Genomic DNA, 71730 nt, shown 5'->3' with positions numbered 1-71730 from the left:
GTAGATTGCTAGCCGTAAGAAGCCCCAAGACACACACACACACACACACACACACACGCACGCACGCACGCACACGGGCACACACACACATATACACACACACACACACACCAGATAATGAGTCACACATGGTTGTGGGCTCTGGTTTGTCAACCCTGGCACCAGACTATTACAGTAATATCTCAGCTAACTAGCCTTTCTGCCTCTGTTCTCTCTCAGCTTTACCATCTAACAAATTTCTTTTCTAATAGATTTAATCTTCCTTCAAAGGTTGTTTAGATTTACATTGATATCTTATTAAATCCCTAAATCATTAGCATTTGGCAATTCATGACTTTTTTTATAAGTTGTTCCCACATACATTAATAGGCAATTAATGACTTTTATGTTGTTCTCTCATACATTAATTGGCAATTAATGTCTTTTATAAAAGTTGTTCCCACGTACCTTTCCAACTTGCCATATTACCATTATCTAGTACACAGCCAACTATTCTGCATGATCTCAATTTCGAGTCACTGTCACAGTGAATTTGACTCAATCTTAGTTCTGAAGAAAGATTGGACTGTCAAATCTTATGACATTCCAAAATGTGACTGTGCTTCTTGTAATTTAGTCTATCAAAGAAGATAGAGTTAACCCTTCTTGCGGTGGACCCATGGGCTATATTAACTGTAGTAATATGGCTCTTACTACATGCTGTCAGGTATGTTAGCTATTTTGGGTTTCAAGAAGAAGGATCCATATTAGTCAATGTCTGCTTTGGTTTTGAATGATAAAAACAAACAGCTTATCTCAGTAAAAAAGAGAGACATAAATTAATTGGTACATGGTAAGACAAAGACTCTGCAGGAGAACAGGGACATGGCCATCATTATGGATGTATATGTGTGTATCTCATTCTCTCTCCTCATTTTTCTCTCTCTGTCTCTCTCTGTTCTTTTTTTCCTTCCCCTCCATTTCTTCATCTAGTTTTTTATGTGTTCTGCTTCTTTTATGGGGCTATTTTTTTCTTGACGCCAGAACCATGTCTGCTGAAAAGTTTAGAGTTACATTTTCCCAAGTTTATGACAATGCCATTTGAAAAGGTCTTAGAGAAAAGGGGATTAACTTAACTTGAAATACAGATGCACTGGTTGGACCTGTTGCTGTGTTAGCTTAAGAATTACCATGACTGCTCTGCTTTGGGGACAGTACTACCTTTGTAGCTAGGTAGGCTGGATTTTGTCTACAAATCCAGAGGTGGGAAATTAAAAAACCCAGAGAACAGGCTTCAGAGATGGATTCTACAACTGAAAACTGGGACAGACCTGTTGATTGAACCCTCTCTTCATCTGACTTTCCAATTCTGCCTCCAAAAGGAATAATTTGATGGATATGGGTACTCATCAAAATGATAGAATGGCCAATTATACTGTTAGTGCCTTAAAATATAGTACTTTGAAGCTTGGTCTGTACCATATGTATAGGAAGTTAGAACTTGTTTTCCTTATAAGATCCTGAGCTTCTTGAAGCAGGAAATCATCATCTTTGTACCTCCAGAGTTTAACAAAGACAATCTGATATGTAGTAGGTACTCATCAAATCTTTTTGTATTTGGGACTGGAATTGAATCCAAGACTTCACAGATGCTAAACACACCACCATAGAACTATAACTCTAACTTAAATATTCATTTGAAATAGATATGGAATATTATATGAAAACTCGAGACTGTCTTTTTATTCCCACACCATATAAACTACTTAATTTGAGCAGATACCAGTGAGTGAAGACAATTTAGCACCAGCCAACATACTGCTGTAAAAGATGGACAAATACAGAGGTAAAAATGAAACTGCAAATTTTAAATTGTCTTTATTTAAAATACATTCATGATGAGGAGGCACAGATATTGAAAGACCCTAGTCCCCTAGGATACTTTCGTCAACGGGAGGGCGCCCCAGAAAACTCAGACTCCAGGCCGGGAGATGCAATAAGCAAGAGGAGTTTATTTGACGTTTGCACAAACGGACTCTCTGTCCTGAGCAGACAGGGAGCCCCGAGCAGCGGTTACAAGCCTTTTTAAAGGCAAAAACCACAAGATTAATGCATAACACAAAGCATCCCATGATTGGTCCATTTAAAGGTCATCATATACACCAATAATCACTTTGCCACGCGGGAAATTTTGTAACACTCTTTGTAAAATAACTGGCCCATGGTTGGTTTAAGGGGGGGTTTACATGGTTACAGGCCTATGATTGGCTGACACTTGGCTCAGCTTGTGGTCTTGCAAGGTGGTCGTTGTCAAGGTTTGTCCCAGGGATTGCTTAATTAATCTGGAACTGAAAAACATGTACTATCTATAACCGCTGTCCTTGTCCTGGGTGGGCTGATATCCGGACATCTGGGCCGGCCAATACTTGAGTTACTGCCAATTTTATCTCCCAGGCCAAAGGGGGTCTGAATGCAAGCATATTTATAGAAGCAAAGTCAGCAGTTAGCAAGTTAATAATGGTAATGGTGAAGTGAGGTTCCTAATTTTTAACTCTTCAATATAAAGTAAAACAAAACAACAACAAAAAAACCCTCCTCTAGGGGCTGGGAAGGTGGCTCAGTGGTAGAGCGCTTGCGTTGCATGCCTGAGGCCCTGGGTTCGATTCCTCAGCACCACATAAGCAAAAAGAAAAAAAAAAAGCTGGAAGTGGCACTGTGGCTCAAGTAGTAGAGCACTAGCCTTGAGCTGAAGAGCTGAGAGACAGTTCCCAGGCCCAGAGTTCAGGCCCCACGACCGGACCCGCCCCCCCCCCAAAAAAAAAAAACCCTCCTCTACCTGAATCCTGCAGCCATCCCTTTATCTGCCCAGTGCCAATGAGTATTATCAATTCCTTTTTCTGAAAGGAGCTCCTTTCAGATATTTTCTGCATAATAATAATTATTTTTAAAATGCATATTACCTTTATAACAACTATTCATCTGTGCAGCTTATTGGTTGCTGTTTTAATTTTGACCTGTGTCCTAAATTAATTACTTTTTCCCTTGGAGTCAGTGGTCTTTCTAAACAAGTATGAGTGCTTTTAGGGCTTATTGACTTTTTAAATAAATTAATTTAAAGCCTTGGAGCTGATAGGCCTGTTTCAATCACAGTAAAAGCTCCTTTTTGTTACCCTTAGCAATCTTAATCAGTCCCATAAGGAATCTTCTCAGCTTTTCCTTTGGAGAAGCAAACCACGTTGTTTCTATAGTGTCCTTCCTAGCTAGACACTGAACCAAGTTACCCCTTGAACCTGGCAAAGTTGGCCCCATTGTGATCCTCATTTTTCAAATAAAAGAACTGAAGCTTAAAGAAATTCATTAACTTTCCAAAACTTACCTGTGGCTGGCCAAACTGGTAATGAATCCAATCTTTTTCAACAAGAGTATTATTCTATACTGCCTTCAGAGGAATTTGGTTTTAGGAGGGCAGGTGACGTGGACATCTCCTGTATAATAATAAAGCTAGACTAAACAGAGCCTGGGTCCTAATCAGGGGCTTGGCTGCATTCATCTATGCTTCTTTCACCAGGTGATAACAGGAAAGAATTAGTCATTGCTGTTTTGTCTAGGTAAGAGTAGAATGTTACAATCCATGAAGATCCTATAACTAGAAGGAGAACACTAAATATGAAGGTGATGCTCTCTATGTGTCCTGCCAGAACCAGTGTTATATAAAGCTGTGGAGCAAAAGTATCTCTCAAGAAAGGTCATCTTAGATGGTTTGGTAGGGCCTTTATAGTTGATTACGTATTGTTTTTTCCTAGAGAATGAAAGTAGCTCATTGCAAAATAGCTCATTTATACTAGAGTTTGATTTTCAACAACTGGTTTCCTCCAAAAGACACCTTGTTTTTCTAGGAGTCCATCAAATCTCAGTGAGAAATTCAAATTAATGACACATTCAACACCTGGTTTGGTCAGGGTTCCTCAGAATTCTAAGCCTAAGGCAAAACTTTATGTACTTCTGCGGTATTTGAGGGTACAGATAAGTGGGAGGGAGACAGATTTAAACACAGAAACAAATGAATGAAGCTTCGCATTTATAGTCCACAGTTTGGGCCCTGAATTTTGTATTCCAGAACACCTAGATATATAATAATATCAGTATTTAAAGTCTGGTATGAGATAATGGAGCAAGTTTTAGAGAGAGGAACAATTAGATTGTTTCTTGGAAATGTGATCTTTTCCATATTTGAAAAAGACCTTAAGTGTTTGTTTTTCTCTTTACAAATGAAATTTATCCAGATATAAAAGGGCAAAGTTATAGGAAAATAATTCCTATAATTGGGTAACTTAGAAAAGCAAAAATTCATAGAGAAAACATAGTAACTTTCAAGTCTTCATAAATACATGAGGGAATTTATGGAATAAAATTGTATTTTAAAGTATCTTTGGATAAAGTCAGGAGTCAACTGGTATAAATATAAATTCTTTTAATAATACTTTATTTAAATACCATATCTTGAAATATTATAGAAAACTTTTCTCTTCCCCTGGCTCACATATATTCTCGATGATGTTTTTCCTGACACAAACTAAAATGTCAACTGGAATGTCAGCTAAATTTGATTTACACAGCATATTGGTTCTATTTGTTTTGGTTCTATTTATCGCCAATGCATAGGATTTTTAAATAATTGATTTTAATTATAAATTACATGTTAGCCTAGATAATGACTACATAAAATCCTTAATGGATTATTTCAAACACCTTAAAGTAAAATGACAATAATACTAGTGTCTTGCTTCTATTTTAGGCACCTAAAAACCAGACAGAATGGCAGATTACTAGTATTTGATCCAAGGCATTAATAGTTTCTTACACAGTGTTTGACTATGATCTTGTCCCAAATATTAATCAAGAATATTGGAATGGCTAAATGTGATTGTATGACTTAACAGTTAAATCCTTTATTATATTGTCTCTCAAAAAATCAAAGAAACCTTTTCCAATTAGAAATTTATGTTTTTGTTTTTACCAGTTATTGCAAATGAGAGAAACCATGGACCTATATTTCTTTTTTTGTACATTTTTATTGTAAAAATGCGGTACAGAGGGGTTACAGTTACATGAGCAAGGTAATGAGTACATTTCCAATTGAGCATTGTTGCCTCCTCCTTTGTTTTCCCCCTACCATCCCTTCCCTCCTACTTCCACAACTACCCTCACTACCACCACCGAAGTTGTAAAGTTGGTTTTCAACATAGTGTTTTGTACATCTCATTGTTACAATGGGTCAACCTGTATCCTTATTTAAGCATTTTGTTTTTTCCCTTTCCCTCCCCAAATTTGAGAAGTGTATATACAAGATTCAGGGCACCGACATCAAATAAGGGTTATACCATGAGGGAGGAACATACAAAGAAACAACAAAATCACATGGTGCATTATAAATATGTTAGAAACAATAGCAAGTAAGGAAAAAGATATTTGTGTACCTATCTTGGGATTCATTTCGCTTAACATCATTTTATATGGTCATATGTATATAGCTTTTGGCCTTTTCTGCTTGTCCTACACATGTACTGGTTATTGCAAATAAGGGAAACCATGGGACCTGTATTTCTTTGCGCCTGGCTTACTTTACTTAATATAATTTTTCCAAGTCTTTCCATTTCCTAACAAATGGGACAATGTCATTCTTTCTGATGGAGGCCATAGAATACCACTATATATATATATATATATATATATATATATATACACACATATATACACACACACACATATATGTATATATATAGTGGCACACACACACACACACAAACATATATATATATATATATATATACCACATTTTCTTGTTGAAATAAAAACTGAATTTTTTTTCTTCTCTTTCAGAATAAGGGATACTTAAATGAAGCAATGTCAAAGTAAGAAGATGTCTTTGTCTGTGCAGCAGATCTATCACATGCCTTTTAAGCAATTAGAAGTAGATAATGCAATCATTTGTCACCCAATTAAATTTGAAAAGCCAGAAGTGCATGGACTAGCAGTTTAGCGTTGCTTCCTTCAAAGCAATTGTTACTTAAATAGAAGGATATTTAAATGAAAAATGAATTTTGATAAAAATATAGTAGTATAACTAAAATTCATTTCCATGTTTTAATGTTTGTAATTTATTTGTATATTTTCATTGGTCATTCCTATTCCCTTTGATACTTGCTTACTCATTTTTGAATATCTCTGTAAGTGAATAATTACTTTAAAATAAGCATTTTAATTCACTATAACATGTATTGTTGCCAATAATTTAAAAACAAAATTCAGCCAGACATAGTGACACCTGTAGTCCCAGAACTGAGAAGGCTGAGTCAAGAGAATTGCAGCTGGGTACCAGTGGCTCACACCTGTAATCCTAGTTACTCAGAAGGCTGAGATCTGAGGATCATGGTTCAAAGCCATCCTGGGCAGGAAGGTCCGTGAGACTCTTATTTCCAATAAACCACCAGAAAACCAGAAGTGGCACTGTGACTCAAGTGGTAGAGTGTTAGTCTTGAGCTGAAGAGCTAAGGGACAGCACGCAGGCCCAGAGTTCAAACCCCACGACCGGCCAAAGAAAAGAAAGAGGATTCCAAGTTTGAGGCCAATCTGGGCTATACCGGCAAGACTCTGTCTCAAAAATAAAAGAAGGAAGCAAGGAAGAATTCACCTCAATTGAAGAAACCAGTATCAAAATCACAATATAATACCGATTTAATACCAAATTATCAGGTAGCAGCTCAGATGGAAATGGATTCTAAGGACTAATTAATATGGACTTCCTAATATGATCATGTCCTACTTTGGGGGAAAAAAAACTTCTATGAAAATTAACAGTTTAAAATTTTATTACAAAATACATTCATAAAAATTATTTGGAAAATATTGGCACCAGATTTTCTTTTCAAGTTCAGTTCTTGAGGTTGAAAGTGTAGCTTTGAGGAATAGAGATGTAGCTCAGTGATGGACAATTTTCCTAGCCTGGGTGAAGCTCTGGGTACTAAGTAAAAAATACATAAATAAAAAACATTGCTTTTTGTTTATTCTGAATAGTCTGAATATTACTGACTAAAAAAACTATATAACAATTTAAATTTCATACTGTAGTAGCTAAAAAATTACCTTGTCTTTGATGATAAATTTTATGTGATATTAATATATATCATATAATATATAATAAATATATTTTTCTATTAAAAAGAAAGTAATATGTAGATCAAAGATAGAGAATTTATATTCATTTCAATTTATAGTTATAACCAACCAGGAAAAAAGTTCTGTTAAGTATATTAATCTATACATTATTATATATATTCTAATACATGTACTTGGAAACATAATTTACTTAGATCTATGAAATATATAGTCATCCTTGAGTAAAACTGGAGATATGATTTTAAGGAGTAACAATTGAAGCTAACAGAACATTGATGCAGAAGTAAGTTGCTATTGTGTCTGGGAACCTTCTCCCCCCTCAAAGACTGTAATCAGTAGGGATAGAACTGGAAGGATCGTTCTTGGTAGATAAAGCCCAGAAATAAAGCAATGAAGCCTGGGTCAAGTTAGACAAATAGAGAAATGACTTGCTCCAGACTATCAAACTACCCCCCCAAGGACAATTAAAATGCCCATGTTCCCTTGAATTCACTGGGAAAAGTGCAGGGATGCTGGTGACCTTCACACATATGAGCTTCACACAGCTCAGCCTCTCAGGTTGCTTGGCTGACTCAGGTGGTTCATCCAGAGTTGAAGGTAAACAATAGTAGCCTTTGGGGAAGGAGGGAGGAATAGAAGTAAAATAGAAAACCGATGAGGGGTCCTTTGCTCAGGGAAGTGTGGCTGATCTTCAAAGATAGTGTTTTTTTCTCAGTGTGGGTTCCATTCCCCTTGCCACCAGCTGTTGTCTCTATCAGCTAACTAGCAGGTATGATTTGTTTGTCAAAAGGTCCTGTCTAGGTTGAGGCATGCAGAACTGGCTCTCTGTCTCCCAGTTCTTTGCCTTGTACGTTGGATTCCTCACCCAGTGCCAGCCACAGAAAGAGTGGCTGAAGCAAATCCACAACCCCCGATTCTTGGGTCAAATCGAACATTTCTATCTGTAGGTTCTGTTTGTTACGTAATCATGTTTTATAATCTCTAAAATGACTGACCAGTTATCTTTTTAATTCTCATTTTTACACTTTTAGTAAATGCTCCTTTGGACATAGACCAAGATTGGCAAGAAAACTTCATACTCCACCACAGGGTTCTCTAAGTGTAACCAAGACGGCCTCAGAAAAGTAAGTTTTAAGTAATTTTGCAGCCTGATATAAATTATATAAGACAAAGCTCAAAGTATACATATTCTGAAAAAATATATTAATTCCAATGGAGTTTGAGACATTTTCTAAATATGCCCAATTTTCTTTTATACAGTGAAAAAAATCTTGAAAATCTAGGCTCTCTAATGGTGAGCTCTAGCAGAATATCTAGCCTGAGTAACTTTGTAGCTTTAATAAGTAATAACTACCTCCCAGTTCCAAAGGATGCTATTACCAAAAGTAAAAAGTTTGACTCCTCAGCTATAATTGTATTTAAGTTAATGTAAACTGTTCTTTTTGAATATTTTAGTCATCTGTTTTCTTAAATGATTAGAGCCCTCATTCCCATAAATAAATCATGTTCTCAAACGGAAGTCAGTAGATTTTAGTTGAAATGAAGGTTGAACTTCCAGACTCTGATTCTTTGAACCTGTATGAGAAAGACTATAGGAAGTATAAAGAAAATAAGTTTATGCTTTACTGTGAAAATCATATTAGGCTTTAGTTATGGATATAGCTAAGTGAATATATAAGTATCATATTTCTTTTTATTTTTTATAGTACTGGGGTATGAACACAGGGCCTCACAATTGCTTGGCTGGTGCTATGTGCCTTGAGCCATGCTTCCAGCTCTGTTTTCCACTGGTTATTCTTAGGATGGAGTTTTGCTTCCTGCCTGGGCACACACTTGAGCTTACTGATCCACCTACTTTTAAGCTTCCCTACATTGCTGGGATCCCAGGCACACGCTGAGTTCAGCTTCCCTCCCTGGAAAGAGAATCCTTGGAGCTCAGCATCCTATACAGCTTGGGATCAAAGGCATACCATTTCATCTGCCTTTGGATTGAGAAGGAGTCCAGTGAACTTTTCTGCCTTGAACCTTGATGCTCCCACTCTCAGCTCCCAAGTAGCTATGATTACAGGAGTGAGTCACTAATGCTCTGTGTCATATTTCATAGATTCATAAAGTATGTATGTATATATAATGTATATACATATTGTTTTTTAGATAGGGTCTCACTATGTAGCCCATTCTGATCGTGACCTTGTGGTCCTTATACTCAGCTTCTGAGTCCTGGGATTAGAAATGTATGTTATCATACCCAGATGGTTTATGTCATTTTACACTTGTATTTGGCAAAAAACAATGCTGTCTTATAATAAATAGATGGTATCTTAGACTCACTGAAATATTTTAATTCAGGAAAAAAATAAAGGAATGATCTCTTCTGTTTGACTTAGATAATAGAGCATAGTAACTTTTAGAGACAGTAATCTTGCTGTACCAGAAAAATTTCAGTGACTTCTCGGTCGTTTTTTCCTCTCTCTCTCTCTTTCTCTCTTTCTCTCTGATTTCCTTCAGTATTTTCATGCCACCATTATCACAGTAATGTACAATAACATCTGTATCACTGATTTTTATATGGTCCATGTTAACTCTGAAAAGATCCTAGGAATTGTTATACAATAACAAATGTCAGGCAGAAATGAAATTTTAATTATTTCCATTTTAGGTGTTTACATTATTGGTAGTATATTATCTTGTATGTATATATAAATGAAAAGCTTTTCACCATCTACTTTAACATTTAGGAAGGAAGTTTCTCCAAAGAAAATTGAAAAGCCAGTCTCTTTAAAGAATACTGACAAGAAAACATCTCCAAAAAGCACTGAACATAAAGACACGTTACCAAATCAGCAGTCATCTTCTTTCTTAAAAGAAAATACAGGTAATCAGTTATAAGTATTGTACTGTGTAGTTGTATCTTCTACCCCAGCCCTGTGTTACATGACCTTTGGGACTGACCGTTCATAGGTGTGAGGGGAGTGGGTCATGAGAACTAGTCATTTTTCACATTTACATAATGGGTGATTGTGAGAGGAAGCCAGGTAATTCAGAAGCCAGTACAGGTTATATAAGATGATAATTATAGGACATTAAATCCTACAATGTATTGAAGTATCTGTGTAAGTATTAACAAATTCTATCCACTCAGCAATGGTTGAAAGCCAGAGTGGTTTGGAAGCTGTGGATTTAATCATTGGAAAAAAAAATCCTTACCGTCATGAAGTTCACAGTCTAGTGGAAATAGTCAGCTATTAAAAATAATGCAAAATTTTCTATGAACAGACATAGAAATTGTGGCGTATTTACACAATGTAAATTCAGCCTTTAAATGATAAAAATCTTGTCATTTGCAGCAGCACAGATGGAACTAGAGATCTTCATATTAAGTGCAATAAGACAGGCATAAGATCAGTACCACATGATCTCATTTGCATGTGGGATCAAAATGCAGATCTCACAAAAGTTGAAAGTTGTAAATGGCAGAGACTGGGGCAGGTAAGAGAAAAAGGAGAGATGGATAGCAAGTTATAGACATGAATAAGAAGCACATGATCTGCGATCGTTGCCGATTGATACGGTGCTTTCCTTGTGTGAGTTCTTAAGATGACAATTACTATCTCAGTGGATATTACTTTTGAGTACCATCTCATCTGTGTTTCCTCTTTAAACTGTTGTGTTTCTCCTATTTCAAGTTGGCTTTTCATCTATTAAATAGATTCTTCAACTACCTTATTAGTGCTGTGAGGTAACACCTTTTCTGCTTTTCATCTTATGTGTAGTTTTCTGTCTGAAGAATTTGATTTCAGATTGAATGAATGTAAATAGAAATTAAACACAAATTTGAATGAACAAATAAGAGAAGTGGCTATTTTACTATTGTAAAAGAGGAAAAAGAACGAATAATTTAGTATCCATATCCAGTACACATTTTTTCATTACCATGTCAGATGTATTCAGGTGCTCATATTCAATAAACTATGTATATAAGGGGAAAAACAAGTTCTGGTATGCTATTGTACAGTAGAGAAATCATAGATATCAGTAATGTACTACATATTTCAAAAAGTTAGAATAAAGTTTGTTTTCATCATCATGAAATGATAAATGATTGCGAGGCGCCAGTGGCTCACGCCTGTAACCCTAGCTACTCAGGAGGCTCAGATCTGAGGATCACAATTCAAAGCCAGCCTGAGCAGGAAAGTCTGCGAGACTCTTATCTCCAACTAACTGCCAAAAAGCTGAAAATGGAGCTGTGGCTCAAGTGGTAGAGTGTTAGCCTTGAGCACAAAACTCAGGGATAGTACCCCAGGCCTTGAGTTCAAACCTAGAACCAAATACAAACAAACAAAAAAATAAAATAAATAATTGAGTAAATATGTTTTACTTGTTTTAAGCATTAAACCATGCACACATTTATTAAAACATCACATAGCATACCATAAATATATAATTACATATCAATTTTAAAATAAACTTAAAAAAAAAAAAGCCAGGCACCAGTGGCATGAGCCTATTATCCTAACTACTAAGAAGGCTGAGATCTGAAGATTAGTGTTTAAAGTCAGCGCAAAAGACAGATCTAAGAGCCTCATCTCTAATTAACCAGAAAAAAAGCTGGATTGGAGATATGGATCAGTTGGTAGAGCACCAGCTATGAGCAAGAAAGCTGAACAAACAAGCTTTGAGTTCAAGCCCTAGTACTTAGCAAAAGAAGAAAATAACAAACATTATCATCACCATCATCATCATCACCATCATTGCCATCATAAACAGAAGTACACAGGATAATCTGAGGTTGTGTGGAGTGCTACATTCAAACAAATTATACCTGGAGAAGGGCTACATTCCATTTAGGGGTCAGGAAATTTCTCCACAATGCTATTTGTGAGTGAATGAGACAATCCTGTGACATCACAGGGTTCTTTAATCCCTAATTATGACCTTCTCCTCAAGATAGCAGTGTGGTGAACTGGTACACAGACTGCATACACTCTAGAAGATAAGATTGTTGTGATTCCATGGAGAAATTAAATGACTCAGAAGAGCATGTATGTGGGTGTCTTCCAACCTCAGCCAGCACACTCTTGGGAGGGTTCTGAATCTCCCTCCAGAGAAGAGCTAGGAGTTTCATCTGTGTGTGTGTGTGTGTGTGTGTGTGTGTGTGTGTGTGTGTGGTGTGTGTGGGTGTACATGATTATAACTTGTCTTTTCTCTAGTACTCTCCTGGATTTGTTCATTGTCTTCCATTTTACAGGTGCTAATAGGATCTGGAAAGATTTATATTCAGAATTCTGCATGTATATTTCTGTTGTAGGTGAAAGGAGCAAAGATATAGGCAGTGCAAAGCCAGAGAAAAAGAATGACTGTTGCCTTCAGTATATTGATGATGAGTCCTCAGAATCAACAGGTGATGGTGAAGAAGACACCAGTGGAGAAGACGATGAACATGGGCATCCTCCCAGTGCTACTCAGGCCCCACTGGAGTTAATGGCAGAAGTAAGTTCTACTCATACATTAGGTCTGCGGAAAGTTAGAAACTTGAAATTACTAAATAGTAGATAGCCTTTTCTTATGTAGATTAAATAAATTAGTATATATTCATTAGAGATTTCAAGTTACAGAAAGGGCAAGGAAGACTAAGGCAACATAGTTCAGAGTATACTATGCACATCTATAGAATGAAGAAAGCCTCCTTGTGCTACTGATGTTAGCCAAACAAAAGCAACAAAGGATTCTAAAATTGGGAAGATCCCTGCCTGTATAGAGACGCCTTCTTCTTTTTTTTTTAAATTTTGGTCAGTTGTGGGGCTTGAACTCTGGGCCTGGGTGCTGTCCCTAAGCTCTTCAGCTCAAGGCTAGTGCTCTGCCACTTAAGCCACAGTGCCACTTCTGGTTTTCTGGTGGTTCATTGAAGATAAGAGTCTCATGGACTTTCCTGCCCAGGCTGACTTTGAACCGTGATCCTCATATCTCAGCCTCCTGAGTAGCTAGGATTACAGGCGTGAGCCACCGGCGCCTGGCAGATGCCTTCTGGTTTAGTCATCTCTCTCACTATTTTCACCTGGTTAGAAGTGAGACAAGACCCTGAAATGACATAGCATAATCCTGTGAGGCCAAGACCAGTGTGAGACTTTGGGGACCACTCTAAGAAATACTTTCTGCTCATTGGACCTGTGTGAGTTGCTGCCAATAGAAAGATCAATAAAAGACACGTTCTATCCTTGAGAAGAGACACATCAGTAATTACAATAAAATGAAATGCAGGCTAGTTATAGTATTTGTGTTACTCTAGAAACAGAGATTTAAGTGACTAAGGAAACAAATAGAAGGAACAAGGAATAAGAGAAGGATTTTTAGAGGAAGATACATGAACAGAATCATAGAAAGTTGAAGGAATTTAAGTGTAGAAAGTCAAATGGTATATAAGATTTTTAAAATGGAAACAGCCCCATATTATACTGGTTATGTTCTTTGATTATGGGCCAGTGAAATTAGGCATTAAAAAATAACTGCAAAGGTAGGTGCCAGTACTTCATACCAATAATCTCTAGCTACTAAGGGGGCTGAGATCTGAGGATTATTGTTTGAAGCCAGCCTGGACAGGAAAGTTCATAAAATTCTTATCTTCAATCAACCACCAAAAAACTAGAGGTGGAGCTGTGGCAAAGTGATAGAGCACCAGCACCCAAACCCTGAGTTCAAGCCCCAGGACTTTGAGGATATAATGTGTTTGTTTAGCTTTTGTAATTTCCTATATTAAATATGTTATTTTGTAATAAGAAAAACAATAAAAGCTATATAAGCAAAACTGGGTAACAGAAACAGTTCTGGGAAGTATTGAATATATGCAATTACAATTGTTTTTGTGGGGGGGGGGGGGTGGTTTACACCTGGTCTTTCCACATAACCCAGGCCAACCTTGAGCTCACAATTCTCGTCTCAGTCTTTGGAATATTAGAATTACAGGTGTGTACCACCACACTAGCTCACAATTATTTTTTTCAACTAAAGACTGTCATGTCATCCAACAAAAAGAAACCTGTACCTGAACCAGGAACATTCAACTAATGTGGTTAATGTCGGCACTCATGCAAGTTCAGGAGTGAGTGTACACACCATATTGCCTTGCTGTCACAAGGTCCTTAAATATCCTTCGCTGATTGATTGATTGCAGATTCACTGCGGAAAAACATATCAGGATTAGAATAAAATAATCATTAATGGAATATTTTCTAGGGAGTAGTTTTAATAGTTTAAATTCTCTCAGAAACTACTTATCTAAAGAACTTAATGTTTTCCAGTTCCTGAGAGCAGAAATGAGCCGTGACTACCATCTAGCAAAAAAATTATGTCAGATGAGTAAGTATAAAGTACTTTTACATTTTTTCCAATCTTCCTTTTGTTTCTAATTCTATAATACGTAAGATGGCTCAATTATCCTAATCTAGGGAATTTCCTGTTGATGTCTTGGTGATTCCTTGGTGGTAAATGAGATTGGCTAATAGAAGGAATATTTTAGACTTCTAGAGTATCTTTACATGAAATAAAAGTAACGTAGGCCAACACAGACTAATCATCACTAGACAACAAGTCAGCCTTTTTGCTCCCAAAGATGACTGGTGCAATAATTATACTTAACATGCATTTGTTCCACAAATGTCTGAATCTGCATGTCCCAGGCACTGGTGTAGACCTTAGAAATACAACCTTCAGCAAGGCACAACAACATATTCATACACACACGCGCGCACACACACACACACACACACACACACACACACACACACACACACACACACACACACACACACACACACACACACACACACACTTGGGCTTGAACTCAGGGCCTCATACTCTCCTTTAACTTTTTCTTTTTTTGGGGGGGGGGGGGGGTCTGGTCATGGGGCCTGAACTCTGGGCCTGGGCGCTGTCCCTCAGCTCTTCAGCTCAAGGCTAGCACTCTACCACTTGAGCCACAGCGCCACTTCCAGCTTTTTTCTTTTTGCTTATGTGGTGCTGAGGAATTGAACCCAGGGCCTCAAGCATGCAAGGCAAGTGCTCTACCACTGAGCCACCTTCCCAGCCCTCTCCTTTAGCTTTTTCAAAGTTCAAGGCTGGTGCTCTACCACTTGAGCCACATCTCTACTTTTGGCACTGCTGGCTAATTCGAAATAACTGTCTCTTGAATTTGTCTGCATAGGGTGGCTTCTAACCATGATCCTCAAAACTCAACTTCCTGAGTAACTAGGATTACAGGCATGAGCCACCAGCTCCTAGCTTAATTGACCTAATTTTTTTTTTTTTTGTCAGTCATGGGGCTTAAACTCAGACCCTTATTCTTATTCATGGAGTCTTAGGGAACAAGCTTCTAATCTACCATCCATCTTCTGGTTCAGGATTTCTTAGAAAGTGTTTCACCAAAAGATTTCATTTTCAATAGGTTCAGAAAGCCACATTTTCCTCTCTGTAAGGTTCATAATAATTTCAAACATATGGATAGTTCATTAAAATCTTGGGGCTAAAGCCAGGTGCTGGTGGCTCACGCCTGTAATCTTAGCTAGACTCACGCCTGTAATCCTCCTAGGAGGCTGAGATCTGAGGATCACAGTTCAAAGCCAGCCCAGGCAGGAAAGTCTATGAGACTCTTATTTCCAATAAACCACCAGAAAACTGGAAGTGGCACTGTGGCTCAAGTGGTAGAGCACTTACCTTGTGCTGAAGAGGTCAAGAACAGTGCTCAAGCCCAGAGTTCAAGCCCCACAATGACAAAAAAACAAAACAAAACAAAATCTTGTGGCTACTCCTTAGTATAAACTTTACCTGACTTCATTTAACCTAGTTTTTTAGATATATATTTAAAAAAACTAGTTAAGAATATGTATTTAAGAAACTAGTACCTTAAGAATCTAGTATCTGAAGAAGCAACTAGAAACCCTGCTCTATAGAAAGACTTAGCCTCAAAGAAATAGACTAATGACCATATATTAGTTCAAGTTTATATGTGTGTGTGTTTGTATATAATAGATATAGATATAGATAAATGAGGCACTGGTTGCTCACACCTGTAATCCTAGCTAGTCAGGAGGCTGAGATCTAAGGATTGTGGTCCAAAGCCAGGTGGGGCAGAAAGTCTGAGAGGTTCCTATCTCCAATTTACAGTCCAGTCTCCAATTCGGTCAAGTTAAACAAATAGCTAGAAATGGAACTGTGGCTCAAATGGTTGAGTGCCAGCTTTGACTGAAAAAATCAAGTGAAGCTTGAAATCCTGAGTTCAAGCCCCAGTACAAGCTCAAGAATAAAATAGGAAAACTTATGTGTGTGGAATGGTTCAAAAATACCTAGAATTCTTGCTGTGGCTCATAATAGTAATAATCCTAGCTACTCAGGAGACTGGGATCTGAGTATCTTGGTTTGAAGCCAGCCCTGGTAGGAGAGTCTGAGACTCTGTGTGTGTGTGTGTGTGTGTGTGTGTGTGTATGTGTGTGTGTGTGTGTGTGTGTGTGTGTGTGTGTGTGTGTGAAAATACCGTACAGAGGGGTTACAATTACATGGGCAAGGTAATGAGTACATTTCTTATCAAGTATTGTTGCTTCCTCCTAAGGGGAAACAAAGGAGAAAGTCTGAGACTCTTATCTCCACTAAACTACAAAAAAAGCCAGAAGTGGATCTTTGGCTCAAGTGGTAGAGCACTAGCCTTGACCAAAAGAACCTCAGGGACAGCACCCAGGCCCTTAAGTCAAACTCCAAAAACAACAAACAAACAAAAAAAGAAACATAGGATTCTTAAAAGCAGCTTCTGAACAGGCAGTCATGCTGACCCAGACTGATGATAAATTGTTATGTTGGTGGATTAGGATATAGTCTCTGGTTTAATGTGTCCGGAAGAAAGCTGTGGATCGGGTCTTCTGGGCCTTGAACTACCTACAGTGCTCTCCTACTTTCAGCCAAATGAATAGAACACTTAATGTTTCAGTGCCCCCTGGGGACCACCAAGATATTGCACAGGAGTTGGGCATGCGGAATTATGAATAGCCCTCAAGGCAAGTAGGAAGAAGTGACTTATAGGATGAAATTTTAAAATAGCTTAGATAACTCTGAAGTGAAGGCTTGCAACTCCAAACTCAATGACATTAGCAATACACCAAAAAGCCTACTGATGTGCTCCAAGGAAAAAATGACACATAGAGGTCACATAAAGGTTTTTTGGGAGGAGGAAAAAGGGAATATTGCTAAAAATAATGGTCCAGTAAATAGGGGGAGAACATCATTGTGCAAACAATGATTGTGGAACATAGATTAGGGTAAAATTCAGTGGGAAAAGAAATTATATCAAATTCCCTTATTTGATTTGTTTTTGGGTCCGGTCGTGGGGCCTGAACTCTAGGCCTGGGCACTGTCCCTCAGCTCTTCCGCTCAAGGCTAGCGCTCCACCGCTTGAGCCACAGTGCCACTTCCAGCTTTTTTTCTGATTATGTGGTGCTGAGGAATCGAACCCAGGGCCTCAGGCATTCAAGGCAAGCACTCTACCACTGAGCCACCTTCCCAGCCCCTAAATTCCCTTATTTGAAAGAACATTTCCATCCTTTGTGCTGAGACCTTTGTAAAGGCTGTCATGAAGACACTGGAGGAAAGGATTAGCAAATCTCTAGGTACAGTCTACTCATTACTGTTCTGTCTTTGGGGAATAATTATTTTCATGAAGCACTTTGGTTACTGGCCTATGAAAGAAGGCATACTGGAGTAATAGAAAGTGCATTTGTTGGATAGAAGGTAGAAGATGCAATTAAGGTCATTTCTCTTGAGAAGCACCAAATATAAATGGAACATTTTCTCCACATGCACTTAGATATGCCTGTGATATAATTGTTACTATTTTTGCTTTGGACAGTACCTTCTCTGATTGAAAGTTCCAATCTCATTCTAAAAAATCTGTTTGTAGCAATACTTTGAGCATTAATAACCCATATTCTGTTGTTCATTTTCAGTCCTAATCTATGAACCAGAAAATCCTGAGGCCAAGGAGTTTTTCACACTTATTGAGGAAATGTTGCTGAAGGGTAATTTTTACATTTAAATTTTTTTTCTCAAGGAACTATAAACAGTCTTTTAAAACCCATTATCCAAGGAAATTGTAAAAATGTATATACAGGAAGTAAGTTTAAAAATGCCTGGCTGGGTATGGTAGCTCATTCCTGTAACCTCTGCTATTTCAGGAAGCTCAGTGAATGAAAAGCTGGGCACAGTAGTGTTTTTGTCACCTCAGCTACTCAAGGAATATAAATAGAAAGAGTGTGGTCCAGGCAGCCCTAGTAAAGAGCCTGATCCTATTTTTAAAAATAAACCCACTAAGGCTGGAGGTATGACTCCGGTATTGAGCCCTTAGCTCAAACTCCAGTACCAAAAAAAAAAAAAGTATGAAAAAAGACCTATTTGACTGTCTTACATGGTTTAGTGAAATCAGCTTATCCTCCATGGATGATACAAATGATCCCCTTTCTCTCAGTGGGTGGAACTGCCCAAGCAAAGCAGGGTCTTTGGCTCCAAGGTATTGGGTACCCAAAGCAGAACATGTTAACCACCTCTGCGTATTAAGGAAATACAACTTTAAGGAAATCTCAATTCTTTTTCTATTTAAAAATTTCACTGACGACAGAAAAAAAATGATTTTATAAACCCATGTGTTTAATTAACATGTAAACCCACAAACTTCATGCCAGTCAGAATATATTTCTTCCTCGTTCTGCTACTTTGACCCTTCATCTAGCTAGCCAAGTTCAATTCCATTCTTCTTCCATTTCCAGAAATAAGTATTTCTTGGTAGAAGGAAGAACAGAGAGCGGGGAGTGGAGATATTGAGGAACACACTGAGCGTTTCTCTTCTTTTCTGTGGCAGAGAAAGCCCAGAATGTGGAGGAGGAGGCCGAAGACAGCGAGGAGGACAGCAGCAGCGAGAGTGAGGGAGAGAGCAGCGAGGAGGCGAGCGAGGAGAGCTCGGAGGAAGGCCAAGAGGGGTGACGAGGCCGCTGCTGTGATTTAATCACGTATTTTCGTTTTGATTTGCCCTACAAATATAAAGGAAGGAGCTGGATCTTGTTCTAATTGTTCTTTATTTGTAACAGATCCCATTTACGTCATCCATATTCTTTAGTGGAGCCTCTTCCTAATTTTGAAACCTTAGCTCAACGTGAATTATTCAGGAAAATAGAGAAGAGATAGTGTGTGCCAGATAACGCAGTTCAAGCTCCTCTAGACACATGAATTTTGTCTGACAACCCTGTGAAGTAAGTACCACGAGTAGCCCCATTTTACAAATGAGAAAACTTAAAACACAGTAAGGTTTGCTGAGCACCAAACACCTGCTAGTCTATAGCCTGGATCTGGCCATGGACATTATGGCCCTAGCACCCTGTGAATGAACACCCATCAGGCACTTTTTTTCTGTTTGTGTGTGTGTGTGTGTGTGTGTGTGTCTGTCTGTCTGTCTGTCTGTGTCTGTGTCTGTGTCTGTGTCAGTGCACCTAACCTGGTGCTTAAACTCGGGGTCTGGGTAGTCTCCCAGAACTATTTTACTCAAGGCTGGCACTCTGTCACTTGAGCCACAGCTCCAACTTTTTGGTGGTTAATTGGAGATAAGAGTCTCCTGGATGTTCATGCCTGAGCTGACTTTGAACTGTGATCCTCACATCTTAGCCTCTCAAGTAGTTAGGATTATAGGCCTATCAGGTACTTTCATATCATTGATTTTAGGTTCCTTATAGCATGTATCAATATTTGAAATGCTTCAATATTTGTTATTTTTATCTTCTCCCCACCAGATAGTACAACAGAACTTTGTCTTTTTTCATTCTTATACTCCTAGACACAGATAAGTCCTGGTAAATAACAGGAAACATGCATATACCACCTGAGTAAATGAAGTAGAACTTAAATGTTTCTGTTCTTTCATGAAATATTTACAAGCCTTTATACTTACGTATCAATCTGCATTATTTTACTGATTCTGCATTTCTTAGTGAATTTCCACCGTTTGCAAATTAGGTTCACATAACCGAGTTAAAAATACAGTGTGTCCGAACCTGATTTTTATGATGGCAGAGGGTTGTGACATATCCATAAAAAATGCTTACAGTGTATTCATTGGGCATTTGGGGGCATTGTTTCATAGGGTGAGAGAAAGAAGTGAAGACAGGGAAGTAGGGCTGTGGGTCAACTGACAGTGTGTCAGCCTTGAGAGGAAAACGCCACGGGAGAGTGTGAGGCCCTGAGGTCAAGCTCCTGCACTGATACAAGAGAGAGAGAGAAGGGGTGGGGAGAGAGAGGGAGAAAGAGATGGGGGTGGAGAGAGGGAGTCAGGAAGGGGAAGAGGGGACAAAAGGGGAATAAATAAGAGGAATTTTCACTGTACCAGTTAATAGGAAAAATGTAAGTTTCTTGTTACTGGTGTAACCAGTTTCCACATCTATAAAGATGTTTCCAGGGTAAGATAGTGAGTTAGAGGTTTCCTCTGCAAGACTCCATGAAAAGAAGCATCAGGGTAGCAAAAGAGAGAGTTACATCATAAAGAAAGAGAGGAAGAGCATAGGGAAACAAGAAAGGGGTGACAGGACAGCTGGAAGACATGAAGAAACAGAAGGGCCGTGCAGAAAAAGGAGCCTGTAACGCTAACCTCGGGTGTCCACAGGAGAACCTGAGCTGCAGCTCAAGGCAGGTTAGTCCTGGCAAGTGCAGTCAGTCCTGGTGACCACAGCCATGCAGCCTTGATGGCTGAATAAGGCCGCAATCCTGTGAGCCATAAATCCAGTGCAGGGATTGGTGTGGTGGTGACTCCTGTACTTGGCAGCCAGAACTGGGAAATAAACCTGTTAGGTGTCTCCCCATACCTCAGAGTGCGATTGCCAGGTGTCATCTTGAGAGGATCCAATTTGCTCAAGACTGAGTTACTTACAGGATCTGGAAACAAGGAAGAATCACTAAAGGAGTCTGAGGACAGAGATGGGGAGAGATGGGGAGGGTCAACACAGAGTCAAAGCATATGGGTGTGGAGGGCACGGAGGTCAGCAGTCCTTTATGGTGAGTAGTGAACCCCACTGGAGTACTGGGGAGCTGGGGAGCTTCAAGACCCTGGCTGACTTCAGAGCTGCCTTCCTGCTGGCATGCAATGGCTATTGGGAAGGTCTCTGAGCCCAAGTCAAAGGATTATTCTATTTCCACGTAGTGCTTACTGCTAAGTAGATTCTGAGAGCACTGAGACTGGAGTCAGAATGCCAGAGTCCCTCTTCAGTGCAGAATAGAGTGTTCTGTCTGCTTCTTCGCCGCTGAAGAGCTCAGCTTGGACATTTGCCCACCCTCCCTGTGCATACTGAAGCACTTCTGCAGCAAGTGGGAATCAGTCCAGCCTTAAAGCTTCCAAGGCAGTAGTACCACCTAGTACATAAAAAGGAGAGCTTCTTGCTAGAAGTCAGTGTCTCACACATGTAATAATAGCTGCCCCAGAGGCTGAGATCCTGAAAGATTGAAATTTGAGGCCAGCCCTGGCCAATTCAGAAAGCCAGGTGAATTGTGGTTTAAGTATTACAGCACCAGCTGTAGACAAACAAGCTGAGCAAGTGTGAGGCTCTGTGTTCAAACTCTGATACTGGCATATTATGGAATATTACACTGCCATAAAAATAAAATCATTTTCAGGAAAATGTATACAGCTAGAGGATATACTAAGTGAGGTAAGTCAAGCTCAAATAAAAATACAGCACCTGTAATCCTACCTAAACTGGAGGCTAAGATCTGAGGATCATTGTTCAAAGCCAGCTGGGCAAGGAAGTCCACTAGATTCATATCTCCAATTAACCACAAAAAAGCTGGAAATAGAGCTGTGGCTCAAGTGGTAGAATTTAGCCTTGAGCAAAAGAGCTCAGAGACAGCACCTAAACATCTTGAGTTCAAGCCCCAGCACTGGCATACCCAGACACACACACAGACACACACACACACACTCACACACCATATGTTTTCACTCATTATGTGGGAGCTAGTCATAAAAGACATTCATATACACATACACACATTCTTAGGTTGTCAAGCATAGAACACAAACCAAACTAAGAAATCACTCAAGAGGAAAAGGAAAGGGAAGAGGAAAACCAAAGAGAATAACTTTGTGACACAATACTAGTATATATGACAACACCATAGAGAAACTCAACAAAAGGTGATGGCCAGTAGGGAAAGGGAGAGAAGTATACTATCCATGGGTGGGGCCTAATGGGGGAGGATTAGACTAATGAGGATAATAGAGGAGGTTGAATACTATCACAATAGATTTTGTAACTATGAAAATGGAATCTAGAAACCTATTGAGAATGCTATTCTTTAGGGAGAAGGGGCAGGGAGTGTGATAGAGGGGTGAAATTGATTGAAATCTATGCATGAACCCCCTCATACAACTAATGTAAGCCAATAAGAAAATAGAAGGAATAAAACATGAAAAGAAAATAGAAGGATGAAAACAGCTAGCCCGTATATCATCAACTTAAACCATGTGACAACTAAGCTGGCATTGCAGAAGATATTTGAAGGAACACTACATGCAGAAGAAGACGAAATGCATAATCAGGAGAGCTAAAAATAAATAAACAAGAATTAGGAAAAGGGAAAAAATTGGAAATAACCATCATTAATTCAGTAGCCAGATATATTCAATTCTAGGTTAGTTTATCCTGCCTTTCATACCATAGAATTCTCTTTCAGTGACCAACAGACAGGAACACATTACAAGGGGAGATCAATTTATAAGGTACTTCTCTCTCACGTTGGAAAATGTGCATGATCTAGCCTTAACCTTCAGCAGAAGGACCGAGGCCTGAGCAGTACAACCGTGAGGCCGTCACAGCTGCCTCTCTGTTTCCAACACTGGTCCACTTTTAGCCTTGATTGCCCTACATTTTGTTATATGTCAGAGAAGGTGATAATGAGCTGGGTCTCAGTAGCTCACATCTATAATCCTAGTACACAGGTGGCTGAGATCTGAAGATCATAGTTCAAAGCCAGCCCCGGCTGAAAGTACATGAGACTCAACTCCAACTAACTACCAGAAAACCATTTCATCTGTGCCTTAAGTGCTAGCCTTGAGAGGGAAAAAAAAAGCTCAGAGACAGCATCCAGGCCCTGAGCTCAAGTCCCAGGACCAGCACACACACACACACAGAGTGATTACTTGTGTTTACTTAAGATTTACTCTCATTGATAAGACAAACATGACTTTGGTGGGAACCTGAGATGTGGGTGCTATTAAGAGAGAGCACTTGAACAAAACACCCGTACCAGATATAAAGCCAAGCCTACATCCATTGCAAGGATTAGGCATGAGTCTAGGTGGTGTTGCGAGTTCACAAGAGGCAGGTTAAGGCCTTTAGAACATCTAGATGCTGTGCATGCCGGGGGACACATGCTCTTCCTGTGACCAGTTCTGTCCACACTACTGTGATAAAGACCACACACAGGCAGCAGTACACTCTGGAGAGGCATTTCTGGGTCCCCAGCTACAGCACAGGGAGTCATGCATAGGAGAGAGATTTTCTAGACTCTCCAAGGAGACTTAGAGGGGGTTGCTGTTGACCCCCCTACCATGGATGCCAAGGAGTAACAATAATAGTGTTACTGCCCTTCTGGATTTGGGCACTGAGGAGACCAAAGCAGCAGTTTCCATCCACCCTCCACCCCTGCCCCATTGGCACCATCACTGGACTCTGCGCCCTGAACAACTACCCTCTGTTGGAGGGGAAAATGTGCAATCGCTGGCATCAAACTGCTACAGCTGGACAGCCTCCACTATTTAAAAATTAAAAACATTAAGGGGTACTTACAATAAAGATCTAACATGAAATTCACATTTGTTTTCTAAGAATTTTAATAGTGTTCAACCCCTAGCATCGACCCTTAGAGAGAGTAAGGACCTCTTTATCTCAGCCCACACCAAAACTTTGCCCTAAGTCACACCTGGTATAAAGGTATAGTCATGAGCTCTTGCCATACTCTCTTACATCACTAGAAAACTCATATATTTTTTCAAGCTAGCTCCATTCCAATATCCCAAGAAAATCACAGGGCCAAACCCAACATCAAAGGGAGGGGTGGAGGAGAGAGAATATGTCCTGCTCGAGGGACAGGAACTTTCAAGACCTTCTGCTCTGATACTTGTCTGTGACTTGTCTCTGACTATGAAATGGACACAGTGGAAAAGGGGAAGCATAGAAATGGTGGGAAAGGATGAACTAATTCAGCAGTGATACTCACTAGACACTACGTCGGAAATGAACTTGTGGGTGAGGAAGATTGGGAGAGAACAAATTGGAAGAAAACAGGAAAGAGGTGATGCTATTCAAAAAGAATAGTATTTATAAGGTACCACATGATTTTTTTTTTTTGTTGCTTTGTATGTCCATCCCCCACTGTATAACCCCTGTTTTCACTGTATTTGATGTTGGTATAAGTTGGGGAGGGGAAGAGAAAAAACAAATTGTTTAAATTAGGATACAGGTGGACCCATTGCAACAATGAGATGTACAAGATGCTATGTCAAAAACCCAACTTTACAATTTAGGCTGGGGGGAGCGGAAGAGGGAGGAATGTAATGATGGAGATGGGAGGAAAGGGATGGTAAGGGAAAAACAAAAGGAGGAGGCAACAATGCTTGATAAGAAATGTACTCATTACCCTAAGATACGGACTCAAATGGTTTTTCCTTCTTGCTATTGTTTCTAGCATATTTATAAGATGATTTCTTTGTTGTTTTGTATGTCCCTCCCGAGTATAACCCCTGTTTTCAGTGTATTTGATGTTGGTTTAATTTGAAGAGGGGAAGGGAAAAACAAATTGTTTAAATAGGGATAGTGGTGGACCCATTGCAACAATGAGATGTACAAGACATGTCTAAAGCAAACTTCACAACTTGCAGGGGGGGCGGCGAGGCGGGGGCAGAGGGAGATGGGAAGGAGAAACAAAGGAGGAGGCAACAATGCTTGATAAGAAATGTACTCATTACCTTGCTCCTGTAATTGTAACCCCTCTGTACGTATTTTCACAATAAAAAAAATCATGAAATAATTTTAAAAATGTACTCATTACCTTGCTCATGTGATTGTAACCCCTCTGTACGGTATTTTCACAATGAAAAAACATTTAGAAAAAGTAGTGATTAACTGATTTATGTAACTGCAGCCCCTCTGTACATCACTTTACAATAAAAATAAAAAATAGGAATGGACACAGTATACTGATAACTCCAGTAAGAAGTTAACGATTCCCATTTAATCTTCAAAATAAGTTCAGAGTCCGTAAGGCTAAATAAAGGGATCTTTAGCTCATTTGTAGACAAAGAAAACAGAATTTTATCCCCCCAATTGAGAGTAAGATGTGATCTGTTGGGGAAACCCACAGTAGCGATTAATTCCTGTGACTTCTTTCATATAAGGTCTTCACAAAGAAAGGACTGTGATAAATCCCTTCTGTTAAGGTTCTAGCCTTCTCTTCTGAGTAACTGACTGATTTGAGAAGAAACATGACCTGAGCTAAGTTACTAGATTCTCCACAACTAACTCAAAATCTTCTAGAACTACAAGAGGGTTTTTTTTTCCCCTTTGTTGCTGCTTTCATTTCCTTTTGTCTTGTTTGTTCATTTATCTGTCTTTGGGAGAGTAAAGGGGACCTAGAAATGGTGGGATGAAGGGGAAATAAATTCAGGTGTGATACTTACTAGACACTATGTTGAAATTAACTATAGAACTTGTGGGTTGGGAGAGGAGAGAAAAACTGGGAGAGTGGGAGGGAAGAAATGACAGTGTTCAAAAAGAAATGTACTCTTTATCTGACTTACATAACTGTCATGCCTCTCTGTACATTACATTTACAATAACAATAAAGTTTTAAAAAGTAGTCCCAGACCTCTGTCTTATCATAAGATTAAATGTCTATTATTTCTTTTAAGTTGAAGACTTTTCCACTAAAAGAAATGGAGAAAATTACTAGATTATACTATAGATAGATAGATAGTAGATAGATAGATGGTAGATAGCTAGCTAGCTAGATAGCTAGCTAGCTATCTAGATAGATAGATAGATAGATTTCCATTTAATACTCTACTTCCCTAATAAAACAATCTGACAATTAAAACAATCTGACGTTGAAAATCCTCTTTGAACATCCCATTCTTTTGGGAAAGGACTTGTTTCCCCTTAGCTTTCATTGACTGAAAGCAGAAAATAAAGCACCTTTTAAAGCTCCCTATGAGAAGTGCAATCCAGATCTATATTCCTGGTTTTCAGTTTGTAATGAAACAATGTCTAGACCTACTACCAAAGGATCCACGTCTTCAAGCTACCTTGAGGATACTGTTGTGTGAGAAAGAAATGGATGTCATGGCTTCCTCTTTCATCAATGGAGAATTTCTCAACAGTTTAAAAGACCCTGCTCCCTGCTTTGTGAAAAATGGCAGGGATGATTGTGAAATAGAAAGTCTGTATGCATCCTTGAAAAATGGTTCCATCAGCGGCCCGTTGTTTCCTCTCAGGTGTTGTAATCTATCGCCACCTGGTGGTCACTCTGTTCATGTTTGAAATAGCAAGAACTGGAAGCGTTTTAAGATTTGCACAGGGAGATTTGCATCACGCTCCTTGATTAATTTCTTTGTGTTACACTATGTTCACCTTCTGAATGTCAAAGGAAAAGAAGCATTTTGGCAATTGAACAATACAAGTCTCTTCAAGGACTGGGTGCAACTTCATGTTCTGGCTACAATTCTACCTCCCTTTTAATCCTCTCCTTCATGCCAGAAGTGACCTTTGTGTGCTCTGTTAGGATAAGAGTAGGAGTTAAGCTATCGTTCGGCCATGGAAATCCAGCACTATTTGAGAAACTGTCTTTGAAGTACAAAAACATAGCAAATGGACATGGGCTCTGACTCAAGAAAGGCAGAAAGAAGGATAAACAACTCCTCCCTCCAGTTCAGTCTCCAAAGACAGACATTTAAATCATGAGGACTGCCTCTTCCCCCTGTCCCCCTCCAGCTCTTTTGGTCATAAATTTGATACTTAAAATAGACTTGAAAATCCAGCTGGTATGAGCCATCACTGTGGCTCTAAATTATCTTTCCTGGAAGCTAAATGTCCTAAGTGCATAAAATAATGACGTCTCTTATCTGCTCAACTCGACAGACCATATTAAGTAAAAAATCTCCCTGGAAGCCAGTTTAGATGCCCCTTCCACTCACCAGCTATTTTCTTTTGAGAGAAATCCTTGGCCCCAAATACACATTTGGAGCAGCTTTAAACCTCCCGGGAGGGGACACTGAGGGCAGAGAATGGTGTCCCCTAGTGTTAGCCCTGGATGAAATCAGGAATTGCTGACCTTGGCAGACAAAACAAGTAGCCTGGATAAACCCCTAACCCAAGGGAGGGGGGGTGGAGGGAGGGAGAAGGAGAGAGAGAGAGAGAAAGAGAGAGAGAGGAGAGGAGAGGAGAGGAGAGATACTCAAGGGACAACATACTCACTCCCTCCCCTTCTCTCCCCCATCCCCACCTCTGCTTTTCCATTTCTTCAAAGCACTAAACCTTAGATCAAATACAAATACAGCTGGGCAGACGCCACGCTCTTCCGGACCACCCCTCACCACAGGCTCTAGTCTTTGGAGAGGATGTCTTTTTTCCACCCCGTTAGCCATCAGCATCCTCGCCCCCGGGAATATTAAGATACAAAAAGAGGAAGAAAAAAAAAACACACAAAGACGTATTTCTCCTTGAAGAGTAAAAGAACAACTGTAGCCACATTCAGTCCAAATTCTTATGGACAGAGAGAAATGGGCAAAATATTCTACCACCTCCTCATACCAGGCAAAATAAACATAGCAATTATTGCCAAGAGGGGGAAGGCAGGATGTAGCAGTGAAGGACAGCACGCAGGGCAGGTGCTGTCCTTGGTGCTGAAATCTGTGTCCTGCCTCAAAGTTGATGTGCTGGAACAAGATTTCCACTCCACGCCCTCAATCCCTCACCCTTGCAAAGCCCAAGCGTCTGATTTGGAGTGGGAGATGATTGGAAATCAAATCTTAAGTCATAAATTATGAAGTACTACTCTCCTTGGCACATTAGAGTGTCACCCCTTGAGTGCAAGGCTAATATAAATTGAAGGAACAATGTGTGCTCCCAGTAGAGCAGTGAAGACACACAGTTGGTCATCAATAAATACCCACTTAATTAATTAGTTACTACATTTTCAATGAAAGCTGAAGAGTCTGTATTCCTTCCCTCCCCACCACAAAAGAGAAAAGATGTACTCAGAAGTAGACTGAGTCAATTTTCATTTGCAATACCTAGTCGGAATAGAAGACTCACCCTAAAATTTCTTTCTTGGCTAAAACCTTAGGCAGTTGTTTTAGATTCTGCAGTCAAAGAAAAAAAATGGTGGGAAATTCTCAATCGAGTGGCACAAGTGAAGTAAATGCATCTTCCTTTCCAGAGAATAGTGAATCCTGGGAGAAGGTAGAAGCCATGGGACCAGAGAGCACTGAGGTGAGACGATGGATATTTAGGGGCATGAAGATGTGCTGCCTTTTCCCTCCTATCCCCCTTTGGGTTTGTCTCCAACCACTAAGCACCCAGCTTCCTGACTGGCGCGACCATGTCTCTCAGGGAAGACCTGAGGAAAGGGAATGGGTGCGCGGTTCAAAGCAGCTCTGAGTAGCTACCTGGTGAGTGGTTTGAGGGGACTCCTCCCAACCCCGAAAGCAAAACCGACACCCCCCACCCTTTATGCAATGCCTTACCAACCTGGGAGCTCTGGTGGGGGAAGGGAGATTGTGGCTACTATGCACTCTCCAATCAGAATGTTTTTGCGAACTTAAAAAGTGCCGGGGGCTTTTATTATAAGGTGCAGAGGAGGCGATAGTATTTGCTTTCCTATCCAAAGCAATACTGATATTTCAAGCCTCACTGTGAGGTCTCTCTTGTTCCAACTGCATCTTCGCAGAAATTTTAATATCTCTTATAGAAATTTGGGGCGATTTAGTAGAGTTGGGGTGTTTCCACTGTGATGAGGAGGAAATTGATAGGATAGTCAGAGAGGAGGGACAGGCCTGGGAAACGTTAGCGAGGCCCCAGACGTGTGCATAAATAACCCCGGACTGCTGCAAGGAAACAAGATGGGGGGGGGGGGGGGAATCACTGGAAAACAAGAAAAGCAATCACTGAGTACTGACTCATTCAAACACGCACAAAATCAACTTTGATTTGCCCTAAAGAGAACGGAGAGGGAGGGAGAGAAAAGCAGAGCGCAAAAACGGAAAGGACAGGCGAGTCAGCGAGCCGGGCCCCCGTTCCAGGTGTAGACTGGGACTCGGGAGGACAGACCTGGCCAGCACGGCAACCTCGGTCTCTGGGTGCTTGGCGCCCTCTGGTGGGAATTTTTTCGCCAACGCCTTTTCTTTTAACCGTAAGGGACCTTACCCGAGGCAGCGATGCATTAACATGCTGAAATATTTCAAAGGGAGAATCTTTAAAAAGCCATGAAATGGAAAGCGAGTGAGCACCGGAGAGAAGGCCCAGCCCGCCCCTCCCGGGCTGCCTCTGCGCTCTGGGTCCCCAGGCGCGTGGAGCTGGTGGCACTCGTGCGTGGTATTAACCTTCAGACGTGATCAATCAGGAGAGAGAGCATTGAAAAAAAAAGAATGGAGGCTCCCTTTCCGCCAGTGGCACCAGGTAACAATGCTCAGATAAGCTACTTTGGGCATGACTCGAGTTGGATAAGAAAACAGGAGTGGGGAGATGGCCCCTGAGCGGTCCCCCTCGACTCTGCCCGCTCTGCCCTTACATCAACCCTGATCGGACCAGCCAAGACACCACTCGGAGCGGGTTTCGCTCCAGGAAGCGTTGCAGAGTCGCAGATCCAGGGAAAGTACTGGGAAATGAATTGAGGCAAAGCCATTCATCCGTTCTCCAAGATGGGGTGGGAGGGAGAGAAAGATCGAAGGAAAGAAGAAACGCTCCACTGAAATATTCCTAGGAATTATCTTTTCCCTTCTCTCATCGGACACCCTATGAGAGAGAGAGAGAGAGAGAGACAGAGACAGAGAGAGAGAGAGAGAGAGAGAGAGAGAGAGCGCTGAGTACGTGCGTACGTTCTGGATTACTCATAGGACCTCCCACCACCCCAGGGCGCAAAAACCGTGAGCTGGGTTTATAATCGCCCCATAAAGCTCGGGAGGCTGGCAGGCACCCTCAACGGAGCCCCGCCGCCCCGCGGACCAGCGGCCCCGCGAGCAGCGGCCTCGTGACTCCCCCGCCCCGCGGGTCCCCGCCTCCCCTCTCCGCCCCCGCCTCCCCCGGAGCCCAGCGGCCGCCTCTCCGGGTCTGTCTCGTCTCCTCCAGGTTTTCGGGTGCCGGACAAGGGGTAGCACTGGTCAGGAAGCAGCTGGAGGTGACACGGGACATAAACGCCAGTGGCCGAGCCGAGCCCAGCCGGGTGGATCGCTGGACGCTACGCAGAGGAGCGGCGGGAGTGTCCAGCTCGGGGTCGCCGAGCCGAGGTGGGTCACCGCGCGACCTGCCGGCTGCCCGCCCTCGGCTTCCCGGCCCGCCCGAACCCCCGGCGCCTGCCGTCCAGCGCTCCCCGCCGGCCGCAGTCCGGGGTCTCGGCTCCGGCCCCGCGCGGGGCCGCCGGCTCCCCGCTCTCTTCCTCTCTTTGTCGGCGGTGTTGTGCCAACCCCACCCCGCCCCCCGAGGACTCAAGGAAGCTGAGATCCGAGCTGAAGTGAGACGGGAGCGACCCGCCCGGGCGCCTTCCAGGCTCCGCGCGCCCGGCTCTCCCCAAAGCGCCCCGGGCAGCCAGCCGCCCAAGGTGCGGCTGGGAGCGATAACCTGTTACTTCGCCAGGAGCGGTTCTCCCTGCCGTCCGCGTGGCTGCGAGAGTGCGCGCCCGTGACCAGGTGTGGGGCCCGAAGGCGGGGGGTGCAGGCCGTGGCTGCGGGGCTTTTCTTTGTGGGAAGGGGGGGGGGATCTTAGATCTCCCCAGATTCGCCTGCCCTCTCTCGCTCAATCCCGGAGCCTTTGGACGCCATGGCTCCAGCGCCGAGCGCGCAGCACCGGCGACGCGCGCTCATCTTTGTTCGCCGCCTCTGGCTGGTGGGGCGCAAGTTCATTCGCCCCCTGACCTCCCGGGTGGTGATCTCGTTTCTAACCTTCCCCACCCTCCTTAGGGCTAGGTAAAGGAGAAACCCCGAAAGTGGGACGGAGCTTGAAATGGCTCAACACAGGGTTGGGACCGGAGACAAACAAGCGAGGGCTGCTTTCGGCTGTCTGGAGTGCAAGGTGACTCTGGTTCTTGCCCGGCCGTGTCCTAGGGAGACCCAGAAAGCTAGGAACCGTTTCCTCTCCCTTCTCACCTTGTCTCACCAAGTGCCAGGTCCCGGGACCCGTGAGCCTCCTTCTTTCCAGGGAATTAGCCAGACACAACAACGCGAACCAGACACCGGAGCAGACGTGCCCGCCCCGCGCCCTCCCCCCTGCCCGCGCGCCGGCTGCGCCGAGCCCAATGGGGCTTGTCGCGGCTGGGCTGGAAAATCGCGCCCCGAGCGCTGGCGCCCCGGTGCTCCTCCGCCCGGCCCTCCACACCCCCACCACCCCACACGCGCCCTGCACTGGCCTTGAGCCACCCTCCCCCCCTGCACAGCGTCTCTCCAGGTCGCCCCACCGCGCGGCCAGACTGGAGAGCCGCCCCGGGCTGCGTGGCGGGAGCGAGCGCCCGCGTCTCCCCCCCCTCCCCACCGACCGCGCACTCCGACCCAGCCGGCTCACTGCGCTTCTCTTCCCTCGCCCCGCAACCAGGTTTTCGGGGAGCTTCTGCGCCCCCCTCCTCCCTCCAGCCTCCCAGTCACCTCCGGTGCGCAGGGAGCCTTTCCTATATAAAGCTCTCGCTTCTCTTCGCAGCCCGTTCCCGCTCGCGACCCACCCGCAGACCCATCCGGAGGACCCCTGACACTCGACACCCCAAGACGATCGAGCTGATGGCGTCCTCGACCCCTTCTTCGTCCGCAGCCTCCTCGAACGCAGGAGCAGATCCCAATACCACCAACCTGCGCCCCACAAGTAGGTCCTGCCCCAGTTTCCTATCAAATGGACTGCAGGGAAGATGGGGGCGCTGGGACGTCGCGAGGCTGCGCTGTCGGAAAGGGAAAAGGGGAGCGAGGACATGGTGGAGCCTGGGAAACAAATGGGGCTCTCGCCCAGCTCCCCTCTAGAGGTCATTTGGCTGTCAGGGACGTTGGGTGACTCCCGGGGCGCCGGAGCGCGAGGCCCACGCCGGGGCCGGGCGGCGGCGGCCGCTGGGGGCGGCGCGGCGGGCTAGGGGCGCCCGCACACGGCGCCGGGGTTTTGTTGTGCGGTGTTGTGGTTTCTTTTCCTGACGGGATAATAAGGGGCAGGGGAGGGGAGGGGCGAGAGGCGCCCGGGAGTCCCTGCGGGACTAGAGTGCTCGGTCCCCGGCTTTCGTTGAGCTGAGATCGGACCTCCTCCTCTTCCCCCAGAGCTGTGCGCGAAGTCTATAATCAACGGAAATTTCGACGTTAATTGCAGCTTTTAGAGAACTCAGGGCCCCTAATTGCTCCACGTTTGCGTCGAGCTCCTGACGAGGGAGGGGGAAGCCCAGGGGCGGGAGAGGTACGTGAAACGGACGGAACCTCCATCCTCCATACAATTAATCGCATCTTAGACGCAGAAAGGACACGGCAGGGGCGGCAACATTTTGCGTGGCGGGAGGTGCGAGGAGCCGGGGGAGGCAAAGCTTTGGTGGCGGGGAGACACCACCCTTCTCCTTTCTCCTGGACAAAAGTGCTGTCCGCAGGTGCCAGACCTGGGGGCGGGGGGCAGACAGGAATAAAAGGGGGGGCTTTCCCACCCTGAGCCTCCCCAGCTCTGGGGTCTTTAATTTGAACTTTGCTCCTGTCTGCAGAGGCGTGGGGATGAGAGATTTGTTTTTGTCTTTCCAGGTAGGGAAGTAGTATCTCCTTACACCCCCCTCCCCAAATCGACCAGCTCCAGACAGTAAGGGCATTCGGATTTTATTCAGGAGGAGCCTAGTGAAGATAGTGTGGAACGGAGGAAAGGCTCGTCGCGGAGCTTCTGTGGCGCTTTCTGTCCGCGGGAGGAGATAATTGCCCTCCTCCAGGAAGGCGAGGAGGTGTTATTAGGAGGGGCTCCTCTCCAATCCTTTGGCAGCGGGGGTCAGACAGGAGGCCTGGTCTCGAGTGCTTAGGCGACGTTCCAGTTGCCTTCGCAGCTCCCTCTTCCCGCCACCCCGGCGAGCTGCAATCACCCACACACCACAACAAAGAGGGGCTCGGGAAAGCGGCCAGTCCCGGCGCACGTGAGCCGGACACGGGCGGCGGAGCAGACTCGGGGGGACCTCCAGGCCCGCTCGTCTTTTGTCTATCGCTTTGGCCTTGATAGATTTCTTTCCAGTCCTCCCCACATCTCCCAACCACCACCGTTTCTGTTTCTGGTTTTTGTTTCGCTGCTGCACTGGCCGGGCTGGGCAGCAGGGGCATTCGTTAGTCCACCGGTATCCCTGTCCCCCAACAACGAACACCCAGATTTCTCCCATGGGCAGCCCCAGTCCACAGATGCCCAGTCCACATATGGCCTGGAGAGCCTGGATACTACTGAGGTAGAGGCGAGAAATCTGAGGAGCCTTCTTGGAAAGAGCAAGCAGGCTTCTCCAGAAATATTTGTGAGCACCCCCAGGCTGAACTCATCCACCCCAGCCTTGGTCCTCCTCACCCTCCCCTGCAGACACACCCTGACCCGACTCGCTAGTTCCACTTACTGGTTCCTTCAGAGCCTCTTGGGAAATGGCCTTGCTGCACCTGTGCACCTGGGCGCCTGTACTTCCCCTCTTGCTCTAGCAACCCCTGGGTGGCATGTGGATCCGTCTAGTCCCCTGCATTGGTGGTCTAGAATCCTGCTGTATCAACGGGGCCGATTCTTGAACTCTCCATCTCGGTTTTTCTTACTTTCCTCCATAACCTCCCGTTCTGAAAGGCTGTGAAATGTGCCTGAACTTCAGTCTCCGCTGAGTGACCTTGGAGAACTCACTTACCCTCTCTGAACCTAGAATTTTTTTTTTTTTAACATTGGAGTGTTAGATCAACACTTGCCCGGTGGGTTGAATGGAGCTGTTTTGAGGATTTGATGAGATTATATTTAAATCAGAGCACATGATCTGGTGGAAACAGCTCTTTTTGTGCCAGGTGCTGTTGTTGTTGTTGTTAGGGTTTTGCTTTTGGGGAAAAAAAAATGTTTTCCTGCTGGTCAGTGGAACTCCGTCTGTGGTGTGCAGTTTCCGGGAGGAGGTCAGGCCGTTTTCATTCTCCCGCTGGGGCTCTGTTGTGCCTGAGGTTGAATGGCCGTCACCTGCCTATCACAGGCAACCCCCGTGCGCGCTGGAGACCCGGGGTGGGGTGGGGGATGGGGTGCTCAGAGGCCCTTGCTTTGAGGGATGGAGGAGGATTTCACACTCGCTTGCACCCAGGCTTCTCAGGCACAGGTCTGCTTTACACGCGGCAAGTTAACACTAAACCCTGATGGCTTCAAGAAAAATCGACCCCTCCTGGGCCAGAGATGGAGACCCAGAGGAAAGGCTCCCGCTTCCATTCGCGCTCGCCCCCCTGCTCCAGACCGCGCTGTCTCTGGAAAGGGCTGGGGAAAGGCGGGGAAGAGGGGCCTGGGTCGAGAACCCGAGGCCCGCCATTGTCTTCCCGACTCCCCCGCCGGACTGCAGAGCAGCCATGCGAGCCCGATCATCTAGTCAAATACTATTTTTCACCCAATTAATTCCTGAACTCTTCTGCGACCCCATTTCATGCCAGTTTATTTTAAGCTGCCACTCAGCTGGAGACCTGCCAAGAAATTATGAGACGTTTCGGGCCCAGATGCCCGTTCCCTTTCGGGGCTGTTGTGGTCACCCTTCCAGTCGGGGGGCCCAGACCAGACGACAGGGCCTGGTCAGTGGGTGCTGAGCAACTCGAGCGCCCGGGGCTGGCCCTCGGGCGTGGGCTCAGCTTTCGCCCCGCTCCGACTGGGATCTCGGTGGCTGCCAGGCGGCGATCGCTTAGGAGCCAGGTGGGCGCCGGGAGCCCCGTCTTTCAGACTTGCAGAAACTGGGCTGTGCAGCTGACGCCCCGGGCAGGGAGGGAACGCACCTGGAGCTGGGAAGGCGCGGGTCTGCGTGTGGGGCGCGCAGATCTGGCTCCTTCCCCCTAACACGAGAGAGTTTTTAATGGGCGCCGAGGAAGAGCTCCCCTGCCCGCGCTGTCCCCGCCAGCCGCCCACGGTCTGCCCGCGCATCCCTAACCGCACCTTCCCCCCCCTCTTGTTTTTAGCCTATGACACCTGGTGCGGAGTGGCCCACGGATGCACCCGGAAGCTGGGGCTGAAGATCTGTGGTGAGTGGAAGGACCCCGCCGGGGTCCTGCGGGGCCGGGCTGGGGGGCAGCGGCGCGGGGCCGCACTCCGCGGCGGGGCGCGGGGAGGTGGTGTGGATCCTTGTGCTTCGATCTGGTTTTCTAACCTTATCCCATTGTCTCTGTCACACGCACACACATTCACACTCACACACACTCCAAGCCCAGGCTCACCTCCGCCCTCCCCCCACCAGACGGAAAGGGCCTTGTCCTCCGGAGCCCGTGCTCCCGCAGAGAGAGCCCGGTGCAGGGAGCGGCGGGGCGCCCTGTCCCGGCACGCGAGCCGCAGCCCGGCGCCCCCACGCGGCAGCCCGGCTCTGCTGCCCCGGCGCCCGCTCCGCCCGTCAGGCTGGGTCGTGTGGGAGACGCGAAGTGACCCCACGCGGGGACCGACGCGCCCCCTCCTCTTCAGGAACGCGCGCCCCTGCCCCCCTCCCGCCGCCCCCTCCCCCTGGGTCTGGGTGCATAGAAAGTGGTTCTCTCGCTTGGGAGTTTTGCCAGGAGATGTCATAATGGATCCAGATTTTGTTCTGGGGCGGGGGGCTGAGAGGCTAAGGGAAAGGACTGTGTGCAGCCCCTCGGTGGCCAGCCTGGAGGAGGCGTGGGCAGCGCCGGCCAGGGGGTGGGCCCGGCCTTATCTCTGTAGGCAGGAAGGAAAGGAGAAAGAGTAGGCGGAGGCCGATGGAGGGGAACGGGGGGGGGGGGACGGGGGGGGGGTGTCTGGCACGATTTGCCAGCAGGGAAGGAAAATAGATCGGGGAGCAGGGGAGGGGAAGGAACTGCTCTCGGGAGACGTGAGGGCCTGAAATGAAAACGCCCAAGGGATGTCATTTTTTTTTAAGGGAGAAAAGGAGATTTGTTCGAGGGGACACGGCTGAGTGGCTCTGGCTGAACAATGAGGACTTGCTTTCCTCGCTACATTTCACCGTCTAAAATTCGCCAGCCTACTCGGGCTAGAAAATACGGGTGTCCCCAAGGCAGGGTGTGGAGAGGCGGGGGTGGGGGATTAACGAGGGGCTTCTTAAAGAGCCATCGGCCGGCCCGCGGCTGCGCCGGGGAGATAACGGCGGAGTCAGAGCGGGGCACGCCCCCATCCCAGCTCCGGGGCGCACGGGGCCGACCGGCTGCGGGACGCCTGTAGGTCCCGGCATCCCAAAGTAGAGACAGTTTGGAGCCGAAGCCAGCGGAGAGGGAGGGGTTATTTAGCGACCTTTGGAAATCACCACTCCGTTCTGCTTGATCGCATTATTGCGCCCTCCTTGCGTTTTGGGGAGGGTTGCTGTGTGCCTTCAATCCTGAAAAGGGGAGCTCAACTCCTAGCTCAACAGTCCGGCGGCGGAGCAGCCTGGAGGGGTCGGGTCCACTCCCCAGGCACGCCAGGCCGGTGGGCGACACCCGGGTGTCAGCGGGGAGCCCGAGCTTTGTTCTGTTAATAGCCCCCCCTTCGCCCCCCGCCGCCATTCCCTGCTTAATGGCCCATTTCGCGCTAGATCCCTCCAGAGGGCTCGGCGCTCGCCTTCGGCAGCCGTCATTGTTCACGCAGCCGGGCCACTGAGAGAGAGGGCCCCAGCCTCCCCGGGACCGAGGACTGGGTAGGCACGGGCTCGGGGTGCAGGCCACCTGCCCTGCGATCCTGGTCCTGCGGGAGTATTCCTGAGGGAGTCCCCGGCCACCCTCTCCTGCCCCTATGTCCTGATGCTCTTGTGAGGGGACCCTTGCGTCCCAGCGCCGCTTCTGGGGACTCAGCACTTGTCCTCAAAGGGTAAAGTTAACCGAGCACGCGCGCGCCGGGGCGCGCCATCCTCCGCTGCCCCGGAGCAGGGCAGGACCGGGTTAAGCTCTGCTGGGTTTGAGAAACTAGGAGACCCTAAATTGCCATCAGCTGCCCCATCTAGCTATCAGCCAAAACCTTGGGGGAAGAGAGTTCCTGGGTTGTTTCTTCCCTGCTCCCCTACCCCCCTCCCATACATACACACCCCAACACTAGTTTCTGGAAAGTTACAACCTGAGTGACAGGAGAAGAGGATGGAATCGTCTCCTGAGGGGAAATTACCTACTGCTCAAACGCTGTGCCTTTGGGGCCACAGATTAGGAAGTTCCCATTAGCTTTGATTCTGAAAAGGGAACACAACTTCATGAGGATTTCTTTCCCATAGTTTAAGGCCAACTCTGGCTTTCCATTTTAATACACTGGAAGCTGAGTTCAGTCCTTCATTTTGATCCTGGTTGTACAACGCCCTCCTAACCTATACACACCACACCCAGTCCCTCTCTCCCAGACCCTCAAGGTACCTGCTGAAGCATTCTTGACCCAAAGGTACCAAAGCTGATTTATTTTATTTTATTTTATTTTCACTTTAAGACAGCATAGGAACTGTGGTCCTCTTCCCACCCTCAAGTCCTTTTCTCTGGGCCACATATTTCCCTGTATGACATCCTCAGTGCCTTGCCAAATTCAAACCCCATCCACCCTCCTCTTCTTCCCCACAGTCCAAAGAGTGAAGCTGCAGGTAGGTCATGGGTTGTACCCTTAGCTCTGGAGGGTAGTACCTCCCTGGAAGTGAAATCAGACAGAAGAAACCTATGGTTTGTCAAGAGCTGGACAGTAGCTGTGGCCTGGTGGCATGACCTACATAGAATGGGTCCCAAGGAGCCCTAAATTCTGGCTTTGGGCTCTTCTAACCATTCGATGCCTCCATTACTTATTTATTCAGAGGTCCCAAACTTGTTGATTGCTGTCCTGAGTCATGTTATTTAGTCCACACTATATGGGTGTGTTTGATTTTGATTCATCAGTTTTTAAAAATAGGCCTCAAGAATTCTGTATCTCTGCAATTGCAAGGTAGTCCTCCTCAGCTTTTCTCTTTATTCTCAGAATGTGGAGTCTCCTGACCAGTTATCCATAGACTGACATTAGGGCCTTGCAGCTGGAGTACAGACAGAGGTGAAGTTAAGCTTGCCCCTGTCTCAGGAATTCCTGCTCCAAGAGAACTCTTCTGTAGCTAGGAATGTTGTCAGAGCACCCTCCTCTTCATTCTTAAAAGAGATGGCTGCTTCCAGATCATTCACTTGTAAGGATCCCAGTATTTTAGAAAACCAAAGCCTTCCTAAGCAAAGTAAAAGAAATGACAATACCTTAAAACTTTGCATTAGCCGGGCTCCAGTGGTGGCTCACACCTGTAATCCTAGCTACTCAGGAGGCTGAGATCTGAGGATCACAGTTCAAAGCCAGCTCGGTCAGGAAAGTCTGTGAAACTCTCATCTCCAATAAGCCACCAGAAAACTGGAAGTGGCGCTGTAGTTCAAGTGGTAGAGCGCTAGTCTTGAGCTGCAGAGCTGCGGAACAGCACCCAGGCCCAGAGTTCAAGCCCCATGATCGACAAAAAAAAAACACAAAAAAATTGCATTAGTTGAAGCCAGGTGCCAGTGGCTCACACCTGTAATTCTAACTATGCAGAAGGTTGAGATCTGAGAATTAAAGTTCAAACCCAGTGAGGGCAGACAAATCCAAGAGATTCTTATCTTCAGTTAGCCAACACAAAGGCAGAAATGGAGCTGTGGGTCAAGTGATTGAGAATTAGCTGTGAACAGATAGCAAGAGGCCCTGGATATGTGTTTGTATGTATGTGTATTGTTTACCATAACTCATAGTGGCTTTTAACACAAATTGTTTTGCAATATAAGTGTGCTACCCATAATACCATCACAGAATCTAGATAAAATTCTGATTCTTAGTGCATTATAGGAAATGTCCAGCAATAGCTTTGAGTCCAAAGCTATGTCATATTGGTATCTCTCAACTTTATCAGGAGATTTCTAGAAGAAACTCAATGTAAACCAGACACAATATCCAAATCCTAAACTTAGACTTTATTCCTGAAGCGGGTTCCAGGGGGTTTTGAGGTTCAGGGACTTAAGGCTTTCCCAGTAGTGAGTCAGAATCCAGTGGAGGTCAGAAGTTGGGGACTACATAGGTGGGCAGGGCAGACCACATGGTCTCTCCAGCCTAATGAATTTCATAACTACTGTTCTAAGACTAGGGGAACAGTATCAGGATTTGGGAGGCAGGTGATCAACCCTCCTGCAAATGAGCCTGCTTCTGAACTCTGGGGATTTGGAAGAGGGAAAACATAGAAGGAAGGCAAAGGTTATATTCCATCTCTGTACCCAAGTATGCAACTCAATTATAGCTTACCTTCCTCCTTCTGGCGTCCTTTGGGGTTTTGATGGCAAGTTTAAAAGGCTCTGGGAACTGTGAAGGGCCAGGTGTTTCTGCCTTCCTTTTCTTCCCTCCAAAAATAGACTCTGGCTCCTGTGTGTGGGAGGACTCTAATCAGCCTTCTCCTGCATCCCTCTGCCACCCAGCACCACTGAACTGTGTCCTAGGGAAGTAGAGCTGAATTCCCAGATTAACTTGCTTTCCTTTGCACCTCCTGGGAATTTCTTCCAAGCCTATCTAATGATAACTGTGATTCCCCAAGGACCTTTGTGTCTACAAAGACAGGTTTCAGGTCACCAAGAAGCTTTGTGATTCCCCCCACCTTTTTTTTTCAGGGTGCTCCCTTTAGTCCTAGGATTGAGGCTGCACTAAGGAGATGATAAGAAGGGAATGGCCTTGAAGGCTGGGAGACCAGAGAGATAGGAGGAGGGACTGGAAGCTGACATATTCTCTAAGCCCTTTGGCTCCACCTTGCTCCTCATTTGCAGATGGTGGTTTTTTTGTAGTCCTCCAGGGAAGAGATTTCTCCTCCTTTTCAGGGATTCTTAGAGGTGTTGTGAATACTACCCTAAGATCAGACTCTGGCCTTAGAATTTGTTGAGTTCTTAGTAACTTCCTATCTTTATTACAACTGTAGTTTCCATCTGTCAGACTGTAAGCTCCTGGAGGGGATGTCTGTGCCTCTCATTTATCTTCATCTTCCTGTCCTGACTTCATAGAAGACTGCTTTTCCACACGCACTGCTCATCTAGTCCTCGTAGAATTAAATGTCAACACCCATATGATTTAAATATTTCTTTTCTTCCAATACCTTTATTAATGAGGGAGAAGAAGAAGCAAGAGGCATTTGTAGGGGAAAAAAACTGCATTATAGGGTTGGTTCAGGAAAATTACATGTTCTGCCCTAAAGGTTAGCTAGTGACAGAAGAAAGCATCTTCACGAATTCCCAGAACCTCAGCTTCTTCTTCCCTCCCCTGTCTTCATCTTCCTCTTTCCTCTGCTGTCCCCACCCTCTTTCCCCTCCTGTCTTCACCTTCTTCCTTCCTTTACAGTCCTCATCCTTTTCTCATTCTGTAGCTCTCCCCCTCTTCCCATTGCTGACCTCCCCCTCCTTCCTCTGATTGCACAGCACATAAATTCAGCACTGGCCACATCCTCTCTGAGGGTCCCTTCCTTCCAAATTCCATCCTGAGGCTGGTTATTGGAGTGGAAGCTGTCCATTTGACTTAATCCTGAGTTTGCTGTCACATTCAGGGAAGAGAATGGGCCTAACTTACTGTTTCTCTCTTGCATGACTGGGCCTGTACTACTGATGACACTTGGCACTGCCCCTCTCGGCCTGAAACAGAGCAGGGCCAGAGCCTCTAGATGGAAAGCACGGATGCTCACTGGGATTCTCAGCAGAAACAAGAGCCCTGCTTGGAGCAGACTAGTCCAGCAGCTGACCCTTGCTGGTTGGGTAGTTTCCAGTCTCTCTGACCCAGCTTCCTCTGCCTTAGGCTTCTTGCAGAGAACCAACAGCCTGGAAGAGAAGAGTCGCCTTGTGAGTGCCTTCAAAGAGAGGCAGTCCTCCAAGAACCTGCTTTCCTGTGAAAACAGTGACCGTGATGCTCGCTTCCGGCGCACAGAGACCGACTTCTCCAACCTGTTTGCTCGAGGTGATCCCTCACCCACCCCCATATATACATGGTGCTAGCTAGTTGCTTCCTAATGCAAATGTCCTGACTTTTTTGTCCCTGACATTTTACTCCTTTTACCAAGAAAGAGCATTGTTCACAGTGAGTTCATACAGCTCACAAAACTGCTTTTTAGACTTTTCTCTAGTGCCTTGGTTTCACTGTTTCAGAAGGTAAAAGAGAAAGTCTGTAAAGCAATTCTACCTGGAGGTGTGGCTCAAGTAAGCGAGCACTTGCCTAGCAGGTGCAAAGACCTAAGATAATACCCAGTATTGGCAGAAGAAAAAAAAAATCACAACAAAAATCTCTAATTTCAAGCCAGATGCCAATGGCACATGCCTGTCATTCTAGCTACTCAGGAGGCTGAGATTTGAAGGTCACAGTTCAAAGCCAGTCAGGACAGGAAAGTCTATGAGACTCTTACCCCCAATTAGCCTCCAAAAAGTCAGAAGTGGAGCTATGGCTCAAAGAGTATAATGCCAACCTTAAGAGAAAAAGCTAAGGGACAGTGGCCAGGCCCTGAGTACTGGCACACACACACAAATAACCAATTCTAAAGATACAGGCAGAGATAAATATAAATTTGTAAAATCTCTGAATCTAAAGGAATCTAACATTTAAAAATAATTACAATGATTTCTAACACATTTATCCTCCAAGGTTGCCCCCTCCAAGCCACCCTATGAGAAGCTCACCATCTAGGCCACATAATCAAAAACTGTGAGACTCATTTTCCTCACGAGCTCTGTCCCTCACTGCTGCTGCCCTCAAATGCTCATCTTGGTCAGCATTTTTCTGGCAGCTCAAAGGTAGACCCACCACTACAACTTCTGGCAATTCCTATTGGGCCACTAAAGCCAGACCAGAACACTGAAACCTCCGACTGCCCAGGGAACAGACAGAGTATCCTATATATAGCCCAACAGCCTGCCCTGTACTAGAACTGACACCTCCACAGTTGTTGGAGTCCTACACGCTCTCCTCCCTGGCTTTACCACTCTACCTGACTCTGTTTTGCAGTGCCTTAGCCCTAAGTCACCTCCATACATCTCAGGATCCAGGCCCAGACATTAAGGTCAAGATAGGGGTCCCGTGCCTTACCATCTTGAGCCAAGTTCTACTCTCTTGCCACAGAAGCTTTATCCTCTGCTACCAACAGATGGAGCACAACATTAAGGCCAAATCAGGCAATGCATGTCTGATTCTCAGCACAGATATGTACATATCCTGGAATATAGTTAGGCCTGTCAAGATATCAAGGCTGACATTAGGGATCTCTGGACCCAGGAAACCAGGTATGAGGAAGTGATCACATCTCTTTGGCTTTCCTCCATTAGACCTGCTTCCAGCTAAGAATGGGGAAGAGCAGACTGTGCAGTTCCTACTGGAAGTGGTAGACATACTCCTCAACTATGTTCGCAAGACGTTCGATCGTTCCACCAAGGTGCTGGACTTCCACCACCCACACCAGTTGCTGGAAGGCATGGAGGGTTTTAACTTGGAACTCTCTGACCACCCGGAATCCCTGGAGCAGATCCTGGTTGACTGCAGAGACACCCTTAAGTATGGGGTTCGCACAGGTAAGAGTGAGAGCCAGCAGGATAGGCATCTCACCCTGGCCAGTGGTGAGGGCAAGGCATGCTGGAGGAGAAGCGTGGACCTGCTGAGGGGAGGTGGCAAAGTATTGCCCCCAAGAGCAACTCTGGGTAGCAGCAGTTGAATCAATCCCAGCAAGAGTGTGTTGTGTCATCATTTCTTGTAAAAGATTAAAGAGCTACAGGTACATGATAATAGGTCAAAGTTCCCTTTTTTGTTGCTTTAGGCTACTCGGTTTGTTTGGTCACCTTCTCTCCACATTCATGCATGCTTCATTCTGTTCATTCCTCCTTAGACTTGCCTATCACTGACACTAGATGTTTGGGTCCATGTTCTTCCTTTTCTGAATTAGTTTCCTAAGGCTGTCATTACAAATGATCAGAATCTGGGTGATTTCAAGCAATGGAAATCTACCCTCTCACACTTCTGGAGTCTTGAAACTCAAATCAAGGTGTTGGCAAGGCCATGCTGTTTTTGCAGGGTCTTTGGAGATTCTCAGAGAAGATCCATGATTAGCTTTATCTGTTTCTGGGAATTGTGAGCATTCTGCTTAGCATTCCTTGGTGTGGAGCCGCATCAGTCCTACCTCTACCTTCACTTTCATAAGTACATTCAAACTGCCTCTTGTCAAAAGGATAATGGGGCTGGAGGTATGGCTCTGCCTCAGAGCATCTGCCTAGCAAGTAAAAGTCCCAGAGTTCAAACTCCATTACCACTTTCAAAAAATAAGACACTAGTCTTTAAGTTAAGGCTCATCTTAATCTAGCATGACTTGATATTAATTTGATTACAGTATGAAGACTCTATTTTCTAGTAAGGCCATAATTACAGGAACAAGGGATTGGTTCTTGAGCTTATCTTTTTGAGAAGAATGGTTAACCTCAAAAAACCATCAATCAATATTTTCTCTCTCTGTCTTTGTCTCTCTGTCTCTGTCTCTGTCTCTGTCTGTCTGTCTCTCTCTCTCTCTCTCTCTGTCTTTCTCTCTCCTTCCACATGCTACTCTAATCTCTGGAGTTTAGAGTGACCAAATTCTATTTTCTCTTTTTTGTTTCATTGGGCCTGAACTCTGGGCCTGGGCACTGTTGCTCAGCTCTTCAGCTCAAGGCTAGCACTCTACCAGTTGAGCCACAGCTCTTCTGGCTTTTTCTGCTTATGAGGTGCTGAGGAATCGAACCCAAGACCTCATGCATGCAAGGCAAGCACTCTACCACTGAGCCACCTTCCCAGCCACCCAAATCCTATTTTCAACTAGTTGAAAATGCAAGATTGCAAGGTTGTCTTCTTGCTCCCTTTTCACATTAGAGAACTGTTCTCTAATCATTAAAGAGTTTACTTTCCAGTTGTATCAAATCCAGGGACCTTTTGGATCGCTGTCTGAGCTAACAGAAGTAAAGTAGTTTCTATCTTCCCTTCCACAGCCTGGCTTTTCTGAGCTTGGATGTAGACAAGTCTTCAAGAACTGGCAGTTCTTGGTCCAGTTGCCACCACTGGGGAAGCCCCAAGACCACAACTGGCAGGCCCTTGTTCTTTCCTCTTCTTTCTCTTTCTTTGTCTTTTATGTTACCTTTTACTCTTCTCAGTCATTAGAAGATAGATTTAAGATCAGGACTGAGAAAGATGGTGGAGATAAAGCTGAGTAAGGCTATTAGATGTCAAAACCAATGTATGCAATGGATTAATGAGGCTGGCCAAATATTTTTTTAAATTAGGAATCTCAATAGTTTTTGATGTCTGCCAATACCATTGGACTAAGGAAAGTTTCATTAAATAATATGCAGTCTCTTTGTTTAATTAGTAAAGTACTTATCAATTTATGTATATTTCACATTTTTCTAATAACTAACCTATTCCTGATGGAAAATAAGTAGTAGTATTTGGCTGAAATAAAAAAAATTGCTGGGTGAAATGTATAAATCAGGACATGCCCTTCCCCCCCCCAAAAAAAATAATTTCTAGGTGTGGTGGTACACAACCTGTAATTTTAGCCTCTCAGGAAGTAAGATTTGGATGCTCACAGGTTGAGCCCAACCTGGGCCAAAATTAGCAAAACTTAACTCAACCAAGGTATGGTGGCTCACATCTATGATCTAGCTACTTAAGAAGTATACTTAGGAGGATGGAGGTCTGAAGCTAACTCTAGTCAGAATTATGAAACCCTATCCAGGAAAACCAACTAGAGCAAATAACAAGGGGCTATCGAGCATGACTTAAGTGATAGAATTCCTGCCTATCAAGAAGAGATCTTAGTTCAAATCCCAGCACTACAAAGAAGAAAATGAATCAATTCCCCACATATATTTCTTCCTTGGTTTGCTTCCTTCCAATGTTTTAGAAGGAAAAGTTTTGTCCCAATGTTTTTCAGGGTTTTTTGGGGTTTTTTGATTGATCGTGGGGCTTGAACCCTGGGCCTGCGTGCTGTCCCTGCACTCTTCAGCTCAAGATGAGTGCTCTACTGCTTGAGCCACAGGGCCACTTCCAGTTTTCTAGTGGTTTATTAGAGATTAAGAGTCTCACGGTCTCTCCTGCCCGGGCTGGCTTTGAACCACGATCCTTAGATCTCAGCCTTCTGAGTAGCTAGGATTACAGGTGTGAGCCACTAGCGACCAGCTTTGTTTTTCAGTTTTTTCCACACACACTTCCTCAAAGAGATAGGTACCACTTACATTCATCATTAGCTACAAAAATGGTGTTGTCCCTTAAAGAAAAACACATGACTTTGTCATAACAGCATCTCATATCTCAAAAATGAAGTGTTTCATGGTCAGAGAAACGTGTCATTGGCTGAGTGTATAAATCACTTAGATATTTAGTCTGCAACCATCTATCCATCTCTGATTTTAGAGCAACTTTAGGAAGCAGATATTTGCATTTCCAGAGTTTATGATCTTCCAAGCACTGGAAAACTTTAAATTCTATATTGTACTTCAGGGTATTGCCCTGTTGATGGTTCTGTGTGTATGTATAAGGGGAAAGGGTATGTGCATGTGTGTGTGCGCTGCTACTGAGACTTAAATTCTGGGGCTTGCACTATTGTCTGGTTTTATTGCACAAGGTTGGTGTTCTGTCACTTGAGCCATTTTGCTGGTTAATTGGAGATACAATTTGTCTGTCTGAGCTGGCTTTGAACCTCAATCCTCAGATTTCAGCCTCCTAGGATTACAGGCATGAACTACTAGTGCTTGGCTTTTTGTGGGATTTTTAAAGATATTTGTTTATCAATACTCAGCCAAAATAGTAAATTGGGTTTTTCTAGTGAAAAGATACTGCTGTGGATGCATTCTGCACAGGGATGTTGGCAATGTATTATTCATCCTTAAGAACTCTTTAAAAAATAACTACAGTATCGTGCTTTATTGTTTTGTTAAAAAGCTAAAGTCTATGTTCTTTAATATGATACAGTATTCGGTGTTCAATTTCTCAGTTGTCTCATGAATGTCATAAAGGTCATATTTTGTTTTAATGCATTTGAATCAGTATCTAAGTAAGTCCTTACACTGAAGTTGGTTAATATGTCTCCTAAATAATAGATTTCCTTCTCCAACTCTTTTTTCCCCTTGCAAATATTTGTTAAAAATCTAACTTAAGAAACCCCACAAGTCTTTCTTTCTCTCCAACCCCTTACCTGACATGGGTCACCTGCTGACCCAGGTCCTGTTTTATCATCTGTTACATTCATGGAATACAGAGTTGAAGTTGAAATGTAGGGCCATGCATGGTGAGTTATGACTATAATCTTAGTATCTGGGAGGCTGAGGAAGGAAGATTTCAAGCTCAAGGCCAACCTGGGCTCTAATAGAGTTCCCCAGGGTAGCCTGTGCAACATAACAAGATCTTGTATCAAAAACATAAAACAAAAACAAATTGAATTCTAAGCTAGATTCTTACTTAATAGAAAATCTGGTGGGAGATTTTAAGAAAGAAGATTGTAGCCCTATGCCAAAGGGTTTGGGGGGGAGGAGTGGAGTTGTACCTTACGTTTCAATGGCCAAAGAGATGTTGTTACAATTTGGGTCCGTCTCTGCACTGTTCATCTTTTGACTCTGCCGTACTATGTGGTCTTAGTGCATCATCACATGAAGTGTGATTGTTTTTATTGTGTATATTTATGCTTCAGTCCTATTTTAAGACAAAAGATTTGTGTTTAAACACGTATGTGCATGCGCGCATCAGTTCTAGGGCTCGAACTCAGAGCCTGGGTACTTTCCTTAGCTTTTTTGCTCAAGATGGCACTCTACCACTTGAGCCACAGTTCAAGCAAACACTTCTGGCTTTATGGTGGTTAATTGGAGCTGAATCTCAAGGTCTTTCATGCCCAGGGTTGGCTTTGAATCTCAATCTTCTAACCTCAGCTTCCTGAGTAGCTTGGATTACAGGAATAAGCCACTGGTGCCCAGCTATGCATATACCCTTTAGTAAATTTCTTCAAGAATATCTTATAGATTGTCACTAAGCAAAGTGGAGTAAAATAGAATAGTGTAAGCTACTTAGACCAGTCCACAAAAGCATCTGGAATCTGGCCCCAAATCTGGTGCTATATTCACATCAAATTAACTGTTCATAATACTTTTTTTTCTGGAAATCAGTTTTATTTTTGGAAGAGTCTTGTGGTGCAAGGAATGGTATCTTCTAAGAAACCATAGTCCAGTTTTCAGAATGAGAGTCCCTCAGATCTAGGCAAGATAGGTTCTCAGGGAAGGAAGTTAGACCAGAAACATTCAAACACTAGCTCTCTGACAGTTATTTCAGAGGCAAAAGCAATTTTCTACTGGAAACATAGTAGTCAGCAAATCTCTTTAACACTGGTTCTCTGTCACACATCCCTAGATAATCTATTGTGTTGATTTCTTCGTGACAGCTAAGCCAAGCCTGCTGCTGCAGAGTTGAGGTTTTTGGTGAATGCAAGGCGGCAAAAACTTGGCAATAGTCCTGCATTTGCTGAAAGCATCTCCAGTTAAAGCATCCCAGGCACTGCACGGGGCTTTCAAGTTGTGCAGCAGTGACAGTTCCTCCCCCCCCCCGTTGGCTGGGCAAGTGAGTAAGGACTGGCTCTGCTCTGCCCATTCTGCAGAGGAGATGCTCGATTGGCTCAGCAATCAATCAGCTCAGCTACTCTAAGGGGCATGTGACTCCACATAGGCAAAACACTGCTACTTCATGTCACATCTGTCAGAGACCTGGAGAGTGATGGAATGGCCTCAGCATAAAGCGTCAGAGCTGGTGCTTTCTCCAGGCTTGGTTTGGTTCACAGACCTAAGAACCCTTCCTGACACCAGCATCCTCTTCTCCACCAGAAAAAATCTTGATCTGGGGATTCAGTTCCTCAGGATGTTGACTTGAAAGTTGAAACAGATATATTAAAAAATTAGGACCACCATATCCTTTGTGTAACTCAAAAGTTAATGTGACAGAGGAGTTCACCTGGAAATTAAGAAAACAGTTATTGGAGAGCATAATTAGTTTTGTCATATTCATGTTTTTTTAATTTGAAAGCACAGTACTTTATTCATTCATTCCTTCATTCAATTCATTCATATATTAGCAGTTCCATGATTTGAAGGTGCTATGTATGCATGCTACCACTTGGTTAGTACAGGTGGATCAACCTGCACTTCCTTCTCCATATCTGTGTACAGCCCAATGAGAACACAGAATGGAGACCTCATCAATGTGGTCTTGTAGATCAGGCCTTTCGCTCTGAATATAGCTTGAAGTCTGCGGATTTTCCTTGATGCTTGCCTGTTACCTTTTTAGGTCATCCTCGATTTTTCAACCAGCTCTCCACTGGATTGGATATCATTGGCTTAGCTGGTGAATGGTTGACATCAACTGCCAATACCAATATGTAAGTCTCATAGATTCTTGTCATATATGCCATCATGATGTTTAACTCTAGCTAATTGATTTAAAAGCCCAATTTTAATAGTTTCATTAAAGTTCCAATAGTATTTTTAAGTCATTTTTCTTATAATATCTTGGCTTTGTCACAGTTCTGGTTTCATAGTAGATTCTTGATAAACTGTTCTTGAATTGAAAAAAATAAAATTTAATAAGTACATGAGAAACAAACAGTAACTCTAGCTTTCAAAATTCAGTGTGAAATTTCACAGTGATAAACCCTCCTCTCTGAATGGTATATCACACTTTGGGCTGTGATTGTGGTATCCTTTTCTCTTCTGAGACATTGATTCTAATCACTTAGGCCCTATTTCCTTTGTAATTAAAGCTGCCAGAAAGCCACAAATCAACCCAATCAACCTATTGCTTAACTAAAAGTTCTGAAATAGCTGGGTGCCAATGGTTCACACCTGTAATCCTAGCTACTCAGGAGGCTGAGATCTGAGGATCACGATTGAAAGCCAATCCCTCAGCAAAGACCGTGAGACTCTTATCTCCAATTAACCACCAGAAAACTGGAAGCGGCACTGTGGCTCAAGAGGTAGAGCGCTCAATTTGAGCTGAAGATCTGAGGGACAGTGCCCAGGCCCAGAGTTCAAGCCTCGTGACTCCCCCTTCCCCCAAAAAAGTTCTAAAACAAAATTCAGCTGGTACTGATACATTGTATATGTCTTCCAAAATAATTTATTATTTTGCTGAATTTGACATTGTTTCCATACTTAATTATGGGGACAGACTTTCATTTATTCTAAGTTCTTGTATATCTTGGGAGTAGTACTGAGCCTTATTCTTGCCAGGCAAGTACTCTATCACTTGAGCCATATCACCAACCCATAGGTTCTTCTAAATTTATATAAAAATAACTCTGAAGTTCTGGGGTTACAAGTAGCACATGAGTAGTTTTCTTCTTTTTGCTTATGTGGTGCTGAGGAATCGAACCTAGGGCTTCAGGCATGCAAGGCAAGTGCCCTATCACTGAGCCACCTTCCCAGCCCCAAATAGCTTTCTTATAATCACCTCCAAAGCTTTCTCTGCATATGGGTGCCCTCATTAGAGAAAAGAACAGGTAACAAGATATGAAGGTCATCGGAGCCTAGGAACTACTTTCTCTGAACAAAAATGACAATGTTTGCTACTATCCATGGCACTGCATTTGATTAAAGTATACATGGAGAAAATAATGAAACAAATTTATTACAACATTCTAATAATAGCATAAGAATGATAATGCATCGATTGTAATATTCAGAAGCTAGCTACCTATTTACTTGCTTGTTATTTATTAGTTTCTTTATGTAAAATACTGTGCTAGGACCAGATACACAGCATTCATACATGCTAACCACATGTTCGACCACCTAGCTACACCCCATTCCTACTCACAAAGTTCATGACAAAGTAGACTCTGAAATATGAATTCAGGTATAACAGTAGTATTGTTTGCAATGAGAAATTCCACTTAACATCAAGATAGAACACAAGTTATTGAAGCTCAAACTATTTTATTTTTTCTAAAGCAAAACTTGACCTGCCACAAAATCAAAAGAGCATTTGAATATTACATATTGTTCATGCATGTTCCTAAATGGTCTAAGACTATGACTCAATAAAACTACATTCAAGAAAGTTTTAATTAATTAAGGATTCTTGCTTCTTTCGTTAATTTAAAACAAACATTGGCAAAGTTTTAGAAGTAAATGTGGTAAGTGAAGGTTTTAAAGCTAAAAAGTATAAAAAATTCAACTGATTGAAAACCACAAATGGTTTCATGCTCCTTACTCACAAGTCAGGTGTAAATTCATGGAATGTCTATGGTGATCCCTGAGATTTTTTTTTTCCAGAAAAGCTGTGGAACAATTTTTTTTTAGGTTTTTAAACTTTTTGTCATTGTTATCATAAAGGTGATATAAGAAAGCCTACAGTCACATAAGTCAGAAAACAGTATGTTTCATTTTGGACAGTGTTACCCCTTCCATTGCTCTCTCCCAGTTTTTCCCTTCCATCTCCATCCAGATCCCAAAATCCAGATCAGAGACAGAACTGCTTGGTTGATCTCCTCAAACAAAGAATTCATCTTTGCAAGACCTACTGTACTTTGACTTGTGGAATAAAAATCTAACAGCAAGCACAAGCACTATAATGTGCTAATTATAAGTTTATGCAAACCAGAATGCTATTTGTAGTGTCTAACACTAAGGAACAATTTAAATTAAAAAGTACAGTTTGTTTTAACTCAACAGTTTAGAAAATAAACCAGGGGTTGGGAAGGTGGCTCAGTGGTAGAGCGCTTGTCTTGCATGCCTGGGCCCTAGGTTCGATTCCTCAGCACCACATAAGCAAAAAGAAAAAAGCCAGAAGTGGTGCTGTGGCTCAAGTGGTAGAGCGCTAGCCTTGAGCTGAAGAGCTGAGGGACAGCACCCAGGCCCAGAGTTCAGGCCCCACGACCGGACCCCCCCCCAAAAAAAGAAAATAAACCAGAAAAAGCACAGTAAAAGGTATTTATCCACTAAAGCTCAAGTGCCCATAACAGTGTAGGCACTGAACCCATCCAGTGTCTTCAAGTATGTGTTTTATAGACCCCTTGCTGTGGTTTCCCAATATGCAGCCAATCTAAAGGTAAATAAAAAGGAACTCACCATCCCTTTGAGTTGTTTATGGCCTGGTGGTCTCCTGGTAGCTTTCTGTCAACCAGAAAGCTCCTACAAATGCTCCCCTACTCCATGTTGATGAAATAAAAAGTCCCAGCTCTTCTTTTACCTCAGCTCAGCTACAAAACACTAAACTGATGTCCCAGCCATCTGAGGTCAAGGCCAATCCAGCTAAATGACACACAGTAATTGCTTCTCAACTGAACAGTAGGTATTTATAAAATATGATCTGATTCTAACAGATCGATAGAGAAGGTTATTTAAAATAGTGAAATCATTTCTGTCAGTTGTAGAGACAGAGCATTGTCTGAGGAAGTAATAACTATTACCTAGAAATTGTCCTAAGCCAGTCCCACTAGAAAAGCATGAAATGCCCCAGTGTTGTAAAGCCAGGCAACATTTTTCCCCTGTGGCAATCCCGTCTTCAATGGGAATGATGTTAAACTAAGTCGGGGGGGGGGGGGGGGGAGGGGAATGGCAAAAGAATCTTTCTTTGGCACAGTATGATTTAGTTGGTTTTATGTTCTTTTTTAAACCTGCCCTTACTGAGTTTGCCTCGAGTAATAGAGAATAATTACTATATTCCTTTATGTAGTCCTTTTTGCATATGTGTATATGTGTGTTGGTACTGAGGCTTGAACTCAGGGCCTAGGCACTGTCTCTTAGTTTTTTTGCTCAAAGCTGGCACTCTGCCACTTGAGCCACAGTTCCAGTTCCAGCTTTCTGCTGGTCAATTAGAGATATGTATCTAATGGACTTTGCCTGACCAGCTTTGAGCTACGATCCTCAGATCTCAGTCTCCCAAATAGAATAACTAGGATTACAGGCATAAGCCGATGGTGTCCTTATCTGCATAGTTCCTTAAAAAGAACTATCCAGTGTCCTTGTTCAAGTGGCAGTACCACAGGGCTGGCTGTAAACAACATGACTGCCTGTGTTTTCATACTTGCTTCTGCATGCAGCTTTGAGATCTATTCATTCAACCAAGGACCAGTGAGTATCAAACAAACGAGCAAACAAACAAAAAATAAAAACCCTTTGCATATGTGTAATTTTCCTTGGCCTGTACTACTCTTCTTTTCAAAAACAAGTCCACCAAGAACAATTGTGCAGACTGACCAGAGCCCAAATATAAACAACAGCCTAGCGTCAAACAGCTGAGAACAATACATAATCTTAATGGCACGATCAATCACAACTCTTTGCCATGAGGTTCTGACTTCAAGCACTGAGTGCTTTACTTCCATGAAAGTTACATAGGAGAAATTTCCTTTGGAGTTATCACTCATAGTACTGCACTGGGCAGGCTGTGAGAGATGAGCCTGCAGTAGGCAGTTCTCATTTGTCCTGGAAAAGCAGCTGTGATGTGAAGGACTGGCAGGTCTAGCTTGGAAACAGACTAACTGTGAGATATTAACACACATCCCAGAATTTCTCTGAATCTTAGTTTCTTCATCAGGAAATTAGGAACAATAATATCCATCCTATAGAGTGGTTCTGAAGGATATAATGGCTGTAGTCTTAAAAGCCTATGTGTACAAGGTACAATGCATACATCTCTCATCACCTACAGGTCCCTGTGACCAGTTGAGATCAGACTGCTAGTTCTTTTCTCTCTCTAATCGTTCCTAGACAACAGAGGGTCTTATTAAGCTCTCCTCATGTGTGCTACCTTTGAAGGTAAAGATGTGTTATACCTGCCACATCAGTAGGAAACAAAAGCCTAAGGAGAGCCACAGTAGTCAACATGGGAGAATTTCTTTCTCTCATTAAAGACATCCTTCAGTTTGAAAGTCACCAAAGATGTAAGTTTCTTTGTGCTGCTTGGATCCATATTGTAAGTGGCTCTACAGAGTTACCTCATTGTACGTGCTGGATTGCTGGAGCTCTAACCATCATTTCTGTGTTCCAGACCCAAGAGGGAAGGAAGAGGAAGTAAAGGAAGTAAGGGAGATAGGAAGGGCTGGCAGGCAAAAGAGGAACTTATTCTCTACTGCTACACACTTTTCTCAGAAGTCACACATATTTCCAACTGTTTCGTAAATACTTGGCCTACAGCCACACCCAAGGAGGCTAGAAAATAGATGCCAGTGAACTACAGCTCCAGATCAACTTTAATATAGCAAGGGGGAGGAACTGAATATGGCTAGCAATGGCAGACTCAGGCACAATGAAATGACAGCATCTTAATAATCAAGTTGCCTTAGTTCTAACCCCAATGGGATGATGAGTTGGACCACTGACAAAAGACCAACTCACCTCTCTGCTCAGATTTTAAAAGGCCTAGAATTCTCCCATAGTGTCATTCCATGGCTGTCACCATCTCAGTGTTCTAAGTCCTTCCTTCCAGTCATGGCATACAGTCTTATGCTATAACACAAAGTATTTTGCAGGATTAGTTTCTTGCTTGGTGATTCTAAAACATATTCTTTTCCTCTAATTTTATCATATCTCAGGCTTCTTCTCAATCTAAATTTTACTTTCTCACTCTTGATTTTATCTGCTATAATTTAGGGAAAAAGATCCTAACCTGAGGTCCAAGTTGTAAGACAAAAATTTCCTAGAATTGTACTCAAAATCAAGTTCATATTGTCATTTTTTACCTAGAGACAGATTGCACAGCCTTCCTAGGATTCCCAAAGAGATCTGTGGCTCCAATGAACTCCAGACCTTGCTCTTCAAGACTTTCTATGAGATTAGGAATACCTGCACCCCTGATAATAAACATGGCCCAAAAAGGGAAGGCAGTGACAAGAGAAGTATCTGGAATAAGAAACCCCATGGGAGCTCACATTCAAGGCCTCTTTGTAGTCAGCCATGAACCATTCTCCCAGCTTCCAGGAGAGGAAGGATGTAAGCAGCACATTCACAAGTCAGGATAAGCTTATCATTAGCTGTGGAATATTTGGCCATTCACAAACCATCAAACAGGATATAGCTGTGGTCAAGAACCAGATGCCTGTACCATCCCAGTAAGACTCCTCCTCAAGGTTAGACAGGGTGTACCATAATATCTTTGTTTCCTCCGTACATAGGATATCATGTGGCAAAGAGCAGTCACTCAATAATATTGAACAGACTGAAAGAAAGCTTTAGGACTCAAGTACCTGGTATAAAGAGCCTGAAATAGATGAGATCAGATAGGAAGTGACTGAACTCTCTAAACTCTTCCTGCAGATATTCAGAGTAATGTTCCTGGCTTTTAGGAAGACAAATTCATGCAAATGTATGACCTGAACTGATTCAAACCGGGAAGCACAGAGTTGAGCTAACTCCCTGGTCTTCAGTACCATGTCTTCTCCCTTCCCCATGTGGTTCCTGCCTTCAGTCTAACTTAACTTGCATTCAGTCCTTGATATGGTTCTGATTTTACAGTGTGTGATTCCATTGTTCCTTGCCTTGCCCCCAGAGCTTTCTTATTTGGTGTTGTGAGACCCTACTGACACTGATACCTCTTCACCGTGCAAACAATTTTGGCCACTCTGATATCTCCGAAGATGTATAGAAAAGCATTGATAATACCTTTGTCCAAGAATGGGTACATGCAAACCGTGAGTTTACCTCTTGGCACACTCATCAGCACAGGCTAAACACAGGAATCCTTCTCTTCTTCTTCCTTTATCAGGCCATCAGACATGAGGGAGTGTTGGTTGCTACGGTGATGGGGCTCAGAGCAGAACCAAAGCATGATTGTGACCTCCAGAGGTGATGGTAACTGAATACATGGTTTCCCAAGGTCTTCCTTCTTAATTTCTAGGGCACTCCCAATGAGAATGGACATATTCTTTTTTGGAAACAAAATTCCTCTACCAACAGGCAATATCCTGAGGGTCCTTTAGGATCTCTTTTGTCTTCTTCTACTGTCATGTGATTTTTTTTTTCCCTCCATGATTAAAATGTAGTAGTTTTACCTGTGTCTTATGTATAGCAATAGATATCTCATCCTTGCAAATATCTTTTCTAAATCATTAAATAAGCAAGAATTTCCATTAGTCCTCAGCATTTGGTATTTAACCCAAACACCCTAACCTATGGTAATGCCTCCTCTTGTCCCTTGGCTTAGGCAGAGTAGGCATCTCTCTTTGGCAAGGACAGTCAGCTCATCCCACAGACTCGAATGCTTTATACGTTCAAACCAAAATAAAAAGGACAAAGAGCCTCAGAGCTCAGTTAATATCCTTTTGTCTTCTGGCTTTATTATCTGTGGATGAACTTTCCTTGATTTCTTTTCGGCCCTATGTTTGGTCCCCTGATCTTGTTTCAATTACTTTTCTACCAGATTGTGTCTTTGCTTTTGAATTTCTTTGAAAGAGCATGCCTTGCTTTTATATCAGTTTGTTAGGAGGCACATAAAACCTTTCAGGAGATCTGATGCCTACATTTATATGCTAGTTAACTATCTTGTTATTTGTAATTAGAAAATCATCAGTTTGTAATTATTCTTGACAGATATTGACTTCAGAGAATTATAGATATGTAGCTGTCCTTGGAGATTATTGGTAGAAGAACTGTGTAGATAATTTTATTGAGATCTTTAAAACATGGGTCAAAACATGCCATTTTGTTCACAGTCTTCAGATGTTTACATTGCTCTTAAACGACAGATCTGGGCTCTTGTTTTTGCAGATTCTGGAAGTGTGAACCAGGTGTAATTATTTTTTTAATGTTTCAAACCAGTTTTAAGTAGAACTTAAAATACTTAATCCTAAAGATAAAAGGGAACCAGATAAGTTCTTGTCTTCCCTCTATTCCTCAATACACCTAGGACATCAGAAGCTGTTAAAATATCCCAGAGAAAACATTTCCACCATCTCTCTCAGTAACCTAGGCTGGTTTCTGACAATGCATTTCCAGGAAGTAAGTTCTGTTAGTGCTTTTTTTTTTTTTTTTTTTTGTCAGTCATGGGGCTTGAATTCAGGACCTGGGAGCTGTCCCAGAGCTTTTTTTGTTTAAGGCTAACACTCTACCCTTCAAGCCATAGCACCAGTTCCAGTTTTCTGGTGGTGATTGGAGATAAGAGTCCTGCCTGAGCTGAGTTTGAACCTTGATCCTTAGATCTCAGCCATCCTGAGTAGCTAGGATTACAGACATGAGCCACCAGTGCCAGGCTATGTATTAACATTATGTATGTGTGTGTGTGTGTGTGTGTGTGTATGTATGTGTGTGTGAGAGAGAGAGAGACAGACAGAGAGACAGAGGCAGAGAGAAAATGCACACACACAGACTAGAGCTTGAACTCAGGGCCTTCATACTCTCACTCATCTTTTTCATTCAAAGTTGGCAGTCTACCTACCACTGAGCCACACCTCCACTTACAGCTTTTTGTTGGTTAATCAGAGATAAGAATCTCTTGGATTTGTTTGCCCGGTTTGCCTTTGAACTGGGATCCTCATATCTCTGAGTAGCTAGGGTTACTGTGGTGAGCCACCTGCACCTGACTTGACATCTTTTTTTTTTTTAAGAAGCCACATAGAAGTACTAAACCAATTGTCTGTGTTCCCCCAAATGAGTGGTTTCTTTCCATCCTTCTTCTTAACACCTTCGCAGGTTTACATATGAAATTGCACCAGTGTTTGTCCTCATGGAGCAAATAACACTTAAGAAGATGAGAGAGATAATTGGATGGTCAAATAAAGATGGTGATGGGATATTTTCTCCTGGTAGGTTTCTCATCTCTTCCTCTGATTATTTTCAGGGTTTTCAGTATGGGCCCTTGGGATTTGGGGAAATATTAAAGCATGCATTTGTAGAATAATGACCTTAAAATGTTTTAGAAATTGCTTTCATTATTAATGCATATGAGTTATACAAATTAATGGTTTTTATTATATCATGTCATGCCTTGATGGTGTTAATTTTTTTTTCACCTTCTTCCTTCCTATCTGTATAAAGAAGAAGGCTAGGGAGAATGCTATATCTTTATGAACTAATAATGGTGCTACCTAAATCTATACAAACTAAGCCTGTGTCTGAATCATGTTAAATGACAATATTCTGCCAACAACAGTTTGCTATGCTGGAGGAGGGGATCCATTAATTGAGTACCAATTAACTAACTTCAGTAAGCCTCTAATTTACAGTAGATACAAAGACAGGTATTCCTGGAGGTGGGGATATATTAGAAACAGTGGGCTAGTGAACTGAAGAAAAGAAATAAAAAATACAACTTTCTAGGCATTTCAAGGAGACCACATATTTGCTTATTTCTTTCTCAGGTAATTAATATAAATGACTAGTTTGACTTGGCTGGATCTGCCTGGATAGTTGCCACTGTCTGTTCTTCTGTATCTTTATTTAGCTCAACATAAATTTGTTTTTGTTTAAATAACATATTCAATCAGTTACTTCTAACACATTCAGGCTATCTTTGAAGAGAGTACCCAAGCACCATCACTGTTTCTTTTCATAAGTTCTGTTACTCTCATTCTCTTTCTGAACCCAGGGAACAGATTAACTTCGTTCAGTAAATAGATAGAGCAGAAAGTAGATGCTTGAAGGCTGTGTGTGAAAGTGTGAATCACCCTAGCCAAATTGCCTACATAGTATGACTACCTATATTCTCAGGGCAGAAGGTCCAGAGGGAAGCCCTGGCATTAGGACACCAACAAAATCTATCAGGATATTGTCCTTGCCCTTTGTGACCTCCTTTTTCTCCTGAGACACCAGCTTGCATTGTGTTAGAAACAATAGCTCAATGCCTCCCACCGTGTCTGCTTGCTGGCAGGGGGAGCCATATCCAACATGTACAGCATCATGGCTGCTCGCTACAAGTACTTCCCGGAAGTTAAGACAAAGGGCATGGCAGCTGTGCCCAAACTGGTTCTCTTCACCTCAGAACACGTGAGTTGGGGGCTCTTGCGCATGGAATGTGGTGTTTTCCAAGGGACTCTGCTAATTTTTAACCTCAAGTCCCTGTTTGTTGCAGAGTCACTATTCCATAAAGAAAGCTGGGGCTGCGCTTGGCTTTGGAACCGACAATGTGATTTTGATAAAGTGCAATGAAAGGTAGGCAGGGGAGAGTGAATATTAGGTTCTTGATGTATTAAATGTGTTCATCTGTTAAATTTGTTTTATTGTGCTTAAGGACTGGCTCAGTACAGTGTGCCAAGCTGCTAATGGTCTGTTGAAAATATCCGATTAAATTACTTTTTGCTGCTACTGCTGCTGCTGAAGGGTTTTTGTGAGCAATCTTGTTGATTCTTCATTTTAATTTCTCTCCTTTTACAATAATTACAGGGGGAAGATAATTCCAGCTGATTTAGAGGCAAAAATTCTTGAAGCCAAGCAAAAGGTACATACAATAGGATGCTTCAACACACCAGTGAATAATTTTCTTATATATTTTGTTTCTGACCTAGACAATAAAAAATTTAATAAAGAGATAATTGTACTTCTAAAGTTTTATTTTTAGGAACACTCTAAAATTTATTTCTAGCTGATGAAATTATTTGGCCTTACAGCTGGTGTACAAAATAACCATTTTGTGTTGTGAAAAGTGGAAAATTTTAGTCACTAAATCATTTTTAGGCCAAATGCTCTCCAATAAATCAACTACTCTGGGCATCCTGGAGATAGGGCCCAACTGAAGTTTTTACTTGTTTATTGTTAGGTATAATCTCATCTTAATAAATGCTACTTTAGGTTTGGATTTTGTTTAATAAATGCTTGCATATCCAACAGATGGGCAATAGTACTAGGCAAAGCCAGCCTCCACAAACTCTATTAAAAAAATTTCATATCACATGTTACTTCAATTACCTTCTTGAGCCTTCAGGTCTGATTGCACAAGAGGTGAAAGAAGTGTTGCTAGGATTGAGCAAGGAGGGGAGATGGTACTGAGCTTGAAAAACACCTATGACCTCAATCTGTCTTTGCTTTCCTATTTCACTTCCTTGTTTACTTTCTGTTCATGTCATCCTTTCATCCTGTGTGTGTTTTTTCTTGAATTCAGGGCCTTTCACTCTCACTTTGCTTTTTTTATTCAAAGCTGGCACTCTACCACTTGACCCACAGCTCCACTTTCATGTGTTTTATCTTTTACAGTATATAGAATCAATTTTGCTGTTTAATTGTTTGAACAGTATGCTTTAGAGCAATGTGACACCTGAAAAGAACAATACTCAGAAGTGAAGTGAAATTTGGAGAGGTACCTGCCCATCACTCTAAATACTTATTATTACTCTTTCCTTAAGTATTTTGTGACTTTCACAAAATGTATTCTGTCATATATTGTGTACTTTGTATATTTAACTTCATCTCCATGATTAAGACTGACTTCATCTGCTCTGTTCCCTGAATCCCTAGGATTTACCACAAGACCTGTACCTAAAAATCACTTCAGAGCTTTTTGTTGGTAAATAAACAAGCCTAGCTCTGGTGGCTCACACCTGTAATCCTAGCTACTCAGGAGGCTGAGATCTGAGGATCATAGTTCAAAGCCGGCCCTGGAAGTAAAATCTATTAGACTTTTATCACTAAACGGCTGGAAGTGGAGCTGCGATTCAGTGGTAGAGCACTAGCCTTGAGCAAAGAAATTCAGAGACTGCACCCAAGCCCCAGGATCAGCACACACACACACACACTCACACACACAAATGAACAAATGAACCAACCAAGAATACTTCTAGTCATTGTATCTGATTCCACACCAGCTTTGTTGATCACCACTATAAATAAATACTCTAACAATTCTTCTATTCTTCTACTTCATGTGGAAATAGGGAAATGAGAAAGTATAAAAGTACTGATCATCTATCTCTCCACCTTAGGGATATGTTCCTTTATATGTCAATGCAACAGCCGGCACCACTGTTTATGGAGCCTTTGATCCAATTCAGGAGATTGCCGATATCTGTGAGAAATACAACCTTTGGCTGCATGTTGATGTAAGTGCTGTAAATCACAGAGTGGCTCAGTCTATCCAGGGGGTGGAAACCATGTGCTCTATGATTTGCCTCAAGCTGTTCCCAATACCCTAGTCTGCACCCCTCTGAACACCACATTAATTCTAGCCAGCCAATCATGACCATTACCTACTTACCATACCTGGCCACCCTGCAGGACACATCTAGCTCCTTATTGGCCTGTGGCTGTCTTCTGTGGCTCCTCCTAGAATGTGATTGGCACTGCCTGCCAGGTCACTTTGTTGGAATGAATGACTATAGAAGAAAATATGGCTAGTGTCAAAGGGAGAAAGGATATAAGGTATAGAAAGTGGCTGGGAGTGTGAACTCTAGGCTAGCTAGCTGCATCTGCCTACCTGTAACACTGTTCTAAAAAGATTATACACATGCTACCTGCAGGAAAATAACAAAGTGTGTGTAAGGAATTATCAACTAAGATTTGGCCCCAATTTTCCCTGCAACAAAAAAGATGCATTTTCATATGTGTGACTAAGTAGGTTTTTTTCCTTTCTCTTATGATGAAAATCTATCTTGCTATCAAGCAATGACCTGCAAAGGCTGTTGTGTCACATGACACATCCAGCTATCTAGTAAACATGTATCATGGTCTCCACAAAGCCTTGCTGATGCTGGCTTAATGGGGCTTCCAAGTTTCTCAGGAGGGATTAGAATTCTACTCTGAAAAGAAGGAGGTGGCGCTGCCCAGGCCTTTGAGTAGCTGCTGGGGGTGCTCTGAAGAGCTCAGAGGTCTCTGGTTCCTATGCTTTTTCAGACTTATGCCACAAGCGCCAGAGGCTCAGTCCTAGCCTACCTGCATTACCCAGATACCATATAGGAGGGAAGTTTGATACAAAATGGAAAATGAAGCTAGGCAAGGTGGCTCATTCTTGTCATCTTAACTCCTTGGGAGGCTGAGCTGAGGAAGATTCAAATTCAAGACTGGCCTAAGCAAAATCAGTGAGACCCTTGTCTCACAGGTAGAGCATATCTGTTATTTCTCCTGCTAGGGAGGTGAAGGCAGAATTGGGATCTGAGGCTACCATGCATAAGCACCAGACCCTACATGAAAAGCAAACTCAAAAACCTGGGGTGTGGTTTCATTGGTAACAGTGCTTTATTAAGTTCATGTCCCAGTAATACCAACAAATAAATAAGCTGCTAGAGTGTTGGGGTGGGAGACTCTGTGAGAGAAGCTTGTTTTTCACCTCTGCCATTCTCCTTGGCATCTTACTAAAGTTGGGGTAACTACTTCCTGTCCCTCCCCTTTCTCTGTCCTCACAGGCTGCCTGGGGTGGTGGACTGCTCATGTCCAGGAAGCACCGCCATAAACTGAGCGGCATAGAAAGGTACGGGCAAGCCTTCCATTCAGAACATCCACAGGGCACCGGATCGCTCTCTGCTCCTCCCCTCCCAGCTCTGCCCACAGCTTCCACCTCCCCCCCTGCCCTGATTCCCAGCATCTTCATTCAGACCCACAACTCTTCACTTGAATTCAGCAGCCATGTATTGAGCACTTATTGAACGATTGATTTTCCCAATCAAATGTGTCCCCCGTAAGTTCTCAAGTAGAAAGATAAGTCAACAATCAAAAAGCATCATGCCATTCTCTCTATAATAGGTGAGATTTCACATGCCCAGATAGGAGAGAACAAGACTAACTGGGAAGGGGTGTGTGTGAGCTGAGTCAGAGTTTGCCTGGCGAACAGAAAGGCCCCTGGGCCCTTTTGCGCTTTTTCTTTGCTAAGCTAGCTGGGAAGGTGGGAAGATGGCAACACGCTTGCTCAGCTCCCTGTCTTATTACAGAGACCATGACAAAGGCAGATGGGAAATAAGGACATATTCAGGCAGTGGAGATGGCAGATGCAAAGACCCTGAGGCAGGACTGTTCTCGGCATTGTGAGGACCATGTGAGAGGCTATGGGGCTGGAGCGAGGTGGAAGGGGTCATGAGCGCAGGCACATTGGGGAGATGAGTGAGAAGAACGCATCAGTAACTCTCTGGCTTCTGCGGCTGTTCCCGTCTCAGTTTTGAAAGACCTGGCTGAGACTGAATCTTTAAAGTATAACTACATGGCCCTATAATTTAGAGATCAGGATATTAAAGGTAGATATGTTGACCCAACTGTACTTAAGATTCCTCATGCAGGAAGTGGCGCTGTAGCTCAAGTTGTAGAGTGTTTGCCTTCAGCTGAAAAGCTGAAGGACAGCGCCCAAGCCCAGAGTTCAAGGCCCAAGACCGACAAAAAAAAAAATAAGATTCCTCATGCAATTTTCCTTTTCCATGCTTGAATCTAGGAAAACTTAAAACTTAGGGCACTAGACTTTTTCTTTTAAAAAAAATTTGAAAACCCATGTGTGCAAAAGGAAACCAAATCTATGTCATGTCCCATGACATTCCACGTAGGGTCACTGACTTCATTCATACCTTCATGGTATTTAGAAACCCATGTAAGATAGTTTATGAGATCTAGATATAATTTCTAATGACTTTGTACATGGTAGCCATGACAAAATTGGTTAAAACACTCAGCTATCTTCCAATTATGGCTTGACAAGAGTTTTTTTTTTCGTGACCTCAACATGTAGGGAACTTTCCTGGAGGCATCTCACAGTCTCATGAGGATTTTTTCCATATGTGCTTGCCAGAAACAATCTTCAAACCTTCCTGTCTCTTCTTCTTGACACTCAGGACACATAGGCAACTAAACTATTTCCCCCTTCAAGGACCTAAGCCAGATGAAGAAGTAAAAAAAAAAATCACAATCAGGGCCTGGTTCTGGGAGAGAAGGCATAGTATAACTCCAAGGCAGTAGTCTTGTTGGGAAAACGTTCTGCACAGGAATTAGAAGTCTGAGCCAGCTGTGGGAACAGGTCATCAGGAAGGAGTCTGTAATCCACTGAAGCAAGGTCTCCACGTTTTCATCATCATTCATTACTTTCAGTTGTGTCTGAAATGGCCTAGCCAGTGTGTTTCTTAACCATCTAATTGTGTCTGACACAGTGATATGGTTGCTAGGAGACTATTCTTGCTAAGCTAGCATTACAGCCCAAACTGGCAAAATCATGTTCATTTAGCATTTAAGCAATGCTGTTAGGAAATCGGCCTAGAATAGCCCAGTGGATCCTTGCCCTTAAATATCCCATAAGTAGGTAGGTCTGCATCACCCCATCTTACAAATAAGAACAGAAAGGTGGAGATAAGCCAAAGTCTTCAACCAAGAGGGAGACAACCTAGTGCTTTTGAGCACTGGATCTACAGTTAGAATCTTGATTCCAATACTTCCTAGATATGTGACTTCAAGTAATATAGTTAACCTACCTGTGCTTCTCTTTCTCGATCTAAACTAGAAAAAATAGGAATACCTACATTGTAGTGCTGGTTTGGAAAATATATACTTGTGTATATATATATATATATATATATATATGTATGTGTATATGTATATGTATATGTATGTATGAATATATAATATATTCCAGACACTATTATAAGCATTGTATATCTATTAATTTGTTTTATTTTTAATTTTGTACTGGTGAGGAAGACCCCCCATTTTACAGATGGTAATACTGAAGCACAAGGAGTTATATAATGTTTCCTAGCTAGCAAATGTCAGAGCTGGGATTCAGACTTGAACAATCTGGCTTCAAAGCCTGAGTTCTTACCTGTATTACCATATTGATTTCTATCTAAGGTTTTAGGTATAAATGGGGCCCCTTAACAAGATCTTCATCAATGGTGGTTATTATGGATGTCAGTTCCAAAGAAGACGCATCTGCAATATAAAGCATGGAGACTGCCTTCAGACAGATACATGTCTTCTTGTCTTCTTGACAATGTAGAAGAATAGGCATGGAAAACAGTGATGGGGAAGAGTGGTGTTTTCTACAGCAGACAATTGTCTCCCTCGCTCCTGTACTTTCTCCTCATGATCATGTGCTTCTTTCAGGGCCAACTCAGTCACCTGGAACCCTCACAAGATGATGGGGGTTCTGCTACAGTGCTCTGCCATTCTGGTCAAGGAAAAGGTCTGTAATCCTTCCACGGATACATCCATCCTTTCGAAGGCACCAAAAGGCAAAAGTCTGGCATCTTTCCATAGTACTTTCTGTGAAGTTGTAGTCCCCGCTGTGAGACTGCAGGCTGCCCTTGCTGCTCTCCTCGCTGGCCTAGATTCCCTATTGGCTCTCACTGATGGCTGCCCTTCCTCCTTGTTCAGTACTCAGGGCCCTTTTGGTGACTGAAGTTTTCAGGGAAGTCTTGAATTAAGTATTGCTTCACGCTTGCACCAACATGAGGGCCATGGGGATGAGCCAGCCAATCAGTTATGTCCTCAGTGAGAGCAAACAGTGCTCACTGGACAACCTGTGAGTTTAGTATTAATTTGTGGTCCCAAGAGCTGAAATGAATTAGACAGACCAAGAATTGCAATGACTAATTTAAGGCAACAAGGAAGGTTGACTGAAGAGCTTCTATAAACAAGTCAGTGCCATAGGCCCTTCTTCATACACCTGACAATAGGACCCCAGCCTCAAGGGATCTATGTAGCTTCATAAACCTGCTGCAGAATGGCCTGGGTGCTTTCCTCCACTCCCACAGAGTCACTGTGAACTTCACAGGAGGGCTTCCAAAGATTGGAAGACCTTTAGGGGTAGGGGAAGCAAAGCTTGAGGGAAGAAAGTTTTTCATAGTGCAAAATATTCCCAACTTTCCCACCCATTGCGGAAGCTTATATCCCTAACCCCAGCCAACTGAATTTTCAGTCTTTGAAACAATCCACAACAAAACCCACATGCATTTCCAAATGCTCCCTAGAAGCCAGGGAGGCTGTTGTTGGGGGCATCTGAGACAAGAGATCATTTTCAAATGGGAGTGGCAGAAGGCAAAGGGGCAAGAGTTTTTCTGAGAGTGGTTTCAAAAAAGGACACCAGAACAAGGCTTCTTCAAGACCTCATGTGTGGCACACATCTCAATTTCCACTACAGGGGATCCTGCAAGGATGCAACCAGATGTGTGCAGGGTACCTCTTCCAGCCAGACAAGCAGTACGACGTCTCCTATGATACTGGGGACAAGGCAATTCAGTGTGGCCGCCATGTGGACATCTTCAAGTTCTGGCTCATGTGGAAAGCAAAGGTATGAGGGGGAAATGTGGAGACAGAGCAGAAAAGCAATTGCACTCACTAGAGCTGAACAAGAGCCAATGATGTATCACAGGGAATGTGCTGTGTGTGTATAATCAGTATCTAGATAATTGGTTTAACTATTTTCTTTGTGAATTGAATCACTTTATCCCTTATGTTAAAGGCTTTCTTGTCCAATTCAGTCTCCTCAGTGTGAATTATCATGAAATTGTCTTACAACTTTCTCTTACAACAACTAGAAACGATACCCAGTTAAGAATTTCTACAACACTCCTTAGGGATGCTAAAATTATTTGGTGCAGCCATAGAGAAAGAGATAAAAGATAAACCTATGGTGTTACTCTTGAGTAGAGTTCTTTTATGAAGTTTCTCATCATGGAATATAGATGACAGTTTTAAGTTTTATTTAAATAATGCTTTTTGTTCTGGAATATGCACACCTTTTTTATTTTATTCTTTTGTTGTGGGCAATGCAGTTGGAAATTGCCTACTCAATTCCCAGAAATGCTCCTGAATCACTCTGTACTGACAGTCATCCCCCTCCAGTTACCTTTCTATAAGGAAAAAGCTAGCTATGGGGAATTTCCTTAAAACATGAGTAAGGAGATTACCATTGTATTGTTTCAAAAATATTTTTTCTGCAAGCAGGTAAAGCAATTTTGATTTTATAGCTTTTCAACACAACATATTATTTACCTACTGTAAATTAATTTTTGTAATCTCTATGTTTAAAACTGGAACAGCCTAATAGCTAAACAATAGATTTCCCAGCAAAATACTTCGCTATTTCTTCTGGAAGAAAACCTTAGGAGATTATTAATATTTTTCCTCTCTACGTCATTTTGTCTTAATCTAGAATCTGAATTTGATTTCTACCACATATTAGCACAGGTATTTCAATGTATGTGTCATACATTGTAAGAAGAGAAATAATTCTCTCATAATGATCATATGGCCTCTTAAGAATAAATGTTTTGATTTTGCCTAACTATAACCTGTTGTACTATCTTCAGGAAGTTTGGCTACAATGTACTAGTTGCTGATGTAGATCCTGATGTAGGTTTCTTTCTCAATGGAGGCCCACCCTTTGCCAGCATTGGACTCTACCCAAGCCCATTAGCCATACATGAGCCAGGCTTATCCATCTGTTCTCCTTGTTAATTCCAACCCGCTCACCACCCCTCATGATGCTGTTGGTAATCAGCCATGCTGTCAGTAGTTGGAGCTATTGCATTATCAGTACACGTTCTTAGACCAGTGGCTTCCCCATATGCTTTCTTGCCTGGGTGTGTGAAGGAGCCTGCCTGCCAGGATATGAGACATATTTGTCCAAGACTTTGTGATGAAAATGGAAAGCTGTCTTCTAAAGTAGTGTCTTTCAAATATCTCTGATGAAGAATCCATGTTCTGTTCCTTCAACCTGTCATGGACCAGTAAAGATGAATTGCTACAAAAATGAACTATAAAATTTACAAGGTATAAAGCACTTTTTAAAATTAACATCAAGAGACACAAATTTACTGCACTAATTGCTTTAAGAGAGAATGCTTAAGATAGATTTCTTTACTTCATCATCCCAGATGGTTATAGATTATGAACTAGTGTCAGTCTGAATATGACACTTTGAATAGTATTGTCCTAAAGCAACCTAGAAATCATTTCTAGTGCAGGCTGTGAATAACTAGCAGAAAGTCAAAAAGTTCTACTGAGAAGACTGGAGTAGCCTTGAAAGACAAGAACAGGCAAACTTCTTGCCATTGTATGTAGAAATACAAAGAAGCTATATACTTGTAGATTGTTCTTCTCAGTTATCTCCAAAATAGACCAAAACAGCATAACCTTTCCAAAAGACCATCACAGAGAAAGGCAACTCGGTACCAACAAACACAACTTTTCTCTTTAAAACAGGGCACTGTGGGATTTGAAAATCAGATCAACAAATGTCTAGAGCTGGCTGAATATCTCTATGCCAAGATTAAAAACAGAGAAGAATTTGAGATGGTTTTCGATGGTGAGGTAAGTGGTCATTACGGGCTGGATATACAGCACCTCTAGAAAAACTATTGAGGAAAGCTCCTGAAGCCACAGTTCCCACATTGCCACACGCTGCCTCTGGTCTTTCCTACTTAATTCCCTCCAAGTTCATGAACTTTTCTCTGACATCACTGGAGCTACTTCTCCCCACTCACCACTTTTCATACCACATAGCCTCAGCTGTCCCTTTTCAGATTAGTCTTTCCATGAGGTCTGATTCCTCATCGTTCCTGGCTTTGTCTTATATTGGACTCTATAATAAAGTATTTCTTACAACCAAGAAGCTTAGAGCAAGACTGGCTAGAAAACAAGGGTCTACTTTATGTAGATTCATTATGAGGAGGAGAGCCAGATAAAATTCTCTCTGTGCTGAGTCCACATCCTCATTACACACAATAAAGTGCCATACCAAAGTCTCTGTGTGTCCACATGCCAGGGGCTGGGCATATATTATTGGTCAAAGCACTCACTCTCTTTGCTCTAATGGAATTCACAGTTGAATAAAGATAGAATCAGAACCAGTGCCAATAATAGAAAATCCACTCATAACCAAGTGTAACATATAACCCCATCAACATTCAGCATCTGTCTATTTATCAGGCAACATCAACTATTAGGAAAAATACCTGAGAGTCACCAAATGAGCACAGAAGAGCCCTAAACTGTCAAAAATCAGTGTTCTAGTGCTTATATCTCCCACCAATGGAGCTTTACATAATTCTTTATGTTATAGTTACATCTAGACAAAGATTTTAAGCACATACACAAGGTCTCAAACCAGCTAGAGGCAGCCATGGCATCAGCAAATAGATGATACAGTTTAAAAACTGTATTATCAGTATCAAAAATAAATAAACTATCATCAGAGTATTGTGTAAATGTGTGCTTTATAAGTGAAAAATGGACAGTGCCTTTTTAAAAACTACACAAATGTATTTAGACATTTCAGAGTTTGAAGGTGGTAACTTCAGTTCTCTAGAAACCTGATTGTGGGGAATGGCATTTTTCTGCTTCATATATTTACACTTAACATTGATGACATTGTCTTTGAGTTAGACATCAGGCCTTTTTCTGTTCTGAGAAACAGTCCAGAGGTACCTATGGGTTTGGCAACCATTTTCTCTCAAGTTCTCATAGTTTTATTGTTTGTCTGTTTGTTTAAAAAATCTCTGCAGCCTGAACACACAAACGTCTGTTTCTGGTACATTCCACAAAGCCTCAGAGGTGTTCCAGATAGCCCTGAGCGACGGGAAAAACTACACAGGGTATGGACTCATCTAATTCTCTTCATTTTCTCTGGCTAGTCAGGACACCTACATTCCAATAAGCCATTCTAAAGGGAGAAAATGTAAAAAGTCTTATGGTAGGCGTCTAGTAATGGGGTACTAATTAGCCATCTTGTTAATAAACTGAGATCTGTATTACAGTTCAGATACAACAAACACCTCTAAGGATGCATCTCCAGCTTAGGCTGGTCTTCATTGCAGAGGCTCTGCAATGCAACCAAATGATTTATACACTTCTAGGAAGGGTTGGGTTTGTTGCTTTTTTAAAAATATTCTTAGGGCTGGGAAGGTGGCTCAGTGGTAGAGCGCTTGCCTTGCAAGGCTTGAGGCCCTGGGTTCGATTCCTTAGCACCACATAAACAAAAAAGAAAAAAGCTGGAAGTGGCGCTGTAACTCAAGTGGTAGAGCGCTATCCTTGAGCTGAAGAGCTGAGGGACAGCGCCCAGGCCCAGGGTTCAGGCCCCACAACCGGACCCAAAAAAATTCTTAAATTTAGACTGTGTCTTTACTAAGTCTAAGTCTACTCTAATAGTGTTTCATTTTAGCTTTTCATTTCCTATATCTAGTATGTGCATAATCAGAATAATTGATGTTATATTTAATTTAGGTTCTATCTCATTGATCCAACCATTGGACAAATATTGTTAAACACTGTCTATTTGGCAGACAGTCTCCTAAATGCTGTTGTATTGCTTAGGGGTTTTTTGCCTTTGTTTTTTTTCCCCTTTGGGATTTTATTGTCATTGTTCTATGACTTACTTTGAAAGTTCAGCCACCTAGTACTTTCTGAGGAAATTTATGAGAGGGTAGACTTAAATAGTCACTAGATACTATCCATAATGACTCCTGGATCTCAAATATTTCTTTGCTTTATGTCAGTACAAACACAGGTAGTAAAACCCAGATTGGGTTGAAGTGTTTAAACACACAGGGTACTCATGCCAGTGTTGGTTTTTGTTTTGTGTTCCCATCACAAGGTGGCTCCAAAGATCAAAGCTCTGATGATGGAATCAGGCACCACTATGGTTGGCTACCAGCCTCAGGGAGACAAGGCCAACTTCTTTCGGATGGTCATCTCAAACCCAGCCGCCACTCAGTCTGACATCGACTTCCTCATTGAAGAGATAGAAAGACTGGGCCAGGATCTGTAATCACCCTTTCCAGAACAGGAGTTGAAGAGAATTTTCCTTTCTTCTGGCCCTCTAGAATAAACCTCTATCCCTTGTTAAAACACCTAGACCATTTCATTGGAGGAAAATATAGTATCTTGAAGAATATCCCTTACAACTTACTTAAGCTCGTTTGTTAGAATTAGTGGGAAATAATGTTTCTTTTTAATTGCACATTAGGGTCCCAGTATATATGTACAGTTATATATACCTCTCTCTCTGTCTCCATACATAGATGTATGTATAGTAGGTGTGGCTTGGTCCTAGATCACAGCATGTCTTGTGGCCCAGAGAAATAGCTTCACCTTCAGCAGTTACTGAGGGGCTAAATATGTCACAAGCCAGTTTGCCCATCAACCACAGGAAGAATGGCTTTCCAAACACTGTGTCCTAGGGACCAAGAGAAATGTGGTCAGTGAGGGCTGAAATCGCTGTCAGCATCTGATGTAATTCGAATGAGAAAAAGCACTACGAGATGACGAGAATCACGCCCTGCCTATTTGGGTCCTGTTAGGGGAGAATTGTAGCTGAGTCCTTGTTACAGGTGTACTATTGCCATGATTTTTAGAGATGTAATTTGTGGAGATTGTATATATTCCTGTTGTCTGATCTTGTGTGATGGTGGAGAGAAACACATATAATGATTTCAATGACTGTTTAATTGTAGATCAGTGAAATGTTTGCTTATTTATATTCAGAGATTTGCCATGTTTAAAGAGACATCTTGTATTTTCTTCTCATTTGTAATGTATCTTATTTATATACTAATGAAGTAAGTTCTGAATACTGTTTATGGTATTTCTGTGCAATTGTGAGCCAAAGAGAAAAGATTAACATTCGTGAGACTTGTATTTATATTAGAGTGCCCTTAAAAACAATTTAAGTATAAATGTACTATCTGTGAAAGAATTCATACTGTACATAAAATCATACATATGGAAATCCTATTACTCCAATAGCTTCTGCTCTTCTCTTACCCTGTCTGGCTATATATCTGGTGTCCTCAATGCTTTTCTAGTTAACTCTTCAACAATAACTAGATCTCCTGTAATTTTGTAGTAGTTCATGACCAATCTCTGTGACTCGCTTAGCTAAAACCTAAGGCAATGTTTCTGAAGACCTTCCCAACATTTCCAATAAATTAAACAGTCGCAAGACTGTTTTTGAAGAAATGAAATCCACACTGTGCATTTTAGAGTATGCAAGAAGAATATAAATAAATAAATAAATAAATAAATAAATAAATAAAATGTTCTCTATGGAGAATTTAAACAAAAATTTTGTCTAGTTTGTGTTTTGTATGTAGAGATTTCCAGTTATTCACCAGCTAGTCACCTTTCAGTAGTGGCTTTATATCCTCAACCCATTGTCATAGGTTTCTGAGCCTCTCATTTATGAAGTCCATATGATTGGATTTAAACAAAATTTATTTCTGCCCATTCAGTCATTCAACAAGTGCTTTCTAACTTTGAATCTATCACTGTTATACACACTGGGATTACAGTGC

The 71730-nt window shown here is 42.9% G+C and overlaps 2 protein-coding genes across 3 annotated transcripts in view; both read left to right on the top strand.

Moving 5' to 3' along the window:
* The window catches only part of Erich2 (glutamate rich 2), a 22070-nt gene extending 2903 nt beyond the window's left edge, over positions 1-19167 (top strand). Inside the window, exons 3-10 of the mRNA XM_042694089.1 lie at positions 617-706; positions 5860-5891; positions 8187-8279; positions 9894-10030; positions 12464-12645; positions 14451-14508; positions 18138-18209; positions 19046-19167. Of these exons, the coding sequence (XP_042550023.1) occupies positions 617-706; positions 5860-5891; positions 8187-8279; positions 9894-10030; positions 12464-12645; positions 14451-14508; positions 18138-18209; positions 19046-19167 (786 nt within the window). The remainder of the gene's footprint in view (positions 1-616; positions 707-5859; positions 5892-8186; positions 8280-9893; positions 10031-12463; positions 12646-14450; positions 14509-18137; positions 18210-19045) is intronic.
* A 12988-nt stretch (positions 19168-32155) lies between these two features.
* Positions 32156-70205, top strand: Gad1 (glutamate decarboxylase 1). 2 transcript variants are annotated; one of them, XM_042694154.1, is made up of 16 exons: positions 32156-32279; positions 35570-35632; positions 41370-41528; positions 42884-43126; positions 48897-48987; positions 57236-57348; positions 58413-58528; positions 58614-58693; positions 58925-58979; positions 60457-60573; positions 61873-61937; positions 64541-64619; positions 65577-65726; positions 67643-67750; positions 68944-69033; positions 70032-70205. In XM_042694154.1, the coding sequence occupies exons 1-16, from the start codon at positions 32198-32200 to the stop codon at positions 70203-70205; spliced, it is 1785 nt and encodes a 594-aa protein (XP_042550088.1). In that variant the 5' UTR covers positions 32156-32197. The 2 variants fall into 2 exon arrangements, with proteins under 2 accessions (XP_042550088.1, XP_042550090.1); XM_042694156.1 differs by lacking the exons at positions 57236-57348; positions 58413-58528; positions 58614-58693; ... (6 more) ...; positions 68944-69033; positions 70032-70205 and adding an exon at positions 55314-55350.
* The last annotated feature ends 1525 nt before the right edge of the window (positions 70206-71730 follow it).

The sequence above is a fragment of the Dipodomys spectabilis genome, unplaced genomic scaffold (assembly GCF_019054845.1).
Source record: "Dipodomys spectabilis isolate Male_0828 unplaced genomic scaffold, ASM1905484v1 ptg000174l, whole genome shotgun sequence".
Taxonomy (NCBI): Eukaryota; Metazoa; Chordata; class Mammalia; order Rodentia; family Heteromyidae; genus Dipodomys; species Dipodomys spectabilis.
Note: the sequence above shows the minus strand (reverse complement) of the source record. Positions and strands in the feature narration are given on the sequence as shown.

Excerpts from the sequence above, each read along its gene's own strand:
- Gad1 (XM_042694154.1), top strand. The coding sequence starts at position 32,198 with ATGGCGTCCTCGACCCCTTCTTCGTCCGCAGCCTCCTCGAACGCAGGA. Across the intron at positions 48,988-57,235 it reads TCAACTGCCAATACCAATAT|GTTTACATATGAAATTGCAC; the intron begins GTAAGTCTCATA and ends ACACCTTCGCAG. Across the intron at positions 58,529-58,613 it reads TTCTCTTCACCTCAGAACAC|AGTCACTATTCCATAAAGAA; the intron begins GTGAGTTGGGGG and ends TGTTTGTTGCAG.